The 72,089-nt window shown below is 40.5% G+C and overlaps 1 protein-coding gene across 4 annotated transcripts; it reads right to left on the bottom strand.

The window, feature by feature from the left end:
* Positions 1-24,541: 24,541 nt before the first annotated feature.
* ANKEF1 (ankyrin repeat and EF-hand domain containing 1) lies at positions 24,542-53,440 on the bottom strand. Of its 4 annotated transcripts, XM_070800691.1 has the most exons (11): positions 53,126-53,440; positions 49,941-50,476; positions 48,081-48,471; positions 43,768-43,967; positions 42,869-43,018; positions 41,180-41,303; positions 34,141-34,963; positions 30,959-31,185; positions 29,633-29,796; positions 27,208-27,345; positions 24,542-26,169 (listed from the first exon to the last, which is right to left on the bottom strand). In XM_070800691.1, the coding sequence occupies exons 2-11, from the start codon at positions 49,989-49,991 to the stop codon at positions 26,011-26,013; spliced, it is 2,427 nt and encodes an 808-aa protein (XP_070656792.1). In that variant the 5' UTR covers positions 49,992-50,476; positions 53,126-53,440; the 3' UTR covers positions 24,542-26,010. The 4 variants fall into 4 exon arrangements, with proteins under 4 accessions (XP_070656792.1, XP_019828718.2, XP_070656793.1 ...); XM_019973159.2 differs by lacking the exon at positions 49,941-50,476; XM_070800692.1 differs by lacking the exons at positions 49,941-50,476; positions 53,126-53,440 and adding an exon at positions 52,821-53,117.
* Positions 53,441-72,089: the final 18,649 nt, after the last annotated feature.

The following is a 72,089-nucleotide window of genomic DNA, read 5'->3' as shown; positions in this document are numbered from 1 at the left end:
AAAATCAGATTGATTATATTCTTTGCAGCCAAAGATGGAGAAGCTCTATACAGTCAGCAAAAACATGACTGGGAGCTGAATGTGGCTCAGATCATGAACTCCTTGTTGCCAAATTCAGACTTAAATTGAAGAAAGTAGGGAAAACCACTAGACCATTCAGGTATGACCTAAATCAAATCCCTTATGACTATACAGTGGAAGTGAGAAATAGATTTAAGGGACTAGATCTGATAGACAGAGTGCCTGATGAACTATGGACAGAGGTTCATGACATTGTACAGGAGACAGGAATCAAGACCATCCCCAAAAAAAGAAATGCAAAAAAGCAAAATGGCTGTCTGAGGAGGCCTTACAAATAGCTGTGAAAAGAACGGAAGCAAAAAGCAAAAGAGAACAGGAAAGATATACTCATTTGAATGCAGAGTTCCAAAGAAAAGCAAGGAGAGATAAGAAAGCCTTCTTCAGTGATCAATGCAAAGAAATAAAGGAAAACAATAGAATGGGAAAGACTAGAGATCTCTTCAAGAAAATTAGAGATACCAAGGGAACATTTCATGCAAAGATGGGCTCAATAAAGTACAGAAATGGTATGGACCTAACAGAAGCAGAAGATTTTCAGAAAAGGTGGCAAGAATACACAGAAGAGCTGTACAAAAAAGATCTTCATGACCCAGATAATCACGATGGTGTGATCACTGACCTAGAGCCAGATATCCTGGAATGTGAAGTCAAGTGGGCCTTAGGAAGCATCACTATGAACAAAGCTAGTAGAGGTGATGGAATTCCAGTTGAGCTATTTCAAATGCTGGAAGATGATGCTGTGAAAGTGCTGCACTCAATATGCCAGCAAATTTGGAAAGCTCTGCAGTGGCCACAGGACTGGAAAAGGTCAGTTTTCATTCCAATCCCAAAGAAAGGCAATGCCAAAGAATGCTTGAACTACTGCACAATTGCACTCATCTCACACACTAGTAAAGTAATGCTCAAAATTCTCCAAGCCAGGCTTCAGCAATACGTAAACTGTGAAACTCCAGATGCTCAAGCTGGTTTTCGAAAAGGCAGAGGAACCAGAGATCAAATTGCCCACATCTGCTGTATCACTGAAAAAGAAGAGAGTTCCAGAAAAACATCTATTTCTGCTTTATTGACTATGCCAAAGCCTTTGACTGTGTGGATCACAATAAAATTTTTGATGCTATCTATGTTTTTGAAAAAAGAACAGTTCAGTAGGCTGATTAATAAGATCTACATTGCCCAGGTACAGAAGCAGCAAGATGTCAGTGATTCTTTGGACTTGTGATATCGTAAAGTGATAAAATCTCTTGACTGGGGAAAAATGTCCTAACCGCATTTCACCAGCTGCTGCTTTGAGAGTTCCCATCTTCCATCCTAAATTTTTTTCTACTCTAGTTCCTTAGGAAAGAAGACATCTCGCTGGAGACACAAAAGCTCTAGTCCCCTCTAAAGATGATGAGGATGACAATTCAAATATCTGGAACTGGATTGCTCAAATATTTTGAGTTACAAACTTCCCCACTTTGTCCTGCCTCAGCTAACAGGTAGTTCCATATCTCTTGGACCCTAGTCCTCAGGTTTGACTTAGGATATCAATGTTCTGTAAATAATTTGTGATGTTGAGAAGGACTTAAAGGAGTCTGTGATTTTTTTCTTTCTGTAGAGTCACTGTGAAAATTGCCTGAGTTACATATTTTCTTTCCAACGTATTACACTCCCAAGGGACATGGGGTTTCATCTTGAGTACATGCAGTAGGTAGTGCTAGAGAGAAGTCTAAAGACTTTAAAAGAATATAAAGCCATCGCAGACCTCACTTCTTAAAAGATTTCTTGAAACCTTATGAATGGAAATAGCATCATTTGTCATCATACAATGACAGGGTTCCCTTCCATCACATTTCCCCCATCAATGGCATCATCTTTTTGGGGTGTCTCCAATATTTCTGACTTTTGAAAGAATCATTGTCTCCCATGTGTGTTTGGAGTTGTCATCTCCTTTGCACTTAATTGGAAGACATGCTGGGACCTGGAACCTGGGTCCCTTGGCTGCAGAGCCTGTACCTGGAGGAGGATATACAACTCCTCAAGCAACAAAATACAAAGAAACTACAAGGGACTAAAAATAACCGCAGCTAGTGTGCTTGGGGCAAATTATGGACAATAAAATACAAAAAGACCAGCTGCCTCTTCTGGAGAGCTGGGAGCACAAGCAGGTGTTGGGAGCAAAGGCAGGGTACTGCACATACCCCCTGCACTCGACACCACCACAGCGATGGGCAAGCCACCTACGCCACCCCTCCTAACCAGCCCCTAGACACACTCCTGCCCTTGCTCCCTGTAAGGAAACACTGCTCTGCCCTGTGGGGAGGAAGCAAGCAAGGGAATCTGTTCTCCTCTGGACTGCTTCAGCAGGGGCCCCAATAAAGTCTTGCCTGAATTTCTTATCTGGCCTCTGATCAATTTCTATTGATTAAGGAGACCAAGAACCCTGGTGGGTAACAATTGTATTCTACCTTCGAGAGATTTTTTTTTTTCACAATTTTTGTTCCTCTGATGGAAATTCTTGTATTTTTCTGTACTATGATGCATTGTTTTCATCAACTTTCTTTTATTGCAAAGGCTTTACAGTCGGGGTAGACACCTGTACTCAGTTTGCAATTTGATACAATTTTCAATAATCCTTTATATGTGAACTATCTATATTTATGTCAGATAACAGAGTTAGCTCTCAATTTAGGCTGAATGAACTAAGGTTTTAAATCGTTGCATTGGAAGATCCAACTTAATCATCCATATGCAAAATTTAAAATATATGTGTTAAAGGAATTCTAGGTATGTGACCTTGCATCTGAAATCTTTGACAACTTAGTTGACTTTAAGTAACACTAAATTGTAAGGAAGGAAAAGTAATACATAAGGATATCATACCATAACTACAACAGAAGAATATAACTCTTGAAAGATATAAACCAATATTTTAACCTGTATATGAATCCTGCCTAAAACTTGTCCTCCAGTTTTTTTGTTTTTTTTCAGCCTTCTTTTAAAAATACTTTCAGTGACAGCAAAATCATTATCCTCTCACAAAGCAACTCAAATCAGCTTCAGAAAGTTCTAATTGTTAAAGACAAAATAAGTCTTCAACAGCCAAATTATACACAGGGAATAAGTGCTGTTGCTAAAAAATTTGGATGGATTTCAGCATCAGTCATCTTAAGAGAGCTGTGCAAATAAACCACGGTAGCAACCCAAGTAGACAAAGAAGACTGTTGATATTGAACCTCAGTGTCCCCTGGCATTTGTAAGTCCTCATCCCTGTCCAATATTTGTTTATCCAGTAAACATGTATGCATTTGGGTAACTGTTTATTAACATACTATGAATGACTACAATTTAGTAAATATATTATTCAGAATAGACTTATTCTACTTTCAACTTGCAGCTCCCCAAAATCACCATGGCCCAAAGTATTTTTCCAGTTCTTCTGCAGTAGTTATGTTGCTCTAAAAGGGTCTTGGAGTCATTCACTCTTCATAAATTATGTAGCATAGATCCCTATTGCCTGACTTCAGTTATAGGGTCAGAATCTTACCCAGGTCTTATACCATGATCCCTTTGGAGCAGGATCCAAAATATATTTTTATTTGTCTCATTTAACCTCATTTCAAAGAAGATAACTGAGGCAAGTCTTGAGCTACTGTCTTGTCAGCAATTAGGCTAACATGATCAACACCTGAGGTTAATCCCTAAGTGGCACGTGGAGGGGTAAGGAATATTCGAAGCCTCTTGACATCCCTGACATCGATCACTACTGCTGCCTGCACTACAGTCCTCTCTGTATCTAATCTGAATGACTGCCGGAGCTGATAGTGCTCTCAGCCTCAGCCTTGCCATATCTCCCATCCTTTCCCATCTGCAGCCAGGGTGCTCCTGCTTAAATGCACACTGATCAGGTCACTCTTCTGCTTAATAGTTTTGTTGTTGCTGCTGCTGCTAAGTCGCTTCAGTCGTGTCCGACTTGGTGTGACCCCATAGACTGCAGCCCACCAGGCTCCCCTGTCCTTGGGATTCTCCAGGCAAGAACACTGGAGTGGGTTGCCATTGCCTTCTCCAATGCATGAAAATGAAAAGTGAAAGTGAAGTCGCTCAGTCATGTCCAACTCTTCGCGACCCCATGGACTGCAGCCTACCAGGCTCCTCTGCCCATGGGATTTTCCAGGCAAGAGTACTGGAGTGGGTTGCCACTGCCTTCTCCAATAGCTTCATTACCTTCTCCATAAAAATCAGACTCCTCATTATGGAACACAAAGCCTGTACCAACTTCTCCCACCTCATCTCTTGTTTAAATCTTTCCATCTTCCAGCCACATGGAATTATCTTTGGTCCTGGACAGGGGATGCTCCGTGTTGACTCTCCTCATCCCTGTCTTTGGCTTCATCTCTCCATTACAGTGAAGCCCTTCTGCATAGCTTCTAGGAAGCTTGTTTTCCTGGCTCTTTCTCCCCCAGCAGGATAGGTCTGCGTTCTATTCAACCAATTCTATTGCAGACTGAGCTTATCTCCAACACTAGTGCCAGTCACTCCGTGTTGTTACTGTTTTCTAGTCTGCGTGCATGCTAAGTCACTCCAGTTGTGTCCAACTCTTGGGAACCCTGTGGACTAAAACCATCCAGGCTCTTCTGTCCATGGGATTCTCCAGGTTAGAATACTGGAGAGGATTGCCATGCCCTCCTCCAGGGGATCTTTCCAACCCAAGAATTGAACCCATGTCTCCCAATCACTTGCATTGGCAGGTGGGTTCTTTACCACTAGCGCCACCTGGAAAGCCCCATAGGGAGCCATAGGTTACATTTATAATCAAGAACAAAGACTAAAACACAGTATATTATTATTATTATTATTTACTTTTATTGAAGAATAGTTGACAAATTGTGTTGATTTCTGCTGTACAGCAAAGTGAATCATATATATGTATACACACACACATACACACACACATACATATTTTCTTTTTCATATTCTTTTCCATTAGGGTTTATCATGGGATATTGAATATAGTTTCCTATGCTATACAGCAGGACCTTGTGGTTTACCAAAAAGAACCAGTATATATTACTTTATATTTGCACTGTACCTTTATGGCAAATACATGTAGAAGAAAAGAACTGGAATAAAAAGTCCTTCAAGAGGGTAACTGGTTTTCTCTAGGGCTGAAATAATGGGTGACTTCTTTCTTTCCTCTTAATTTGTTGTATTTTTTTCTGTATGATTATGTATTTTTATAAGAAAAATATATTAAAAAATATATATAATTAAATAAATGGCATAATGATTGATAATTTGAGTAGTCAAATAATCAAACCACCTCTTATTGAAGATCACTGAATTTAACAAATCATAATTATTGTCAAGACATTTAGTTATTATTTAGAGAACCCATGGCAAATAATACAGATATTTCAGTCTTTTAAAATGGAGGAAGACATGGCTCTGTAAATAATAACTGGAAAATTTGTTTTAGACTGTTTGGAAGTTAAGTGTATCATTGGTTTGGGAACAGAACCTAAGTCCAGTTATGAATTATAGAGGTGGCTTTTAATGGAATATAACTATCCATTTCTGTTGCCAAATCTATTATCCTTTAGTACACAATGCACCGGAGATTAAAATCCCACACATTCAGCAAAATATTTACCATGAAGCAGTAAAAATAGAATTAGTCATAATTTATACAGCTGCATATTTATAGGTAGAACATAAATGTTTGAAAAAATGACAATGAGAGAAAGGAATAACTAATATTATTTTAGAATACTATTTCTTCTTTCTCCTTTAAATCCAGGCTTTGCATTTATTATGTGCCAAAACTAAACACTTGCTCAATATGTATAAACCAGTTTAGATTTCCCTCACTTGATTTGGTAAGAGCTGAATAAGTCAGTTACATGTGGTTATTTACTGAAAAGATTAGGCACATTTTTAGCCATTACTATTTTACTTTTATGAGCAAAGTAGTGTTAAGTTCTTAGAGATTTTGGTATATTATCAATTATCATGAAGTGAAAATATGATTTATAACTTGTTGATTAATAATTTTCATGTTTAAGTAAAATATCAAGAGTTGATACTTCTAAAGGTAGATTGTATCATTCAATGTCAGGCCTGAAAATTAAATACTGAAGGCTACACAAGTGCAAATATTTGGACAGAAAAGTCCAACAATGCCTTCCTGAAAGATGAAAACATATATGTTCAGTTCAGTTCAGTTGCTCAGTTGTGTCCGACTCTGCAACCCCATGGACTGCAGCACGCCAGGCCTCCCTGTCCATCCCCAACTCCTGGAGCTTACTCAAACTCATGTCCATTGAGTCAGTGATGCCATCCAACCATCTAATCTTCTGTCGTCCCTTTCTCCTCTTGCCTTCAATCTTTCCCAGCATCAGGGTCTTTACAATGAGTCAGTTCTTCCCATCAGGTGGCCAAAGTTTCAGCTTTAGCATCAGTCCTTCCAATGAATATTCAGGACTGATTTCCTTTAGGATGGACTGGTTGGATCTCCTTGTAGTCCAAGGGACTATCAGGACTCTTCTCCAACACCACCATTCAAACATACATGTATTTAGCACTTTATACTGTGACAGAGAGTAAGTAGAGCAATTGCTTGAATATATTATCCCATTGAGTCCTCACCACAGACCTACCAATAAGTCCATTAGTCAGGGTAGTCAACAACCTGTAATCTCAATTGTTTATAACCCACCATGTCCACTGACAGCTGGCTGTGGGCCCTATTCCATCAGCTGATGACAGAGTAGTCAGCAGCAAAGAGGAAACCTTGAGAGTCTCAAACCTGCAGCCAGCAAATTTCACTTCTGCTCCCAACTCATTGCTTAGAACTAATAAACTGGCACCACCCAACCTCAAGGGGGCAGAGCAGGGAGTTCAATCCCATGGTGTATCCAGAAGTACCGGGAATAGCTGGAAATAGGAAGTATTTGAAAATGAAAGTGAAGGTCACTCAGTCGTGTCCGACCCTTTGTGACCCCATGGACTATACAGTCCATGAAATTCTCCAGGCCAGAATACTGGAGTGGGTAGCCACTACCTTCTGCAGTGGATCTTCCCAACCCAGGGATCAAACTGGGGTCTGTTGCATTATTGGCCGATTCTTTATCAACTGAGCTATGATGAGGGAAGCCAGAGTGTTTGGTGGATAGAATAACAATAATCGGGCCGTCCTGATGGCTCAGTGGTAAAGAATCTGCCTGCAGTGCAGAAGACACAGGAGATGACAGGGTCCAGTCCCTGGGTGGGGAAGATTCCCTGGAGAAGGAAATGGCAACCCATTGCAGTATTCTTGCCTGAAAGCATCTGATAGGCAGAGGAGCCAGGCGCTCTACAGTTCAAAGGGCTGCAAAGAGTAGGACAGGTCAGAGAACAAGCACAAAGAAGATAACAATAATCACTAGGATAGTAAGTGCATGCCCCTATTTTACACAAGGAAGCAGAAGGAAGTCAAGCAGCTTGCCAAGTCACATAGCTAGTAAGTGAAAGAGCTAAGATGCTATTATTAAAGAATCAAGCATGATGTGAACAATATTTTTATGGCAAATTCTAAGTCTGTCAATTCTATGTCACCTAGATATTAGAGAGTGAACAGGGATTAACAGATGCTCCTTGGTTTCACTTTTGTGAACCTGAAATCCTTTGCCTGTATTTCTAGCTGCCTACCTCAAAAGCCAGAGATTAAAAATATTGCCTTTTTGGTACCAGAGCTGAGTTCCTTATGAAATTGTTATAGCCCTTGGAGTTCTCAGGATAATTTATTGAAGATAAAAAAATGTGACTTTCAATCATTTGGAAAATGTTAACAATGTGAAGCCAAATAACCTTCAAGAAGAGGAAGTACTTTCAATCCAACTTGCCTCAATGGTGTGCATTTTTCATGAAGATGAATTATAGACATGGCTGATGCATGCACAACTGCAGGGGGCTCTCCTAACATAGTATCCTACATTGACGGTGCCTCCTGGATCTGTAAATGCATCTGTCAAAGAAAATCTTTCCTTCTAGGAGACGAGTATCATACTTTGCCTCCATTTTAGCTCCTGTCCTCAATAGTATTTCACTTCTTATGAGTAGGGTTTGGAAGAGAAATTATCATTCAAGCCTTGAGGAATTTACAAAATTTGTACTTCCGTTGAGGGTTCAGACACTGGAAGCTCTTCCTGTCATTCCCCTTTTAGCATTTGATATCTTGTGGTCTACAGCCCTTACTCATGGGTACTGAAGAATCTCTACTTCCCTATACATTCTAACACCAAGTGAATAGCAAATTTACATTGCGTCTACACAACACCCAGAAATGGTCCTCACCTTGCTGTACTTTATTACTCTGGGGTGCTTTCAAACAGTCCACTTGTCCATTTCTCTCCTTAGGATCTGATTTAATTAACCTGGGATAGGGACAGTCTGAGAATATTTTGTAAAGCTCCTCAGATGGTTCTAACAGTAGCCGAGGCCAAGAACCTAGGCTTCCCTGGTGGCTCAAATGGTAAGGAATCTGCCTGCAATGCCGGAGACCTGGGTTCAATCCCTGGGTTGGGAAGATCACCTGGAGAAGGGAATGGCTAACCATTCCAGTATTCTTGCTCGGAGAATTCCATGGACAGAGAAGCCTGGTGGGTTACAGTCCATGGGGTTGTAAAGAATCAGACATGACTGAGCAACTAACATAACGTAACAGGTTGAAAACCACAGACCTCGGAAATAGTTAAAATGTGTCCTAAGACAAGGCCTGTCTAGTCAAGGCTATGGTTTTTGCAGTGGCTATGTATGGATGTGAAAGTTGGACTGTGAAGAAAGCTGAGCACTGAAGAATTGATGCTTTTGAACTGTGGTGTTGGAGAAGACTCTTGAGAGTTGCTTGGACTGCAAGGAGATCCAGCCAGTCCATTCTAAAGGAGATCAGTCCTGGGTGTTCACTGAAAGGAATGATGCTAAAGCTGAAACTCCAATACTTTGCCACCTCATGCAAAGAGTTGACTTATTGGAAAAGACCCTGATGCTGGGAGGGATTAGGGGCAGGAGGAGAAGGGGATGACAGAGGATGAGATGGCTGGATGGCATCACTGACTCAATGGACATGAGTTTGAGTGAACTCCAGGAGTTGGTGATGGACAGGGAGGCCTGGCGTGCTGTGATTCATGGGATTGCAAAGAGTCAGACACAACTGAGTAACTGAACTGAACTGAACCAAACTGAATACAAGGTTATTAGCAAAAAGTTCAATTGATTAGATTAGAAACATGGGAAAACTATAACACTGCTCTATAAAAAGAACCAAAAAAGATAAATTGTAATAGCTGATACGATTCCTCAACCTATGAAATTTGTCTTCTAGCCCAAAGTTCTGCCAAGATCTACAAGTATGCCATATCACCAAATCCATCTGATCACTGGTTCTCCATCTTGGACATAAGAATGCCTTGGAAAACTTCTAAAATCCAGAGAGTCCATATGCAAGCCCGGTTAAGACACAAAACTTTTGGGTGGATACCAAAAAATTCAAAAACCAAAAAAAATTCATGTTTTAGAAAACTTTCTCCAGTTAATTCCAAAATGCAGCCAAAGTTAATAATGACTCTACCTGTTTCTTTTCAGTCAATATTGTACTGAACTTCTCAGTAACTTTTGACATCAGCTTCTTCCTCCTTCTTGGGAAACTATTATCTTGGTTTCTCTGACTCCATGCTTTCCCATTTTCCTCTTTTATTCCAACTTCTCTGACCATTTTGCCCCCTCATTCATGTGTATCACCTTCTCTTCTAGATTTCTATATTCTGCAGCTCTTCAGACTTCAGCTCTTGAGGCAGAATCATCATCCTGGTTTAGTGGCTATAATTCTACTCTGATGATTCTAAATAGCAGCATTTAGCCCCAAATCCCCAAATTTATATCTCTAGCCTAGATTTTTTTCTCAGCTTGTTTATCCTCTTGGATGCTTTACAGGCATCTTTTCTGTGCTGTGCTTAGTCATTCAGTCATGTCCGACCCCATGGACTGTAGCTAACCTCTGTCCTTGGGGATTCTCCAGGCAAGAATACTGAAGTGGGTTGCCACACCCTCCTTCAGGGGATCTTCCCAACCCAGGGATCAAACCCAGGTCTCCCACACTGCAGGTGGATTCTTTACAATCTGAGCCACCAGGGAAGCCCACGAATACTGGAGTGGGTAGCCTATCCCTTCTCCAGCAGATCTTCCAGACCCAGGAATCGAACTGGGGTCTCCTGCATTGCAGGTAGATTCTTTACCAGCTGAGCTACATACACAGGAGGCCCCTACAGTCTTCTTTACACACTTTCAAAATGGGACTCTTGATCTCAGATGTGCATCCTTCTCAGATGCCTTCCTCACTCTGACTATACAATGCAGTCTCTCCAATTTGTACAAGCCAGAAATCTGGGAAGTGTTCTCCATGCTCAAACCCCATCCACAAGTCCAAGCCTTACTCACATCTCTTTTAGTCTGCCTCCAAATACACTTCAAATCCACCCTCTTCCTTATGTATCCACAACAATGAATAAATTAGTCACTTCTTGTTGCATGATGCATGGCCCTAAAACTTAACACCTTAAAACAATGATGAAGATTTTATAGCTCATATAAATTTTATGAATCTAGATTATGGGAGTGGTGTAGCTACACGATTCTGAGTAGGGGTCTCTCTTGAGTGTTCATGAACTATGGGCCAGGGCTATAGCAATCTGAAAGCTTAACCAGGGCTACAAGATCTGCTTCCCATGTGGCTCACTCACGCGTTTGGAGAGTTTGCCCTGGTTGTTGGCAGGACACTTCAGTTCCTCCCTGCAAGGAATTCTCCAGAGGGCTGCTTGAGCATCCTCACACCATGGCAGCTGCTACCCCATGAGAGTAGTCCATGAGAGAGAAAATAGGAGGCTGCACTGTCCCTTTGGCTTACCTTTGGAAGACACACAGCATCATTTTTGCATGACCTTATCGATTACACAGATCAGCCCTATTTAATGTCGGAGGGAACTACACCAGGATGTGAAAACCAGGTGGAGAGGCTCAGTGGGGCAAATACGGAGACTGGTAGACACAACAACCAACACTAAATATGCCACAATGATTTCTCACCTAGAATATTCCAACACGCTGGTTAATAACTTCACTTCTAACTCTGTTCTTATCTCAGCATTTTCCACAAAGCTGACAGAATGATCTTTTAATAAAGAGAATTGTATCATGTCATTTTTCAGCTTCAATCTTTAATGTCATGATATTGGACTTGGATAGAAATTCCAGGCAAGGTCTTCAAAAGCTAGTCCTAGCCTCCCATTCAGCTCTCTCCTCCTGGCAGCGTTCTTTGTTCAAGCCACTTCAGTCTCACCAAGCCAGGTTCTTTCCCACTAAAGGGTTTTTGCAGGTCCTACTTCTCTGTGTGTAAATTGCGTCCCTCCACTCCATCCTTCAGTCTGGAAGTTTCTGCTCATTCTTTAGGTCTCTGACTAGCTACTCACTCAGAGAGGCCCTCCCAGCCTCCCAAACTAAAACTTCACCCTGTATTTTTCCATGATAATTCATCACAATTTATAGTGAAAATTTGCATTTATTACTGTCTCACCACTATGGTGGAGAAGGAAATGGCAACCCACTCCAGTACTCTTGCCTGGAAAATTCCATGGATGGAGGAGACTGGTAGGCTACAGTCAATGGGGTCGGAAAGAGTCCGACACGACTGAGCTACTTTACTTTCTTTCTTTCTATAATTCCTTTTGGAAAAGGACATGGCAACCCACTCCAATGTTCTTGCCTGGAGAATCCCATAGACAGAGGGTCCTGGTGGGCTATGGTCTATGGGTTGCAAAGAGTTGGACGTGACTAAGCAACTAACATACACACACACATGCGCGCGTGTACACACAAACACACCACTATGGTGGCAAGATCCCAGGAAACAGCAGCTCTGCTTTGTTTAGCATTCTCCACCAAGCACCTAGGATGCTGATGGGAACATAGAAGATCCTCAATATTTATTGAATAAAATGAATGAATGGTTGGGTAGATGGGTGGATGACTAGCAATCTTTAAGAGGATTTCACTTGAGCTCCCCAAATTTTAATGTATGTTTCTCTTAAGCTTTGCCAACACTCTCAATGCTAGAGATGAGAAAGCCAGAAACAACCAGAAAAGTTTAGTTTAAAATAGAACTATTTCTCATTGTATGACATCCCTTATATGTGGAATCTAAAAAGAAATGACACAAATGAATTTACTTACAAAAGACAGACAGACAGAGAGGGAACTTACAGTTTCCTGGGGGTGGGAGCAAAAGACTGGTGGAAAGGATAGTTAGGGGGTCTGGGATCCACATGTACACACTGCCATATTTAAAATGGCTAACCATCAAGGACCAGGTCTATAGCACAGGGAGCTCTGCTCAATGCTATGTGACAACGTGGATGGGAGGTGAGTTTGCAGGAGAATTGATACATGTGTATGTATGGCTGAGTCTCTTCACTGTTCACCTCAAACGATTGCAACATTGTTAATTGGTTATACCACAATACAAAATAAAAGTTTTTGAAAAGTGGAACTATTTCTCCTCTCTATTCTGATCATTTTTTCCCCAAAAAATTTGAAAAGGGTTAAACTTTTTGGACTATTGATTTTTAGAATGAGATTTGAAGTTGTTGTTGTTCTTGTTGTTGTTATTGGTATTGTTGTTTGGCTGGAGTATTTTATTTTATTTTTTTTTTCATTTTTTAAAAATTTTATTTTATTTTTAAATTTTACATAATTGTATTAGTTTTGCCAAATATCAAAATGAATCCGCCACAGGTATACATGTGCTCCCCACCCTGAACCCTCTTCCCTCCTCCCTCCCCTATCATCCCTCTGGGTCGTCCCAGTGCACCAGCCCCAAGCATCCAGTATCGTGCATCGAACCTGGACTGGCACCTCGTTTCATACATGATATTTTACATGTTTCAATGCCATTCTCCCAAATCTTCGCACCCTCTCCCTCTCCCACAGAGTCCACAAGACTGTTCTATACATCAGTGTCTCTTTTGCTGTCTCGTACACAGGGTTATTGTTACCATCTTTCTAAATTCAATTTTAAGAACATTGTGCTCTACTCCTATAAGCAGAAAAGATGATATAGAAAACCACCAAATTAATGATTGCTTTGAATCAATAAAAATATTTTCTATTTTTTGTCAGACATTTCTTACTGATTTATTTGACTGAATAGCTTAGATAATATCACCTGCTCTTGTTTTTTGTGTGTGTGCATTTCTACTCACACACATCAAATGAAAATCCAAAGGCCTCACGAAACAAAGAATTTTGTTGTCAACCAGTTTGTGTTGCTGCAATCCTGTGGGTCCATGAGCCAGAGTAAGATGTAAGGCAATGTGCTCTCATTTGCATCACAAAACACATGGTACATTTAGAGATTAGCACAGCAAGGGTAATTTTAATGCTCCAGAACACATTTATTCGCTGTTGTGTGGTCTCTGCGTACAGTATTTTCATCCTGTCTGCTCTACATCCCATCTTACCTTCTAAAAAGAAAAACTCTTGCAGGGTCATTTGCGAAGAGTTTTTGAGACCATTTGCTTCTTGCTTATTTGACAATAATTCTGAAGAAGTAATGGGATTGCAATTTTTATGAATCTTGGGCCCTGAAATGAAGTTGAGACTCAACTAGGAAGCAACGGGGTAAGGGAGCCCTGCTACCAGTGAGAACTGACTAGAAGCTTCACATGAATAGCTATGTTTTGAGTGGCAAAATAGAAAGCTAATATAGCCTAGTAGGAAGAAACATTCTAAAGAACAGATGCAACAACTCAGAAGTATAACTGTCAGGGACGAATTAGCACAAGAGCAAACTTCTCTCTACATGTGACTAGGCACTAAGATAGCACATGCACACTTTTTAGTCTGTACAATGACTAATTTTAAAATAATTTAAGTTTAGATGATGTTATATTTCAACACAGCAGGAAAATCCCTGAAGGGGTTGTTAAGATAATCATATGGATTTGGGGAACTGATGGTCTTCTACTTGATTCTTCTGATTCCTCCACCATGCTAGGAATCTCCTTGACTTTAGTAATGCTACAGTTCCTGGTAATTCTCAATATCCTTTGTATTTCTTTTTTTATTAGGACTTTTAATGTAATAAGAAGAATAGATTTGACTCCAGATTAGATCTGTTTTGGACAAGGGAATGGCAAATCACTTCAGTATTCTTGCCTTGAGAACCCCATGAACAGTATGAATAGGCAAAAAGATAGGACACTGAAAGATGAACTCCCCAGGTCGGTAGGTGCCCAATATGCTACTGGAGGTCAGTGGAGAAATAACTCCAGAAAGAATGAAGAGACTGAGCCAAAGTAAGTTTTGCCAAGAGAACGCACTGGTCTTGGCAAATACCCTCTTCTAACAACACAAGACTCTACATATGGACATCACCAGATGGTCAATACTGAAATCAGATTGATTATATTCTTTGCAGCCAAAGATGGAGAAGCTCTATACAGTCAGCATAAATAAGACTGAGAGCTGACTATGGCTCAGATCATGAACTTCTTATTGCCAAATTCAAACTTAAATTGTAGAAAGTAGGGAAAGTCACTAGACCAGTTCAGTTCAGTCACTCAGTCATGTCTGAATCTTTGCGACCTCATGGACTGCAGCACACCAGGCCTCATTGTCCATCACCAACTTCTGGAGCTTACTCAAACTCATGTCCATTGAGTCAGTGATGCCATCCAACCATCTCATCCCCTGTCATCCCCTTTTCCTCCTGCCATCAACCTTTCCCAGCATCAGCGTCTTTTCAAATGAATCAGCTCTTTGCATCAGGTATGACCTAAATCAGGCACAGACCATTCAGGTATGACCTAAATCAAATCCCTTAAGATTATACAATGGAAGTGACAAATAGATTCAAGAGACTAGATCTGATAGAGTGCCTGATGAACTATGGATGGAGGATCGTGACATTGTACAGGAGACAGGAATCAAGACCGTCCCCAAGAAAAACAAATGCAAAAAAGCAAAATGGCTGTCTGAGGAGGCCTTACAAATAGCTGTGAAAAGAAGGGAAGCAAAAAGCAAAGGTGAAAAGGAAAGATATACCTATTTGAATGCAGATTTCCAAAGAATAGCAAAGAGAGATCAGAAAGCCTTCCTCAGTAATCAGTGTAAGGAAATAGAGGAAAACAATAGAATGGGAAAGACTAGAGATCTCTTCAAGAAAATTAGAGACACCAAGGGAACATTTCATGCAAAGACGTGCTCAATAAAGGACAGAAATGGTATGGACCTAATAGAAGCAGAAGATATTAAGAAGAGGTGGCAAGAATACACAGAAGAACTGTACAAATTTCATGACCAAGATAATCACGATGGTGTGATCACTCACCTAGAGCCAGACATCCTGGAATCTGAAGGCAAGTGGACCTTAGGAAGCATCACTATGAACAAAGCTAGTGGAGGTGATGGAATTCCAGTTGAGCTATTTCAGATCCTGAAAGATGATGCTGTGAAAATGCTGCACTCAAGATGCCAGCAAATTTGGAAAACTCTGCAGTGGCCAAAGGACTGGAAAAGGTCAGTTTTCATTCCAATCCCAAAGAAAGGCAATGATAAAGAATGCTCAAACTACCGCACAATTGCACTCATCTCACACGCTAGTGAAGTAATGCTCAAAATTCTCCAAGCCAGGCTTCAGCAATACGTGAATCGTGAACTTTCAGATGTTCAAGCTGGTTTTAGAAAAGGCAGAGGAACCAGAGATCAAATTGCCCACATCCGCTGGATCATGGAAAAAGCAAGAGAGTTCCAGAAAAACATCTATTTCTGCTTTATTGACTATGCCAAAGCCTTTGATTGTGTGGATCACAATAAACTGTGGAAAATTCTGAAAGAGATGGGAATACCAGACCACCTGACCTGCCTCTTGAGAAATCTGTATGCAGGTCAGGAAGCAACAGTTAGAACTGGACGTGGAAAAACAGATTGGTTCCAAATCAGGAAAGGAGTACATAGAGGCTGTATATTGTCACCCTGCTTATTTAACTTCTATGGAGAGTACATCACGAGAAATGCTGCGCTGGATGAAGCGCAAGCTGAAATCAAGATTGCAGAGAGAAATATTAATAACCTCAGATATGCAGATGATACCACCCTTATGGCAGAAAGTGAAGAGGAACTGAAGAGCCTCTTGATGAAAGTGAAAGAGGAGAGTGAAAAAGTTGGCTTAAAGCTCAACATTCAGAAAACGAAGATCATGGCATCCAGTCCCATCACTTCATGGGAAATAGATGGGGAAACAGTGGAAACAGTGGTAGACTTTATTTTTTTGGACTCCAAAATCACTGCAGGTGGTAATTGTAGGCATGAAATTAAAAGACGCTTACTCCTTGGAAGAAAAGTTATGACCAACCTAGATAGAGTATTAAAAAGCAGAGACATTACTTTGCCAACAAAGGTTCATCTAGTCAAGGGTTTGGTTTTTCCAGTAGTCATGTATGGATGTGAGAGTTGGACTATAAAGAAAGCCGAGCGTAGAAGAATTGATGCTTTTGAACTGTGGAGAAGACTCTTGAGAGTCCCTTGGACTGCAAGGAGATCCAACCAGTCCATTCTAAAGCAAATCAGGCCTGAATGTTCATTGGAAGAATTGATGTTAAAGCTGAAACTCCAACCTTTGGCCACCTGATGGGAAAATCTGACTGATTTGAAAAGACTCTAATGCTGGGAAAGATTGAAAGCAGGAACAGAAGGGGATATCAGTGGATGAGATGGTTGGATGGCATCACCGACTCAATGCACATGAGTTTGTGTAAACTCCCGGAGTTGGTGATGGACAGGGAGGTCTGGCGTGCTGCAGTCCATGGGGTCGCAAAGAGACATGACTGAGCAGCTGAACTGAATGGACTAGATTTGTTTGCCATTCCCTTCTCCAGGGGATTTCCCTGACCCGGGATCGAACCCAGGTCTCCCTCATTGCAAGTAGATTCTTTACCATCTGAGCCACCAGGGAAGCCTCTGTTGCTTTAATGTTTGTATTCTGCTGCTTTTGCTACAAGAATATTTCCTATAGCCTGAAATAAACAGTATTGAACATTCTTGAGGCTCTGACCTTTAAGGGTATAGCATTTTCCCTTCCAAATAAAGATTTAAAGTTGCAGAAGAGAATAACATTTGTCTTGCTGGAGGTTTACAGGAACATTGTAACCTGACCTAGGTGAATAGCTACAAGAACAAAGGATTCCTACACCAAGAAGTTTGCAATAATCAACCATCACTCACCTTGACTTTAAAAAGGGCTTGCTGAAACCCTTTGGGAAATTGGGGCTTTTGGAGGGCATGAGCCACCTGCTCTCCTTGCATGGCCCTACAATAAAGCTTCCTCTGCTCCAAACTCCAATATTCTTGTATTGTTTGGCCTTGCTGTGCATCAGGCACAGAAATCTGCATTCATTCACAGTAACAAAAACCAATTTAATAAAAAGAGAATGTGATGACTCCTAAAGCTTAGAATTTCAGGAGGTGGACTGAGCAAGTTTGGATCTGAGACAACTGTTCTCTCTGCTGCGCTTGCTGGCATTCTCCTCCAGCTCCTTGCTCTATCAGCTCTGCTGTCATTTGTGTGAGCTCCAACCTCAGCTGGAGTGTCCCCATAAGGTAACAAAACTGTCCACCAGCAGCTCCAGTCTTACATCCTACTGAAATCCCAAACAAAGAGTGAATCTCTTCTCCAACTGGTCCAGTAAGAACTCTACTAGAAGTCTCAGTGGACCTAGCTTTGACCTCTTCCCCTGCCAAAATTTCTATTTAATGTTTTAATCACACTGCCTTTTTTCCATTTGTTGGATTGGGTCTTTCCTGCAAAATGCTGTTCTTTCCACTAGACTCTTCCCTTCCATCAGGGCCAATTTAATTTTTTCCTCATCCTTCAGATTTCTGCTAAAATGCTATTGCATTTCCCTGATTCTGGAGCACACACTGTAAGTTTACACGTTATGTAAGGAAAGGGTTAATCTTGCAGCTATACAGGGTAACTCTGTACTTATCTCCTGGGATAAGTCTGGTCAAGGGAAGAATGAAATATACTAGCTACAACTTTATAGTGTGTGTTTAAAGTCTGAAATTCCCCTAGAGGCAACCTGTATTGGTTTGTCTGCATGTTTTAGGGATGCACACATTGGCAGTTTGTATCTGGTTTGGCAGGTGATCCAGCCTGGGTTTTTACGGAGCCAGTGCTATAAAATAGCCCTCAACAAATGTGCACCTGGGCTCAGAGTTATCTTGCTGGTGTATAATCTGAAGATGAAGTGTGCCCTGTTCTGAGAAACTAAGAAATGACATCAGGGAGTTATACCTAGAAGTCTTAGACCCAAATACACCCTCTGTTCTACTATATCATTTACTTGTATTAGAGACTTCCTTAAGTATATCCTGTGGAATCTTTTGAATCTTGTGATAATCTTCAATTATCTAAATGTGTGATAGTCACATATGTATTTTGTGATTATTCTATTAATCATTATTTATAAAGGATGAGATGATTGGATGGCATCACCAATGCAATGGACATGAACTTGGGCAAATTGTGGGAGATGGTGAGGGACAGGGAAGCCTGGCATGCTGCAGTCTATGGGGTCATGAAGAGTTGGACATGGCTTGGCAACTGAACAACAAAAAAATCAGGGTCCAACCAGGGAAGCAAAAACCACTCTGAATTCTTCAGAAAGGAAGTTAATGCAAGGATTTGGTGTACAGATGATAAAAAAGTTTGAGGAGTCAACCAGGGCACGGTGAGGTAGCCCAGACATTAACAAAAACAAAGGAAGTTGGTATCAGGCTAAAGTGACAGAGGGAGGAGGTGGTGCCACCAGAGCAGAGGGGCCAGGGTCAGACAGTGGGAGCTGGAACCAGGGCAGGATAGTCAGTTGGCAACTGGATCCATGGGGGAGACAGACACAGCAATCACCTGGGATGCTGTCAAGGCAAAGAGTGAAAAGGAGAACTAGCCTGGCTTCTCCTCTTCTTACTACGACCAAAGCTGGTGGAGGTGATGGAATTCCAGGTGAGCTATTTAAAATCCTAAAGGATGATGCTGTTAAAGTGCTGCACTCAACATGCAAGCAAATATGGAAAACTCAGCAGTGGCCACAAGACTGGAAAAAGTCAGTTTTCATTCCAGTCCCAAAGAAAGGTAGTGCCAAAGGATGTTCAAACTACCACACAATAGTACTCATTTCGCATGCTAGCAAGGTAATGCTCAAAATCCTTCAAGTTAGGCTTCAACAGTATGTGAACCAGGAACTGATGTTCAAATTGGATTTAGAAAAGGCAGAGGATCCTGAGATCAAATTGCCAACATTTATTGGATCACAGAAAAAATGGGAATTCCAAGGAAACATCTACTTCTGCTCCACTGACTACACTAAAGCCTTTGACTGTGTGGATCACAACAAACTCTGGAAAATTATTAAAGATGTGGGAATACCAGACTACCTTACTTGCCTCCTGAGAAACCTGTATGCAGGTCAAGAAGCAACAATTAGAACTGGACATGGAATAACGGACTGGTTCAAAATTGGGAAAGGAGTATGTCAAGGCTGTATATTGTCACCCTGCTTATTTAACTTTTATGTAGAGTACATCATGCGAAATGCTGGGCTGGATGAAGTTCAAACTGGAATCAAGATTGCCGGGAGGAATTTCAACAACCTCAGATATGCAGATTACAACATCCTATGGCAGAAAGTGAAAAGGAACTAAAGAACCTGTTGATGAAAGTGAAAGAAGAGAGTAAAAAAAAAGCTGGCTTAAAACTCAACACACACAAAAATAAGATCATGGCATCTGGTCCCATCACTTCATGACAAATAGATGGGGAAAAATGGAAACAGTGAGAGACTTTATCTTCTTGTACTCCAAAATTACTGCAGATGGTGACTGCACACATGAAATTAAAAGATGCTTGCTCCTTGGAAGAAAAGCTATGACAAACCTAGACAGCATATTAAAAAGCAGACACATTATTTTGCTGACAAAAGTCTACCTAGTCAAAGCTATGGTTTTTCCAGTAGTCATGTATGGATGTGAGAATTGGACCATAAAGAAGGCTAAGTGCTGAAGATCTTATGCTTTCAAACTGTGGTGCTGGAGTATATTCTTGAGAGTCCCTTGGACTGCAAGGAGATCAAGCCAGTCAATCTTAAAGGAAATCAACCTTGAATATTCATTGAAAGGACTGATGAAGCTGAAGCCCCAATACTTTGGCCACCTGATGTGAAGAACTGACTCATTGGAAAAGACCAATGCTGGGAGAGATTGAGGGCAGGAAAGAAGGGGACGACAAAGGATGAGATGGTTGGATGGTATCACCGACTCAACGGACATGAGTTTGAGCAAGCTCTGAGAGATAGTGAAGGGCAAGGAATCCTGGTGTGCTGCAGTCCATGGGGTCACAAAGAGTCAGTTACGACTCTTGTTTCAGCTGAACAACTCCTCTCCTTCCTTTCCATTCCTATCTCTTACCAGCATCTGCCATTGTCCTAATCTACCTGGAAGCCAGATTATGCTGAAAACATGGACAATCTGAATGGGTCACAGTCCAGGGAGACACCACAGAAGAGGAGCAAGGAACAACCCCAGGAGTGTCATTATCAGTGCTCAGCAGATACACTGAATGAATTAAAGCAAACTGTGTATAGAACAAGTATCACTGGTTGATTCAAAACTGGTGATGCCAGCCTGGAAAGGCCTAGATCTATAACAAAACACGTGTGTTACACAGACCAGAGGTCCCTGCCCAGAGGAGAACCTGGAGAGACACAGTCAGGTGGCCTGGCTGCTGTCATTTAGGGATGATTCTGTTACTGATCAATCCTCCTCCTGGCTAAGCCTTTCCTTAGCTTTGCAACACACTGCTTTAGCTAGGGATGAATTACTGGTAAATCTTTATCAGTGATCTTCTGTCTATTGGCCATTTCATTTGTTCTGTGTTGACTTCAGAATTTACTTTTTATGAGGTGAGGAAATACTTATCTTACTTCCAACTCTCTTAGGAGGGAAATACACTGGAGCCTGTGTGTCCCAATAACAAAGAATATAATAATCTCCCAAATGTAAAGAATACATGGATATTTCACCTCATCTTGTAAAAAACTAAATCTATGGAAATTAAATTGTCTTTAGTGTATTAGCTCCTCTTCAAAGTCTTTTTTGCTGAAGATACAGAGGAAAGACAATTATTCTAAATTCTAAATAAAACACATACACCACATAATACTCAACTATTTACCTAGGATTAAAAAAATCTTCAGTGACTTCTAGAATGTTAACAGAATATTACATTCTTCCTTATTGCCCAGATAAAATTCATGATATGGTAACAATTACCTAATGATCTAAGTATATTAGCATGAGCTTATTTGATTTTCACAAATGCCCCATCTACTTTCATTTGTAAATTTCCCCCAGGATCCATTGTTACATAAACACAATTTCAGGAAAAATATATACCTTAGGCAAATATATGGAAAATAATAATGCAGTACAGATGACTATTTACTTCAAATTTATGCCTTTTTGTAGAAGCCTGAATTCTCTTTTCATACTGCTTACTTAAAAACACAGTATTGGCTCAGTGGTTCTCTTGGGGACCTTCATGCTCATAGTAAATCTGCCTAGTTGTCAATTCAATAAAAATTGCTAAGCTGACAGCACTGGGGTGGGTTCATTTGTACCAATTAGACATGACCATATCCTGAGCATGAGGTTGAATACATATTTCTGTCTTTCCTGTTTATAATTTTCAGTGACTGATAATACCAACTCAAGTGTGAAGAATGAGACACTGCCAGTGGGATATGTGAGCTTTCTCTTTTTAAGTTGCTGCTGAATTGGCTCTCACTGCTATTCTTTCTTGTTCTTCGTAATTAAGAATGATTTAGACAAGTTTTCTCCTTTATTTTTAAGGAGAAAGCATGTAGTACAAAATGAACCTCAAGGCATCACCATCTAAAACTTTGCGGACAAAAGCATGCCATTTACAGCAGATGCTACAGAGCTACCCAGATTTCCTCTAACTCCTGGAGTAACCATTGCTCAGCTACTATGGTTGGTGGTTGCTTTTAGCTCAGAGTAACCCTCTCCTCGATAAAGAACAGAAATGGTATGGACCTAACAGAAGCAGAAGATATTAAGAAGAGATGGCAAGAATACACAGAAGAACTGTACAAAAAAGATCTTCATGACCCAGAAAATCACAATGGTGTGATCACTGACCTAGAGCCAGACATCCTGGAATGTGAAGTCAAGTGGGCCTTAGAAAGCATCACTACGAACAAAGCTAGTGGATGTAACAGAATTCCAGTTAAGCTATTCCAAATTCTGAAAGATGATGCTGTGAAAGTGTTGCACTCAATATGCCGGCAAATTTGGAAAAGTCAGCAGTGGCCACAGGACTGGAAAAGGTCAGTTTTCATTCCAATCCGAAAGAAAGGCAATGCCAAAGAATGCTCAAACTACTGCACAATTGCACTCATCTCATACACTAGTAAAGTAATGCTCAAAATTCTCCAAGCCAGGATTTAGCAATATGTGAACCGTGAACTTCCTGATGTTCAAGCTGGTTTTAGAAAAGGCAGAGGAACCAGAGATCAAATTGTCCACATCCGCTGGATCATGGAAAAAGCAAGAGAGTTCCAGAAAAACATCTATTTCTGCTTTATTGACTATGCCAAAGCCTTTGACTGTGTGGATCACAATAAACTGTGGAAAATTCTGAAAGAGATGGGAATACCAGACTTGATCTGCCTCTTGAGAAATCTGTATGCAGGTCAGGAAGCAACAGTTAGAAATGGACATGGAACAACAGACTGGTTCCAAATAGGAAAAGGAGTACGTCAAGGCTGTATATTGTCACCCTGCTTATTTAACTTCTATGCAGAGTACATCATGAGAAATGCTGAACTCGAAGAAACACAAGCTGGAATCAAGATTGTCGGGAGAAATATCAATAACCTCAGATATGCAGATGACACCACCCTTATGGCAGAAAGTGAAGAGGAACTCAAAAGCCTGTTGATGAAAGTGAAAGTGGAGAGTGAAAAGTTGGCTTGAAGCTCAACATTCAGAAAACAAAGATCATGGCATCTGGTCCCATCACTTCATGGGAAATAGATGGGGAAACAGTGGAAACAGTGTCAGACTTTATTTTTCTAGGCTCCAAAATCACTGCAGATGGTGACTGCAGCCATGAAATTAAAAGACGCTTACTCCTTGGAAGGAAAGTTATGACCAACCTAGATAGCATATTTAAAAGCAGAGACATTACTTTGCCAACAAAGGTTCGTCTAGTCAAAGCTATGGTTTTTCCTGTGGTCATGTATGGATGTGAGAGTTGGACTGTGAAGAAGGCTGAGAGCCGAAGAATTAATGCTTTTGAACTGTGGTGTTGGAGAAGACTCTTGAGAGTCCCTTGGACTGCAAGGAGATCCAACCAGTCCATTCTGAAGGAGATCAGCCCTGGGATTTCTTTGGAAGGAATGATGCTAAAGCTGAAACTCCAGTACTTTGGCCACCTCATGCGAAGAGTTGACTCATTGGAAAAGACTCTGATGCTGGGAGGGATTGGGGGCAGGAGAAGGGGACGACAGAGGATGAGATGGCTGGATGGCATCACTGACTCGAGGGACGTCTCAGTGAACTCCGGGAGTTGGTGATGGACAGGGAGGCCTGGCATGCTGCGATTCATGGGGTCGCAAAGAGTCAGACATGACTGAGCAACTGATCTGATCTGACCCTTTCCTCGGGAGGATTGCCCTTGGTTGATTGGAGGCAACTTGTCAGTGAGCAAGGTGAAAAATCTGAGGTTTCTAATTGCTAGCCTCCTTCCTTCTGGGCAGGGCAAACTCTGTGCTACAATTCATCCTCCAGAACTCTCCATGGAATCAGGCTAGGGCTAGCTTTCTGTTTTTTAGGTCCTCCTTCTGTTTTATCCTGCTCCCATCATCTCTTACAAGTTTCTCGGGAACACTCCCTCAATAAGACACATGCAAGAGTCTTCAGCTCCCTGTTTCTAGGGAGCTCAGCCTAAGACACTACTTTCATTAGCTAATTGTTCAGCTATATAAAAATTCGATTAGGCTCTCAAGACCCAAAAAATGAACACTGGTTCACTATCCACTAGAATGACTATGACTAAGAATTAATAACTATTTCTATAGCAAATGTGCACTGTTCATCTTTGTCTGATTATCAAAAAATAGACAAAATGTACAGGTTTAAGTCACTTTAGTCAACAGCCTGAAAGTGAATCTTTTACTCTTCTGATTGCCTAGGTTGGAATCCACATCCCTGTGCCTCCTTTTGTTTACTTTGCAGCCAAGATTGAAAGAAGTTTAAAAACAAATCACTTATGGAGCATGAACCACGCAGAGGCACAAAACTGGAAACCTTATAGATGTTATTCCATTTGATTCTCACAATAGTTTATTAAAGGGCATATTATTATCCTTTCTTTGTAGATGATGAAATTGAGGCTCAGAGACAATTTGTAACTTGATCCAAAGACATGAAACTAGTAAATGGCAGAGTGAGGATTCAAACATACTAACTACAAAACCACACTCTTAACCAGTTCAGCCAAGTGTACATTTCAAGGTCAGTAGAGAGGAGGGTGGGCTTCCCAGGTGGAGTTAGTTGTAAAGAATCCACCTGCCAATGCAGGAGACACAGGAGACACAGGTTCAAACCTTGGGTTGGGAATATCCCCTGGAGTAGAAAGTGGCAACCCATTCTAGTATTCTTGCCTGGAAGATCTCACAGACAGAGGAGCCTGACAGGCTACAGTCCACGGGCTGGCAAAGACTTGGACATGACCGAGTGACTGAGCACATAGAAGAGGGTATAGAGAACAGTATTTCCCCCTCAATTTCAGCTCCTGTGTATACATTCCTGTAGCACATTCTGTTGGTGACCATCTGGAATCCTGGGTTTCTTTTCCTATGTTGTACACCCAACCCAGCTACTTCCCACTTTCCAGCCAGTCGTTCACACCATGACCCACCAATTCAATTCGTGGGGCTGCCCTTGAGCACTGGAATCGCCTCACAAGCACTCCCTCTAGTCTGTAACTGATTGGCCTGGGAATCCAGAAGCCCGGCACCTTTCCGTGGCACTCCACAGCTCCCCAAGGGCTCCATGGAAGCTGGGGTTTCATCAGAAAACTCCCCTGTGCTTGGCTTATTTTCCCTTCCTGGCCTGCTTCCCTCATCTGGCCCCCCAGGAACCAAACCACCTATATCTGAATTTTCTTAACAAACCACTTGTATCTGAATTCTTGGCTCAGTGTTTCTTTTTTAAAAAGTTTTATTTTATTTTTTTAGGGTATAGTTGCTTTACAATGTTGCATTAGTTTCTGCTGTACAGCAAAGTGTACAGGAGAAATGGGTGAAGTGTCAACAGTGTCTACTGGAGGCATCAGTGTTTATTTGACCCCAAGTATCTAATGCATAGCATTTATGATGATGTGTGAGAAGAAAACTGCTCCCTTAGTGTATTAAAAAGGGCTTCTCTTCCCTAATATTAAATAGCTTTCATTCAGTTCCACTAAAAGGATATCTTTAACATAATGATGTGCATCTTGTAAATTCTTTGATGATGACACTATGTTTATAACTAAAAATGCCATTGTTGTAAAATATTCTTGAGGAAGATTGAGGAATTTATCCAGAATGGCATGCAATTCATTACAAAATAACACATGACTTCTCTAGACAGCTCAGAATATTTATAGTTGTTAAAGCAAAGACAAATATTTTGTTACAATGCTTAACTTGTGAGTTGCTTTGACTTTGATGGGAATCTACTTTCTCCAACATTTGGTCCCTGGGCCTCAAAATGTTGTTTATTCTGAGATGCAACCGCTGTGATTTACATCTTGAAGCTAGCTTCCACTGCTTGTGCTCTCTCTGTGATGTGCTTCTGAAAGGGCATCATGAAGTCATCAAAATCTACCTCATATGTCAACCTCTCCCGGCGCAGTTCCCTCATTCTGATCAGCTCTGCTGTCGTGGCTTCAGGACTCCAGATCTTAAACAAACAACCACATCCAGAGTGAATGTTAGCATGGCAGCCAATAAACATGCCAATATCCAGACAACCTTCAATCTGGTCAATTTAAAACTATCCAATTTACTTCTGGCAAGAGGAGAAGGGATGACAGAGGATGAAATGGTTGGATGGCATCACTGACTCAATGGACATGAGTTTGAGCAAGCTCTGGGAGATGGTGAAAAACAGGGAAGGCTGGCGTGCTGCAGTCCATGGGGTCACAAAGAGACACAACTGAGTGACTGAACAACAACAACAACAAATTTACTTCTAAGTCTATTTTAACTTTTATCTCTTACATGCCATTAGTGGTTACATGGCCATCACTCTTTCTGATGGTGACTATTTGAACAACTGAAATACCCTTCAGTTACCTCTCTGATGGCCCTGAGGCCAGCTGCTGTTCATTCTCAGGAGGTCAAAACCAGGAAGCAATGGAATTAATAGACAGCCTTTACATCTTGTGGGGAAGTCAAAATTATTTTCACAGTAGGGGGCAAAAGGAGCTGGTGGTCTATTATTCAGCATGGTTTGATGAGCATTAGCAAGACCACTCTTGTTCTCCAAATATGTCTTCACGTCTTTACTTGTAGATGTTTAAGGAAGCTATTTAATAGATCCAGTCTTGATCAGTATAAAACTCCCAAGTGAGATGGCGATAGTGTGTACAAAGAGGAAGTGTTGGACTTTAAGAAGTACCCAGAGAAAATATCTATAAAATTCAGTGACTACATGGCTACAAGGAATGGCACTGACCAAAGACAACTTCAACTATTCAAGGAAAATTAAGAAGTCAATACAGAAAATAAAAAGACAACATATCAGAAGCTATACAAATTGGACTTACTTAGTTGTAAGCAGGATCTAGAAAAAGGAGAACGTCAAATAACAACTTATCAAAAACACAGCTTATCAAAAGATAAGCTTTGGACAGTTGTTTGGGTGCTCTGCATAAAAAGTATTTGAAAAAAGGCATTAGGAGTTTATACCATGTTACAATCTTTCTAAAGTACTTACCCTCTGTGGGATAAATGTGATATCCACTTTCTTGGTATAACCACTGGTAATCAATGAATTAAGATAAACTACATTATCTTTACGCATCTTCTTGTCCTCCACTATGGCTGGTACAGTGTATATTGCTGAAAGTGTTTCCTGGAAATGAGCAAAAACCCCAAAAATAACTATCAATTTCAAAAACCTGTGTATACTTTCTAATACTCTGAAGTTTAAAAAATGCTACTATATAAATTATGATTTGAAATGAAATAGAATGTTATTATAACTTTGGGTGGGGAGAGATAACTCTTTTGCCTTGTTTAACTTAATTAGTATTAGTGACAGATCACAAAAGTCTTCAAGATCCATCCTTGATCTGTGGCCGTTATTAATCAGAAGGATGTATTCCTACTAAAATGATAATGGTGCATGTGTTAGGAGCTGTAACTGATCAATCTTCCTTCACCTCTAGCTATCCTTCCTCTCTTCCTCCATGCTTGTTACTCTCTACTGTCTGCCGATCATCCCTTCAACTCTGTCTGCTTCCTATCACCTCTCAGTTCAGTTCAGTTCAGTCGCTCAGTCGTGTCCGACTCTTTGCGACCCCATGAATCGCAGCACACCAGGCCTCCCTGTCCATCACCGACTCCCGGAGTTCACTCAGACTCACGTCCATCGAGTCAGTGATGCCATTCAGCCATCTCATCCTCTGTTGTCCCCTTCTCCTCCTGCCCCCAATCCCTCCCAGCATCAGAGTCTTTTCCAATGAGTCAACTCTTCGCATTAGGTGGCCAAAGTACTGGAGTTTCAGCTTTAGCATCATTCCTTCCAAAGAAATCCCAGGGCCGATCTCCTTCAGAATGGACTGGTTGGATCTCCTTGCAGTCCAAGGAACTCGCAAGAGACTTCTCCAAGACCACTGTTCAAAAGCATCAATTCTTCGGCGCTCAGCCTCCTTCACAGTCCAACTCTCACATCCATACATGACCACAGGAAAAACCATAGCCTTGACTAGACGAACCTTTGTTGACAAAGTAATGTCTCTGCTTTTGAATATGCTATCTAAGTTGGTCATAACTTTCCTTCCAAGGAGTAAGCGTCTTTTAATTTCATGGTTGCAGTCACAATCTGCAGTGATTTTGGAGCCCCCAAAAATAAAGTCTGACACTGTTTCCACTGTTTCCCCATCTATTTCCCATGAAGTGATGGGACCAGATGCCATGAGCTTCATCTTCTGAATGTTGAGCTTTAAGCCAACTTTTTCACTCTCCACTTTCACTTTCATCAAGAGGCTTTTTAGTTCCTCTTCACTTTCTGCCATAAGGGTGGTGTCATCTGCATATCTGAGGTTATTGATATTTCTCCCGGCAATCTTGATTTCAGCTTGTGCTTCTTCCAGTCCAGCGTTTCTCATGATGTACTCTGCATAGAAGTTAAATAAGCAGAGTGACAATATACAGCCTTGACGTACTCCTTTTCCTATTTGGAACCAGTCTGTTGTTCCATGTCCAGTTGTAACTGTTGCTTCCTGACCTGGATACAGATTTCTCAAGAGGCAGATCAGGTCTGGTATTCCCATCTCTTTCAGAATTTTCCACAGTTTATTGTGATCCACACAGTCAAAGGCTTTGGCATAGTCAATAAAGCAGAAATAGATGTTTTTCTGGAACTCTCTTGCTTTTTCCATGATCCAGCAGATGTGGGCAATTTGATCTCTGGTTCCTCTGCCTTTTGATAATGTTAAAACTTTTCCTTCCTGAACTTCATACCCTATCCTGTGTCCGCCAAAGATCTTGAGGGATCCATCTGTTTCCCTAAAAGAAGCTTCCGGCCTAGAAATGTACTTAGAGCTTCCTGCTAAGGACAAATTCTTGATGTCTGGGAAACCCCCATAAACAACAATCTTCTGCTGATAATTTAGAGGGACCCAAACCACTCCAGATTACCTGGAACAATTTGGCATCTTTAAAGCTTTCTAGAGTCATTTTTCAGGATTATCCAATTTACATATCCTAGAGTTCATAATTAAAAAAAAAATTCCTTGGGAGTTGGGTGGTAAGGTAGGTAGTGAAAGATTATAAAATCAAAATGAATGAAAATCATGCTTTACTTCTTTTCTCATAAATGTTACCCTACACTTCCCTTTTGGGACATCTCATCAAATCTGTATAATTCAGGTCTAAGTGTATACACTTCTAATATAAGTTCTTTTTTCAACATTCTAACAGTATTTGGTTCAACCAACTTGTTCTTTGTGTGGATTCTGTTTGCCATGACAACTTTTTAGACTTTTCAGTAATAGTAAATTTCTTGCTAGGTATTTCTTTAGAACTATTGGTACTGAAAACATGGACTACATATTATTTGCCCATGAACTGTAACAATAAGTAAATGGTGCTGCAGCCGCACCAGGTACTCATGAGGGGTCAGCTGCTTTTCATACCTCTTCCTTCTTAATCTCGGGGCCTTCAGTCTTTGCTTTGGGTTGTGGCTTGCCTTTTGGTTTTTGATTTTCTGCTGGTTTGGGCAAGTTATCCAGCTTTTCTTTAATCAAACCAATTATTCTACTGTCAGCATAAGCTTTTGCAACATCCATGGCACTATGCCCTGTTTAAAACATAAATTTAGAGTTTCATTAAACAGATTAATAATAAACAATGTAGCAAAATATCAGCTCTAAGTATGTGGTACTAAGGGTGATTACTGAAGCCAGTGATACGTATAAAAGTCACAGATTGGTTCAGATATTCTCTAAAGTGGTCCCAGCTCAAAAATTTTATCATTTAAAGTGTCATTTACCAGCAAGACCATTTCTTCTTGTTAATTATTTTGAGCATGTTTGATAGGAAAGAATGGTAGATTACATTTTGAATATCTGAGTGCTAGTTCTCTTCCCACAGTGTGCACATTCCTTCATGTGTGACAATTTTATGCTTTCCTCCTTCCTGTTGAGGAAGGAGGTATATTCAAAAAGTCTGGGGAAGCTGGAAGTCACAAGTACTCTATGCAGATGGCTGGATATTATGACCCCTGTTACATCCGCAGGCAGGCCTAACAATACTACCTGTGACTCAGAGGCAGCCTGAAGCAGCCAAAGTTATTAAAGCTCCTTCAGATTAAAAAGAAGCAATGAGTCCCACTCTCAAAACACCTTCACTTTTTCATGAAGAAAATTTATGACATAAAGTAGGCTTCCCATTTACTTCCTAGAAGGAGTATTTCAGGAATTACTGTTTAGCTGTAGAAGGAATCTAAAGTCTACAGGGCTTCAAACTATGCCAATTATTAGAAATTGACAGCTAAAACACTGTGATGACTCAAAATGTGATTTGCATACTGGTGTCAGTCTACATATTAATGGTATGGGCTCACAGTGAAGTAAGTATAGGAATTAAAGAGTAAATGTTTAGAAATTTGTATAGCAATTTTATAGAATTTTTGTCATTTGAATCCAAAGATTTTTAAAAGTTTGGGCTTGTATTTCATAGGGTTCTTTTTCCTCTTCATTTTTCTAGTAAATCATTTTTCATTGTGTTTTACAAAAGTCTCAGTCTATAATGAATTACCAACATAGAGAACTGATTCTTTAACACTAGTGATTTGAGAAGCACTAAGTATAAGATAAAGTTCCATAACATTTAACTCAGGTTAGTTTTTGCAACAGTAACTTAAGGGAAAACGTGGTCCTGCAAGAAAAGATTTAGAAGGCTTGGGAATCTAACATAAATCCTCCTTTTCTAGCCCTAATCACCTATAGTGAAACTCATACCTTTCCTATTCTCCAACTGGAATTTAGCACCGATGTCAAGTAGGTATTTTACAGTATCCAGTCTGCAGCTCTCAATGGCTCTACTTAAGGGAGTTGAGTTGTTGATTGAGAGGGCATCTACCACAGCTCCAGATTTAACAAGAAGCTCAACAATATCCTGTTGGCCAGCATGGCATGCAAAATGGAGTGGAGTCCACAGAAAATTATCTGTTGCATTAACATTAGCCCTGTAAAATGAGATAGATACAGAAGCTAAAAATACGGGTTGATTCAAGCACTGGAGGCTAAAAATTCTAAGATTTCATAGCTTTATTAAGTTGTTCAACTGTAAACCAAGAAAGATTTGGGTCAAGCTAAACTCTGTGCCATAATTTTTCTTGAACTGTGTTCTGCATCTGATAGTCAACTTTCTTTGTGTATATATACATTTTGTTTAGTTTAGAAGCTGCTTGGATCCTAGGGGCTACAATTTTTGTTAGATGTTAATATTGGGGAAAATTATAAAACTGGATCCAGTGAAGATCAAAGTTGACAGGAAATAGAAAAGCTACATTATTTCATTTTGTATCTACTTCCTCTGTATGTTATGAATTTATAAATACACCATCATTGTTAAAATTCTAAGCAATAAAATCTATCAAAAATGGTACAAATGAACTTATTTACAAAACATAAACAGACTCATCAGTTCATTTCAGTCACTCAGTTGTGTCTAACTCTTTGTGACCCCATGAACTGCAGCACTCCAGGCCTCCCTGTCAATCACCAACTCCCAGAGTCCACCCAAATCCATGTCCATCGAGTCGGTGATGCCATCCAACCATCTCATCCTCTGTCGTCCCCTTCTCCTCCTGCCCTCAGTCTTTCCCAGCATCAGGGTCTTTTCCAATGAGTCAGCTCTTCGCATCATGTGGCCAAAGTACTGCAGTTTCAGCTTCAACATCAGTCCTTCCAAAGAACACCCAGGGGTGATCTCCTTTAGGATGGACTGGTTGGATCTTCTTGCAGTCCAATGAACTCTCAAGAGTCTTCTCCAATACCATAGTTCAAAAGCATCAATTCTTCAGTGCTCAGCTTTCTTTATAGTCCAACTCTCACATCCATATATGACTGCTGGAAAAACCATAGCCTTGACTAGACAGACTTTTATTGGCAAAGTAATGTCTCTGCTTTTTAATATGCTGTCTGGGTTGGTCATAACTTTCCTTCCAAGTAGTAAGCATCTTTTAATTTCATGGCTGCAATCACCTTCTGCAGTGATTTTGGAGCCTAGAAAAATAAAGTCAGCCACTGTTTCCACTGTTACCCCATCTATTTCCCATGAAGTGATGGGACCAGATGCCATGATCTTTGTTTTCTGAATGTTGGGCTTTAAGCCAACTTTTTCACTCTCCTCTTTCACTTTCATCAAGAGGCCCTTTAGTTCTTCTTCACTTTCTGCCATAAGGGTGGTGTCATCTGCATATCTGAGGTGATTGATATTTCTCCCGGCAATCTTGATTCCAGCTTGTGCTTCTCCCAGTCCAGCGTTTCTCATGATGTACTCTGCATATAAGTTAAATAAGTAGGGTGGCAATATACAGCCTTGATGTACTCCTCATAGACTCATAGACTTCAAAAACAAACTTCTGGTTGCCAAAGGAGAATGGATAAATTGGAAGTTTGGGATTAATATATATATATTACTATATATAAAATAGATAATCAGTAAGGACCTACTGTTTAGCATAGGGAACACCACTCAATATTCTGTAATAATCTATATGGAAAAAGAATATGAAAAAGAATGATACATGTGTGTATATAACTGAATTTCTTTTCTGTACATCTGAAACTAGCACAACACTGTAAATCAACTATGTTCCAATACAAAATAAAGATTAAATGAAAAAATAAAAAGCAAAAAAAAGAAAATTAATTCTTTCATTAAAAGCAATTTATCATTCAGAAACTATAAAAAGAAAATAAAATTTCAGTCCCATTTAAAATTCACTGCCCAAAACTTCAAATTATCATTAGTTGCTTTATGTTACCACTTGATAATAAACACATTTAAATCTTTCTTTGACATTAAACATTATAGTAATAATAACAATATCTTTTTGTCAAGTCTGCAACTACTGGGCTACTAAGTGCTTTACATATTTAACTCATTTAATCTTCAAGAAATTCTATGAGCTGAGTTCCATTATAGCCCCATTATTAAAGTGAGAAAACTGAGGCACAAAAAGGTTTAGAAAGTTACACCAGGTTATTCAGGAATGGTAAAAAAGAAGGACTTAAACCAGAGAAATTGCTTCTGATTAAAAAGTTAAATAAAATGTCATGCTTTGTTATCTTAAAGATATTTACAAATGAACCAAGGAAAAGGGAATGAAACAAGCCTACTCATTTAGTCGTTATGTACATGCTAAGTCGCTGCAGTCATGTCTGACTCTTTGCAACCCTATGGACATTGCCTGCCAGGCTCCTCTGTCCATGGGATTCTCCAAGCAAGAGTACTGGAGTGAGTTGCCATGCCCTCCTCCAGGGGATCTTCCCAACCCAGGGATTCAACTGAGTCTCTTATGTCTCCTGTACTGACAGGCGGGTCTTTTCCACTAGAGCCACCTGGGAAGCCCACTTAGTCTTATGGCCACCATCAAATTATTTGATTTGTTGGGATGCCCTCAAAAACAAAACAAAACAAAAAAGCAGATTTAAAAATGACTCCATGTAAAATTAATACATTCTAAAGATCTGCTCTACAATATTGTGATCATAGTTGACAATATTGCACCGTACACTTAAAATTTGTTAAGAGGGTAGATCACATGCTATTTTTGACCACAGTAAATATTTTTAATTTAAAATAAAATAAAAGGCACTCCACATCATCTAGGTAAAGCTCTGAGACCAAATTAAAATTGTTTTGGGAGGCCGGGGATACCGGATCATAAGGCTTCTTCCACCCCTAGAGTGAAAACTTCTCAGCTTTCACTTTGGCATTGTGGTACATGCTCTTAATGTTCCCATTAGCCTGGTTCGCAGTATAAAGTCTATTTGTGGTCTAGACTTCAGGAATGAAGCCCTTTCTTGCCACTATTTAAATTCTAGAGTTAAATGTTTCTTAGTCTTCCTTTCACTTTCTTGAAATGTGAAGGCTCCCAAAAATCTAAATCGCACTCAAGCAAAAGACATACCCTTTTTCAAGAAGAAACTTGACTGCATCAATGTTTCCAGTGGCACATGCAGTCATTAGCGGTGTCTTGTAGTAATTATCCTTCATATCCACAGGTATTCCTGATTCAAAAGCCTTTTTCAGAGAAGCCAGGTCTCCCGCCTTGGTGATAAAATTAATGTTTGAAAAGATCTTCCCTGGATCATCAATATACCAAGCAGAGTCATCCTGAATGGGATGTTCTGGGGGGTGATCTCTGTTAAAGCGGTTGCAATCAGTTACATTCTTGTAGGTTTCGATCATGTAATAGGGCGGCCCACCATCACTGCGGCGTGGAAACACGTGGTCGGGGATGATACAGATGGGGAGGGGTAAAACAAACTTGCCCACTCTGGCTCTTTTGGCCATCCCTTTTTTCTTTTTCTTAGGCCCATAGGATCCCAAGACATAAGACTTACTTAAATATCTGGTCCCTTTAAAGAACTCGTTAATATTGACCCCTCCACCCCGGACTTTTTCGTGAAGTTGCGCTATAGCAGCCAGCTGCTCTGAGTTCACAAAATCTTGCCTCTCCTCCAGGGTCAGCACAAAGTCCTCCTTGGTGACTGTCCCATCGCCCCTGTCCACAAACGAGAAGGCTTCCCGAAGGAAAGTCTCATGTTCTATTGACCAATCGTGAAGTCTCAGGAACAAGTGCGGATTCGGATTTTTGACCCCTGGCCTGGCCAGTTTATTAGCGATTTGCTCCGCCCGCCGTATTTCTTTGCTGGCTGCTTTGAAGCCGCCTTCCTTAGCCAAGTTCCTGGGCGTTTTATGCTCCAGATTCTTCCATTTTAGGTCACATCCTAAAACAGGAAACGTCATGATTATAAATGGTGCTGGGGCATCTGCCTGAGTTCACAAATGACATGCATCTGTTGTTGTTGTTGTTTAAATTTCCAGCAAATAGTCAAAAGTCGGTCCCCAAATTATTTGTATATAGAGGTGAGCAGTTATTATAATTACAGAATTAATCTATGATTACTCTGCTCAAGGTTATGTGGCAACCTGGCTGGAGGGGAGTTTGGGGGAAAATAGATAATACATTTATATGTATGGCTGAGTCCCTTTGCAGTACATCTGAAACTATGATAACATTATTAATAGGCTGTACTCTAATATAAAAGTGATTCCCTGTGGCTCAGTGGTAAAGAATCTGCCTGCCAGTGCAGGAGATGCAAGGGACTTGGGCTGGATCCTTGGGTCTGGAAGATCTCCTGGAGAAGGAAATGGCAACCCATTCCAGTGTCCTTGCCTGGAAAATTCCATGGACAGAGGAGCCTGGTGGGCTGTAGTCTGTGGGGTCACAAGAGTTGGACAGGACTGAGCATACACACACTCAACACATATATAAATTTAAAACTTTTAAAAAATTTAATAAATAATTATTATTAACTTATATGCAGAGTACATCATGCAAAATGTCAGGTTAGATGAAGCACAAGCTGGAATTAAGATTACAGGGAGAAATATCAATAACCTCAGATATGCAGATGATACCACCCTTATGGCAGAAAGCAAAGAGGATCTAAAGAGCCTCTTGATGAAGGTGAAAGAGGAGAGTCAAAAAGCTAGCTTAAAACTCAACATTCAAAAAACTAAGATCATGGCATCCAGTCCCATAACTTCATGGCAAATAGATTGGGAAACAATGGAAACAGTGACAGACTTTATTTTCTTGGGCTCCAAAATCACTGCAGAAGGTGATTGCAGCCATGAAATTAAAAGATGCTTGCTCCTTGGAAGAAAAGCTATGACAAATCTAGACAGCATATTAAAAAGCAGAAACATTACTTTGCTGGAAAAGTCTGTCTAGTCAAAGCTATGGTTTTTCCAGTAGTCATGTATGGATGTGAGAGTTGGACCATAAAGAATGCTGAGCACTGAAGAATTGCTGCTTTTGAACTGTGGTGTTGGAGAAGACTCTTGAGAGTCCCTTGGACCACAAGGAGATCAAACCAGTCAATCCTAAATAAAACCAACCTTGAATATGCATTAGAAGGACTGATGAAGCTGAAGCCTCAATACTTTGACCACCTGATGCAAAGAGCCGACTCATTGGAAAAGACCTTGATGCTGGGGAAGATTGAAGGCAGGAGGAGAAGGGGATGACAGAGGATGAGATGGTTGGATGGCATCACCAAATCAAGGAACATGAGTTTGAGTAAGCTCTGGGAGATGGTGAAGGACAGGGAAGCCTGGCGTGCTGCACTCTGTGGGTCATATAGAATCAGACACGACTGAGCAACATTGTGAACACAAAAACTTAAGCTATAAATTTTTTCTTTCTGTGAGCTTCAGTTTGGTGAATTTTGAGGAAGATATTTTTCCAGTGAATAGTATCCATCCCCAATGGATTAAGAAATCAATCCCTGTAGATATTTGAAACAAATATCATATTAGAATACTTGCTGAAGAGGCTTCATGCCAAGTGGGAAAGAGTACAGATGGTATTTAAATTTGGAAAGAACCTGGATTCAAACAGCTTAAGCAGGACTTTAGGCATCTAAGATGCTAACTGACTCTTGTTTCTTTTGAACGATTATGACTGTCCATCTGTGTAAAATCTTAAACTATGTTTTATCTGTATTTTCCATGAAATTCATGTAATTTATATTGACCTGCTGTTTTGCAGTAAGGTCATATGAACAGCCTGTAAAAGTAATCTGCTCATCAAATCTGAAAGAATTTCAGTATAAGAGTTGTGCAATTAGGCATTAAAATTCATTTTCCTTTTTTAGTCTCTGACTTAAAATGATGAGACCAACATTATATGTAAGCATTCTCCAAATAAATAAGCTTTTCTGAATGCATCAGGAAGTCTACTTAGTGGTATAAAGAAGGCTGTGTTGTCTGTAATAAGTGTCTTGAGACACTAAAAACCCATTATAAGTCAGACTATGAAGATATTCGTTCTAGTGTTTTGAATCTATGAGGCTCTTTTGTTGCCCTGCCAATATCACATAATCAAAAAAGATTGTCTAGCAATCAGTATCTCTAGCATCCAAAATGTAAAGGCAGCTGCATGTGAAAATATAACATCCCCCTCTAACACTTTATAATTTTATTCCTTATCAAAAAGAAAAATGATTTCAGCATTAATACTTCTGGCATTGTCAAAAATTAAAATTTTATATGAAGGCTGGTATATTTACTAGTGATAGGAAAACTCAAAAAGATTACTTGGGACAAAAAAAAATTCTATAATTTTTATATTGGACAGTTTGAAGAATAGTGTGACTTATTGGGAAAAGGACCTGAGCCTTGTCTCCACAGTATAAAAACTCAATAGTGTAATTCCATAGTCATCTTGAGTATGCTACTTTTACTTAGCTTTTTCACTTGCTCGGGATGTCTGGAGGTTTATCTGCCATCTCCCAGTTCACTCGTGTACTCACCCCAGCACCAAGGATCAAAGGGTTTTAAAACTGCTTTATCTTGCCACCTTCTGCTCCTAGTTTCCTCCCAGTTAGCAATTCTGTGTGGAATAAAGACTCCCACATCCCAGCTTAAAGATATGAAGGCATTTTCCCATACTTTTGATTTTGTCTTCTTTTTTATCGTTAGTAAATACAGATCCATTCATGCCCTCTGTGATTTACACTCCTCTGTCGCTGAGATACGTGACTTTCGGCTGACTGCTGTCAAAAGCCCCATGAGGAGATCCCTCCATGGGGTCTTGAAGAGAGCTAATCTAAACTCCCCACCACTCCCCTGGACATGGCCTCACACTGCCTATAGGGAGATGTAAATTACTCCAGGGACAAGATCAGGAACAAAAGTGGAGAGTATTGAGGAAGTAGTAGTAGGAAGTAGTGGGAGAAGAATCCAGCCTTCATATTTAAGGATAGAAGAGGCTACACCCAGGGAGTTTACTCAGAAATGAGCATTTCGTGGCTAACAGTTTCCAGGTGCTCTGACTGCCTTAGATCAAGATTCTAAAGGTGGAAGTATAACTGATAGCACTCCCCTGTGGAACTAGGCCACCCATATAGCCCTGGTGAAGCAGTTGTACTTCCAAAGATGCTAGGGAACTCAAAACATTTTCAGACATTCGTTTCAGAAACAGTCTAGTCTTATGAGTCTGCCAGGAGGATCAGTCTTTTCTGCATCACCAGGCAAGGCCTTTGGCAATCTTTGGCCCTGTACATCTCAATTTGCTTTCTCTGACTTTATCCCAGGAGGACATAAATGGTAGACTATATATTGAGGGACGGAGAAGGCAATGGCACTCCACTCCAGTACTCTTGCCTGGAGAATCCCATGGACAGAGGAGCCTGGTAGGCTGCAGTCCATGGGTCGCTAAGAGTCGGATACGACTGAGCAACTTCACTTTCACTTTTCACTTTCATGCATTGGAGAAGGAAATGGCAACCCACTCCAGTGTTCTTGCCTGGAGAATCCCAGGGACGGGGGAGCCTGGTGGGCTGCTGTCTATGGGGTTGTACAGAGTCGGACACGACTGAGGTGACTTAGCAGCAGCAGCATATATTGAGGGATGTTTGTCCCAATAAGAAAAGAGTCAGCATGTTAAAGTTGAAGAAGCTTGTCTCAATCTGGGCAGATCTCTAGTTTTTAGAAATACACAATGTGAAAAATGAAGTATCAGAATAATCTGCTGGGGGTGAGAGATTTGGAAACAAGATTTGAAAACTGTCTCTTCAGAGACAGTTGATGAGGGCAAAAATTGCATGTGGTACATTTTCCATTATCTCTTTATTTTAGGGGGATGGGGAAAGAATGTGAGCTTTGTTATAAGGTAAAAAAAAATATCAAAGTGAATCAGTTACTACACCATTAGTTATGCAGGCATGTTAGTCTTATTTATAATGTTAGTGACTTCAGAATTTCTATGCCTGCTTAGAAGACAGGAAAATGAAAGTACTTTTTCTGCTCTATTATAGAGCTGCTGAACTTTAAGTTTCTATTTCTCATAAACTGGAAAAAAATAACTCACTACCATAACATTCAGCAGCATGCAGTTCCCTCTCTAACAAAGAGTTAATAACTTTGAATGTCCGTTTAATTCAGTCCAGTTCAGTTCAGTCGCTCAGTCGTGTCCAACTCTTGTGACCCCATGGACTGCATCGTGCCAGGCCTCCCTGTCCATCAACAACTCCCGGAGGTTACTCAAACTCATGTCCATTGAGTCGGTGATGCCTTCCAACCATCTCATTCTCTGTCAACACCCTTCTCCTCCCGCCTTCAATCTTTTCCAGCATCAGGGTCTTTTCAAATGAGTCAGTTCTTTTAATCAGGTGACCAAAGTATTGGAGTTTCAGCTTCAACATCAGTCCTTCCAATGAATATTCAAGACTGATTTCCTTAAGGCATGTAATTAACACAAAATTAGTAAAAATATTTAAACTTAATTGGCTAATATTGCTATTTAAAATTTTTAAAAATATTACTATTTTAAGGAATTGTTGCTGTTTAGTTGCGTCATGTCTGACTCTTTTGTTACCCCATGGACGGTGGCCCGCCATCAAGGTATTTTCCCAGCAAGAATGCTCGAGTGGATTGCCATTTCCTTCTCCAGGGGATCTGCCCAGTGCAGGTATTGAACCTGTGTCTCCTGCTTGACAGGTGGGTTCTTTACCACTGAGCCACACGAGAAGCCCTTTTTAAGGAATACATTAAGCTATGCATAATATAAAGGAACGGAGAAGGCAATGGCACCCCACTCCAGTACTTGGCCTGGAAAATCCCATGGATGGAGGAGCCTGGTAGGTTGCAGTCCATGGGGTCACTAAGAGTCGACACGACTGAGCGACTTCACTTTGACTTTTCACTTTCATGCATTGGAGAAGGAAATGGCAACCCACTCCAATGTTCTTGCCTGGAAAATCCCAGGGATGGGGGAGCCTGGTGGCTGCTGTCATAGAGTCGGACACGACTGAAGTGACTTAGCAGCAGCAATATAAAGGAAGCCCCAGTGGCTCAGTGGTAAAGAATCTGCCTGCAATGCAGGAGGCACAGGAGACCAGAGTTCAATCCCTGAGTTGGGGAGATCCCCTGAAAGAGGAAATGGCAATCTATTCCAGTATCACATGGACAGAGGAGCCTGCCAGGCTACAGTCCATAGCGTCTCAGAGTCAGACATGACTGAGCAACTGAGCACACACAACATACATAACATAGTTTATATTCTCAAATTAACAGTTATTTAAAATATACAGAAAAATCTAAAGTAATAAATATTACTTTATTTATTCAAATATTTATTCAAAATATTACTTTGAAATATTATATTTCAAATGTTCCATTAAAGTTTTAATTTTATTTAATGCTTTTTAAATTTTATTTAATGCTTCTCCCACAAATATTTCCCCCATAATTTAAAATTACCCAAAATGTTATCTTTGCACTTGACGTGATAGTATATTTTCAAAAATAAAATAATTAAGAATTTGGACTAAAGACATGGTTTCTAGTGTTTGTCCTTTTTTAGATTGATGCTGCTGCTGCTGCTGCAAGTCGCTTCAGTTGTGTCCAACTCTGTCCGACCCCACAGACAGCAGCCCACCAGGCTCCTCTGTCCCTGGGATTCTCCATGCAAGAATACTGGAGTGGGTTGCCATTTCCTTCTCCAATGCATGCATGCATGCTAAGTCGCTTCAGTCATGTCCGACTCTGTGCGACCCCATCGACAGTAGCCCACCAGGCAACTCTGTCCACGGGATTATTCTCCAGGCAAGAATACTGGAGTGGGCTGACATTTGCTTTTCCATTTTAGATTGATATTTACATTTTAAAAAATAAGCATCTGAGTAATTGGTTGACTCATAAATAATTCTCTTTAGATTTTTAATAATAATCTAAAAATACTTGAGAAATGGATTTGTATTACTTTCCAGGTCAGATTTATGTTTTAACAGAAGGTAAATAAGAAAAAAATTTAATTTTCTTTCTACATATATATGTGAGATAAGCAACTGATGTTGACATGCTGAAATTCTCTGCTTGTCTACAATGTGGGAAAATCATAAGTTCTTTAGACATGAAATTGGGAGACCATTTACCTCGCTGAGCTATATATTTACAGCAATCTGCGAAACCACCCATGGCAGCATAATGAAGTGGTGTGTTGCCATTCATTGCAATCAACCCCATGTCTCCGTTGTATGCAAAAAGAAGCTTCAATATCTGCAAAATAAATAGTGGATATTGTAGAGGAATAAGAATGTACGTTTACCGGCTGAAAACTCAGGCCTAGACCTGCTATCCAGAGTGTCAGCTTGAATTAAATTGAGAGGAATTAAATAGAAAACAAATTTTAAAAATTCAGTTCCTTACTTCCCTAGCCATAGTTTAAGGACTCAAAAACCAAATATGGTACTGTAATTGTACCATATCGTACAGCCAGATGCAGAACATTTCCATCACTGTCAGAAGTTCAGGGCAGGGATCCTCAGCCTGCAGGATCTAACGCCTGATGATCTGAGGTGGAGTTGATGTAACAATAATAGAAATAAAGTGCACAATAAATGTAAAATGCTTGAATTACCTTGAAACCACAGCCACCCCCTGCTCCTCCCACAAGTCCGTGGAAAATCTGTCTTCCATGAAAGCGGTCCCTGGTGCCCAAAAGGTTGGGGACCATCTATCTGGAGTATAGAAAACTCTATACTCAGCTGGGCACTACCATTTTGGTAAATTTAGGCAACTTTAGAATGCATCTGCTGCTGCTGCTGCTGCTAAGTCTCTTCAGTCGTGTCCGACTCTGTGCGACCCCATAGACGGCAGCCCACCAGGCTCCCCCATCCCTGGGATTCTCCAGGCAAGAACACGCAGACTGTGGCAAATCAGGGGAGCAAATTCTTTACCAGACAGATGTGATTTCTACTGTCATTTATACTTTTATTGCAGGTAAGAGACCCAGTGACAAAAGTAAAGATAATGTTAGAACTCAGAAAAGAAATTTTAGATATAATTCAGAATTTTTAAAAATAGGATAGCATTGACTTCTAGTTTGTTTCTGCAGTATCACTATATGTATGAGATATCTTTTGTTGATATATCCAGATAATCAGAATACTTAACAGTTAAAAACTTAGGTGAGTCATTAGATGTACTTGAACATCAAAGAGATGAGATTAGGCCTTGTTCTCCCCCAAATTAGATCATACTGTATTGTAAAAATTCTCATATGTAATGGAGTCATAAAACAGAGTAGTAGTATGTGGCAAAACTTTTCAGTTGTTATAACTGAAAGAAAAAAGTGAAAGTGTTAGTCCCTCAGTTGTGTCTGACTCTTTGCAACCCCATGGGCTGTAGCCTGCCAGGCTCCTCTGTCCATGGAATTCTCTAGGCAAGAATATTAGAATAGGTTGCCATTTCCTTCTACAGGGGATCTTCCTGACCCAGGGCTCAAACCCAGGTCTCCCACATTGCAGGCAGATTCTTTAGGGTCTGAGCCACTAGGGAAGCCCAGTTAAGAATATAGAAAAACAAAACAAAACAAAAAAAAGAATATAGAAAAACATTATTAGTAATATTAAGAGTAAATTAGCAAACAGATCAAACTGAATAAAGAGCTAAAATAAGCCTTGAAGGATAATATCTGGTATGAAATACAATTCTGGAATTATTTTGGAAAATCAAAATGCAGAAAAAAATCTTATCAGTGTAACTTACACTATATTTTAAGATGCTGAGGAAAAGGAGAATATTTTTAGCAACAAATTTTAAAGAATATAGTAGATTATTACATCAAAAAAGCCTCCTTTGGCGGCAAAATGTGCAGCATGATGTCTGTCATTGTCAAATGCATTCACGTCCCCTCCTCTTTCCAATATCCCTCGAACTAGTTCTGTCACTCCCTCTCTTGATGCTTCCATTAAAGCCGTGCGACCTGTGGACTGGACACGAAACAGACCAGATGCTGTTTATCCCTGTTATACTACATGACACATTCAGTATAGACATGGTCTAAATCCATTTGGCCTTAGAGTCACACTGACATTTTCAGTTTTGTACAGTTTTATTGGTTTCATGTAACAAACAGGAAACATGAAGTCAGTAAAATGGGTCAATGTACAAAATGTGGAATTCTATAATCAGAGTCAAGGTCACACCAGATTTTCCTATGAGAACATCATGCTAAAAAGTGCAGTTTCTTGCCAAGAAAGTAGAGCAAAAAGGGAGAAAAGAGGGTAAAACATACGCTAAAATTAGGCTACAGGTGTTTTCTAATGAGAAGACAATCTATTTTTATTGTTGGGAAATGACAATTAAAAGAAAACTCAATAAAATTAGCCAAGTGAGGAGAGGGAGCAAAATGATTAAGGGAAACAGCAGAGCTACCTATTTTCTTCAGATGATAAATTTTTATTAGGCATCAGGAATATCTTTTCTATTTCCTGTAATGATCTTTTAATATTGTACATAATAAATACCAATTTTTCAAACATAATTAGGAAAACAGGCCATAGAATCATGGCCATGCCATATAAAGATAATGAAAGTCTATGATTTTAAAGCATTTTGAACAGAAATGAAAAGTCTGTAAGCTAACACGATAATTTTACCACATTCAAGTGAAAAAATACAATAACAGGATTCTGTAATTGAAAAAAAGGAATATTTATAATCAGAGAGATAGTCTTACTGTGTTGATAGCATTTGGATTGGCTCCTTTTTCCAAAAACGTCAGGCACACATCCTTAACATCATGTGCTTCTTCACAAGCTCTAAGGAATATTGGCTTTCCTTCACAGGTACAATTGTTGACATCCGCACCATGTTCCAAGGCAATCAGTGCACACCGATAATGCCGTTTAGTAGGTAAAATGCAGTAAAACAAAATACCTGCAGAAAAATAGAATCCCCAAAGAACAGTTAACTAGTAGTCTCTCTACATTTGAAGCAGATAGGAAGGAACAAAGAATAATTTTAAAATTCATAATTAGCTAGTTGAAGGTGAGATAGAGCAAAGGCATTTATGCCTTGGTTTTCTGTCTGAAATCAACTGAAACACCAAGACAGAGAAACCAAAAAGGAACCCCAACCTCTGATAAGAGCTAGAAAACAGTCATAACCAAAATGTGACAGGATCTTGTTTGAGAAGAATCTGAGTGCTGGAATGTGAGCCCCTGTTGACCTTGGATATTTGGCATCCTACAATCTATACACCAGCATCCTCCTTAGAATATGCAGGAGTGTGTGTGCCCGAGGGTTACTGGTGGATCCCTGGACCCCCTTTGAAACTGCAGAGTGGTAAGGGAGGTAGTACTGAATGATGAATTGTGTACACTAGCCACGTTTACAGGGAGCAGGCTGCCTGTGCAGTTGCAGTGAGAAGAAAATGTAGATGGCAATTTGTTCACGGCAAAGAGAAAAATGCTAACTCCTCGTATCTGGTATCCGTGACATACAGACCCTCAACATAATCCATGTCAAAAATGTACTACAGACCAGGAGTACTGTTTATAAACCCCGGTCAGAGTTTTCTTAAGAAACCCAAGTAAACAGCAGACAAACTCCAAACTGACTTTGTAATGACTTCAACTCTAAAAACAGACTTCATTCCAATAGGAACAGTAACCAACAAAAAACCAGCATACGACCTATGAAAAAAGTTACTGAAAGAAAAGGAAAGGAAGCTGACAAACACTAGGCAAAAATTATATTATCAAACAACTATACCACATGAAAATCATTGACTGATCCATTACTGATAACAAAAATTTAAATATAACTTTTTCTGAAACAAAAATGTAAAGGTAGACCAAACCAAAAAGATAAATAGAAGGAAAAGGTGAATTTGAGCAAGTATATATTATAAAAGAAATGGTAGAGAAAAATAAAACCACTAAAGAAATGAAAGTCACATGGAAGCAGGAGAAAGGAGAGCAGACACTGCCAAAACCATAGTCAGGGACACGGAGGAAAACGTTGAAAGAACTTGAAAAAGATCCAAGAGTTTAAATGGTCTAGAAAGGCAAATAATACTTAACATGTATGTAATTGGTGTTCAATAAAAGACTAAATGGGACAGAAAAATGGAAAGATATAATAAAAGAAAACCCTCTTGAAGCAAAAACCTAGATCTAGCAGCAATACACTGGATCTCAGGAAAAACTGATTAGGAACAATACATAATACGTGCCTAGACAAAACTAGATAAACAAAGTGTCCTGTAAGCAGCCAGTTAAAAATTCAAGCCCTCTCTAGAGAGAAAATGTCAAGTTTGGCTGCAAGACTTTGGCACAGCAACATTCAGTGCTAGAAAATAAGCAAAGGAGTTTTACAATGTCACTCGGGAAAGAAAACAGGGAATTTTTAACACTCAGTCAAGCAATTGTTTATATAGAAAAGAGATGAACATATAAACTTAAAGATGCAAGAAATCAAAGTATATAAGCCCAAAGGAGTGAGCTAAACTACTCAATGACAAAAATGAGTCTAACAGGAGATCAACAAGGAATATATGACTAAAAGACCCATGATAGATGCTGAATCCCTTCAATCATTGAATCAAAGCTCAATCACTTTGGGAATTCTAGATACAGAAAATAAAATTGTAGTTCACAATGAGGGAGGTGGGAGGGGGGTTCAGGATGGGAACACGTGTACAGCTGTGGCGGATGCATGTTGATGTATGGCAAAACCAATACAATATTGTAAAGTAAAAATAATAATAATAATAAAATTAAAAAAAAAGAAATAATAGGGAAATTTAACAAAACTTGTAGGGAAGAGAGGAAAGAAGAGAGTTTAAGCATTCAATTTTCTTTATCTTTTATTGCAGGAGTTTTGAGATATTATTAAAAACAGACAAAAGGTATGAAAAGAATCATTGAAAGAACTAAAATGATTATAATTTACTAAAATTAGATACTGGAAAGGAGGTGACGGGAAGAATTCTTGTACCAATCTCATCTTTCATAGAAAAATATCAATGAACACTGTTTAGCATGCTGATTTGATAAACAGAGGTTTATGTACATGTAAAGCTGTCAAGTTAGCCATTAAAAGAACTAGAAACAGACCATTAATTTTAGAAAATATGAGAAGGAAGATATACACACTTATAACAAAACAAAGATCATATGGACCATAGAGAAAATTATTTTTCCATGTATTTATCTGTATTTATATAAATTAAATATATTATGCTTTTATAGAATAAAATAAATGACAGTTCTACAGAGCATTTGGAAGGAATGATGCTAAAGCTGAAACTCCAGTACTTTGGCCACCTCATGCGAAGAGTTGACTCATTGGAAAAGACTCTGATGCTGGGAGGGATTGGGGGCAGGAGGAGAAGGGGACGACAGAGGATGAGATGGCTGGATGGCATCACCGACTCGATGGACGTGAGTTTGGGTGAACTCCGGGAGTTGGTGATGGACAGGGAGGCCTGGCGTGCTGCGATTCATGGGCTCGCAAAGAGTCGTACATGACTGAGCGACTGAACTGAACTGAACTACCATTAAAATAAAAATACAATTTATGTGAAAATCAAAACTGAAATATATTTCATATAAACACGCATCTGAAATAGTTACTCAAACAGTTAAAAACAGAAAGATGGTCAAGGATATGTTGAAAATCAAAGACAGAGAAGCCATAGCAGGCAAGAGTGAACTGACACAACGACAATGCAGCAAGTCCAGGTTTTGCTGTTGTCATTGTTGTTTTGGTTCACTTTTGCCTGTTATGACTTCTCTGTCTTTGATTTTGCATTTCAACATGTCCCTGACCATCTTTCTATTTTTAATTGTTTGAGTAACTCTCATTTTTCAATCTTCATGTATTTTTATTTTAATGGTAGAGTTTATCCAGTTTACATTTATCTAGATGCTCCATAGAACTGCCATTTGTTTTATACTATGACAGCATCACTTGCTCCGTTCCCCCACCTCCCCAGTCCACAGAAAAATGGTCTTCCACAAAACCAGTCCCTCGTGCCAAAAATATTGGGGACCACTGTTGTATAGGGCTTTGAAAGGCTTCTGGGTTTTTTTAGAATGAAAACATTAAAAAATACATTTGACTCATGAGTGCATTGAATAATTGAATAGTTGTTCCTTTTCTTTGTCCTCTTCTCTTGTTATAAGCAAGTCACTTATCAAATACCATGTCCACAGAGAGTTATGAAAGCAGATTCTGTTCCTGTCAGAAAACATTAATTAATGGTATAAAATAGGATTCATTTTCTAATGTGGGACTGATGTTAATGGCTTTGTACTTGAAGAAATTCTTTGGAACAACTGATTAAATCTACCAGTTTATGTTAAGCCTGGTGGTAATTTTCTTAGTAATTTTCATGAGGCTGCATCATGAAAGATGATGCAGAACCTTGAGTTGTTTGGATAAGAAGCTTCCAGATCGTGGTCTTAAGACGGGGTTTGGGAGGGAAAGAGTGAGACAGTGCTGGCTCGCCTGAATAATCACAGACATGTCATATTTCTATGATTAAGTCATATTTCCAAATATAGTTTTAAAACAACTGATAGAAAGTTTGGAGCTTATGTCAGAATCCACCTTAGTTCCTCAAGTTCTCACATGCAACTACTTTCTACATAGACTGCTCTTGAGAGCAAAACCCTAGCTCAAGTATTACTTGAGGTTCTAACATGTCAAATTCTAAATGAATTTTATATTTTACAATAAGTGATTATGATTATGGAAATATCAGTGTGTCATGTTGAAAGTTCTCCACATTAAAAACAAAAAGATTAATTCTAATATTTTTTCTCAATGAGAAAGTTCTCAGAACTGGTTTTCCTAAGAAACATCTACACTTTTCAAATTATGGGAAGATATGAGAGTGAGAATCTAGCCTCTCAATACTACATGCCATGAGTAACTCCCTTCTAAAGTCTGAAAGCAAACAATGCATTATATTGACTTCTAAAGTTAAGAAAAAATGCAAATCGAATTGCATTTACTAGATAGAATGCTAAGAGTTTTTACCTTTTCCTTCATTATCAACAACAGTCATATCGGCTTTTGCTTTGGCTAATATTTCCATGGACAATTCGTGGCCCAGTTCTGCAGCCCTCATAGTCGGAGTACAGCCCATTTTGTCTTGCACATCAGGGTGAGCACCAAGGCTCAGGAGAAAGCTGACCATGTCGATGTCATTGGAAACTGAGGCTAAGTGCAGAGCACTGTTTCCATTGACTGGGTCTGTGAAATTGATGAGTTCAGGATATCCGAGCCTGGTCAACTTCTCTATCTGCTTCTTGTCTTTGTTCCGAACACACTGAAGAACTTTGTAGATCTGCAGGTTCTCAAGTCTCTTATCTGCTAAAGCCATATCTGACCAGCTTCTTGCAAATGCCTTTGTGGGCCAAACCAAAAACTATAGCAGCAAAAATCAAAGCAAAACATAGAACTCAGAGTTACTTTTTTCATCTTGATTTTGACTAAACAGTATTCTAAGGCTTCCCTAAGAAGAGATGCTGTTTCCTATGAAACATTATTACCATAATTTATTGTAACTAATTTCATGAAAGCAGAAATTACACATAAGCACAAAAATACTCAGCTAGCATAATGTTAAAATATTTCAAAACAAATCTTCCATCATAAAGTAAACTGGGTATGCAGTTTTCTTATTATCTCATTTAATCATCCCTCTTTGATACAGCCTTACCGTTTACCCATGAAGAAGGTGAGGTCAACTAAACTGCCAAGCTTCGCACTACAATGCTCTGTATCAGCACATCTCTCACAGTGTAGAGAACACACAGATTTCAGCACTTTAAAAATGCTGTAAAGATTGTGTAGAAATGTGAGCTGCTCATTATAAACAGGAATCTCTTGAGCTCTGGGAAATACCAAAGATGTGACGGATGATTCCTATTTTATCTTATGTGGGAATGAGGCAGGTAAATGATTGAGACACAACTGTAAATTTTCATAAATAATCCCACTAAGTTGCAATGAGCCTTCTAATGCATAATTTTATCTCTTATTGCTTATTCAGTTCCCAAACACGTTATTTTGGGTCAAGTAGTAGACCACGTTGTTGTTGTTCTGTTGCTTGTGTCCGAATCTTTGCGACCCCACAGACTGTAGCACGCCAGACTTCCCAATCCTTCACCATCTCCTAGAGCTTGCTCAAACTCATATCCATTGAGTTGGTGATGCCATCCAACCAACTCGTCCTCTGTCATCGCCTTCTCCACCTGTCTTCTATCTTTCCCAGCATCAGGATCTTTTCCAATGAGTTGATTCTTCACATCAGGTGCTAAAGTACTGGAGCTTCAGTTTCAGCATCAGTCCTTCCAATGAATATTCAGGACTGATTTCCTTTGCTGCTGCTGAGTCACTTCAATCGTGTCTGACTCTGTGTGACCCCATAGACGGCAGCCCACCAGGCTCCCCCGTCCATGGGATTCTCCAGGCAAGAACAATTAGGATGGACTTGTTGGATCTCCTTGCAGTCCAAGGGACTTGCAAGAGTCTTCTCCAACACCATAGTTCAAAAGCATCAATTCTTTGGTGCTCAGCTTTCTTCACGGTCCAACTCTCACATCCATACATGACTACTGGAAAATCCATAGCTTTGACTAGACGGACCTTGTTGGCAAAGTAATGTCTCTGCTTTTTAATACACCATGTAGGTGTGTTATAGCTTTTCTTCCGAGGAGCAAGCATCATAATTTCACGGCTGCAGTCACCATCTGCAGTGATTTTGGAACTCAAGAAAATAAAATCCGTCACTGTTTCCATTGTTTCCCCATCTATTTGCCATGAAGTGATGGGACCAGATACCATGATCTTAGTTTTTTTAATGTTGCGTTTTAAGCCAGGTTCTTCACTCACCTCTTTCACCTTCATCAAGAGATTCTTTAGTTCCTCTTCACTTTCTGCCATAATGGTGATGTCATCTGCATATCTGAATTTATTGATATTTTCCCCTGCAATCTTGATTCCAGCTTGTGCTTCATCCAGCCCAGTATTTCATATGATATACTTTGCATATAAGTTAAATAAGCAGGGCGACAATATGTACTCCTTTCCCCATTTTGAACCAGTCTGTCATTCCATGTCCCATTCTAACTGTTGCTTCTTGACCTGCAAACAGGTTTTGCAGGAAGGAGGTAAGGTGGTCTGGTATTTCCATCTCTTTCAGAATTTTCCAGTTGTGATCCACACAGTCAAAGGCTTTAATGTAGTCAACGAAGCAGAAGTAGATGTTTTTCTTTAATTCTCTTGCTTTATCTACGATCCATTGGATGTTGGCAATTTGATCTCTGGTTCCTCTGCCTTTTCTAAATCCAGCTTGTACATCTGAAATTTCTTGGTTCACGTGTGGTTGAAGCCTAGTTTAGAGGACTCTGAACATGACTTTACCAAGCCTGTGAAATGAGTGCAATTGTTAGGTATGAAATTAAAAAACTCTTGCTCCTTGGAAGAAAAGCTATGACCAACCTAGACAGCATATTATAAAGAAGAGACATTTTTACTTTGCCACCAAAGGTCTATACAGTCAAAGCTATGGTTTTTCCAGTAGTCATGTATGGATATGAGAGTTGGACCATAAATAAGGCTGAGCACTGAAGAACTGATGCTTTCAAACTAGGGTATTGAAGAAGACTCTTGAGAATCCCTTGGACAGCAAGGAGATCAAACCAGTCAATCCTAAAGAAAATCAACTCTGAATATTCATTGAGAGAACTGATGCTGAAGCTGAAGCTCCAATACTCTGACCACCTGATGTGAAGAGCCAACTCAGTGGACAAGACCCTAATGCTGGGAAAGACAGAAGGCAGGTGGAGTAGGGGATGACAGAGGATGAGATGATTGGATGGCATCACCAACTCAATGGACATGAGTTTAAACAAACTCTGGGAGGTAGTGAAGGACAGGGAAGCCTGGTGAGCTGCAGTCTGTGGGGTTGCAAAGAGTCAGACATGACTGAGGGACTTCTACTTCACTTCACTTCCTGCCCCTGGAACCTCTTGTTCCCTCTGCCTACAGTGTTCTTTGCTCAGAATTTCTGTTGGCTGGCATTCTCACCACTCAAATTGCAGCCACAATGTTACATCATCCTTTTGGTTTATTTTCTTCACAATATTAAGTAAAACATTTCTATATATAACATCTAGAGACCTGAAAATAGAGATATATTCCATTTATGTGCTGTTTGTCTCTCCCACTAGTAGCCAGTATTCATGGCATAGAAGCTTTATATTTTGATTATCATTGTCTCTCCATCACCCAGAACCTGACTTCTATGAGGCAGCCAATAAATATTTGCTCAATGAATGATGACTGAAGGTTAAAAACTTGAGTGGAAGAAACAAAGAAAACGCCTAAGTTTCTGGTTTGAGCAACCTGCCTCTGAGATGGAGTACTCAGGATGGGATCCAGATTGGTTACGGAGTATAGACGGCTAGCCTTTGAACATGCTGAATTAGACTTCACAAGGGGATGGGAAACCTTATTCAGGCAGAGATCTGAGTCTGGTGCATGGAAATGATGAGGTTTTTGGCAGTTGCAGTCAGTCCACGACTGGGTGAGGGCAAGGAGGAAGGTGTTCCAATAAGTGACCACCACAGTCAGATTTGTGCTGGGACCCTTCCTTTCTTCCTCCTCTTCTTCCTGCTGTTTATACTTTGTGCTTCCTCTTTTGCTGTGGAAAACATCAGCTATCACATGGCATGTGGCTTTAATGTTCTGCTTGCTGTAGCCCCTCTGTTCCCTTCTAATCTGTTTATAATGTGTGATGGACTAGGAATTGATGAGGCAGTTTGTTAGCACCATGTGTATAAATAGGCTCCCATTAAGTCCCAAGCTGCTTGAGAACTCATCCTCTTGGCCTTTGTTGCTTGGCTTGGTGACATTTATTTTCGCTGGCATTTATGGCTTGTTGCATTATTATTAGCCTTTTCTGGTTAGGTGCACGGTTGTCTTACCTCATACATACATCACATACAGAATAGGATAAGATGCTCCTCTAAAGCTTATTGCTTACACTGAGTTGATGCAACCTCATTTGTGAGGATAGAGACATGCTTCAGGGTTGTCTCTGAGTGCAATGCCCCTACAAATAACTAGCAGCATATGGCCTTGTCCAATTAAGATACAAGGATGACTTAAGCAGCCCATAGGTCAGTTTTATGGCTTGCATCTCTTGGCGAAACCTTGGAGATGCTGAGGAGAGAGCAAAGGCCTTGTGTAGTGCTCTTTGCTACCAACCGATAAGACTGACCCCCTTGGGGGAAATAGAAATCCTGCCCTCTTAGTCCTGGGTTGCTCGTAGATTGTATAGCATCTCTGATCCTCAGGAGGGTCACAACATACACACACATCTCAGTACGTCTGTGTGGCCCTGGAGCATCTTGGCAAACCCCTATCTAAACATCCCTGTGGACAATCTCAAAAGGAAGTGGGAATAATGGAATTCCTCAAATTGGAGTTCATGTTTGGAGTCTGGATATTCTGAAATCATATGGAAATCTACAGGGTGTGTGTGTCCAGGTAAATTTTTCCCTTGTAGGGAGAGATCCACAGAGCTCACGAACTTCTCAAAGGAGCCTATGAGGCAAGAGTGATTGGTTACAAAGAGGAGAGGTACAGTGAAAAGGGTGTACGATGGGAAACCAGATCTGTTGCTCCCCCGCCCCCACCTTGTGTTTCCTCCTCCTCTGCAACATTATCTACACAAAGGAGTTGAATAAACCTTGACAAGTCACCTACCTAGTTTGTGCCTTGGTCTCTTCATCTGTGAAATGGGGATAAGAATACTGCACACTTCACGGACTGTGTGAAGCAGAAATGAGGTCAGCTTTGTAAAGAATTTAGCCAAGTCTCTCCACACAGGCTGGCCATGAATAAATCAAACATCTGTGGGTTTCAGCTCATCCATAAGCCAAGGTTTACATTTCGGGTGTTCTTTACTGTCCCCTACAATTTTAAGTCTCAGAACAATCTAGAAGGGAGGGAGGGTATGATGTAATTTCAAAAGAAAGTCCAGGTGACAGGGACGAAGGTGCCGAGCTCACCTCTTAGTCGCCTCGAGGATCAGGAGCCAAAGATGTCATCGCTCCGACGCGCCTCCTCTCGAGGGGGCGGGTTTTGGCGCGGGTCCCAGACGCGACCCTGGGCTCCCCCAGCCCGGCTTGGGCGGCCAGTCGTGAATGGTGTCCCTTTGGGTAGAGCAGTCTAGCAGGCTCGCGGGCCAGCGGGGAAGCGAGTGTGTGTGTCCTTGGGCTCTGGACCCGCCGAGGGCGAGCGCGCGGCCCGGTCTCCGCAGGGGGCGGGGGAGGGGCCAGCGGCCCCGGCCGATTGTGAGGTCCGGCCGAGCGAGAGAGGCCTGCTGCCACGGCAACCGGCCAGGTGCGCGGGGCGGGGCGGCCGGGGCTCGTCTCCGCCCACCGCCCGCCGCCCCGCCCACGGGGTGGCCTGGTCCTGAACTGGGGCCCCGACAAGGATGCGAGGAGGTGTCAGCGCTCACAGAGCGGATGGCGGGGGCCCTGCGGCCCTTGCTGCCGTCTCCAGGAGGCCTCCCTTCCTCAGCCTCTTCTCCCACCTCCTGCTGTCATTCAAAAAGTAATTTAATCAGAAAGGTAAAGCTCATATAGCATGTTAGCCGCTCAGTCGTGTCCGACACTTTGCGATCCCATGGACCGTGGCCCGCTAGGCTCCTCTGTCCATGGAAATCTCCAGGCAAGAATACTGAAGTGGACTGCCATTCCCTTCTCAGGAATGGAAGTCAGGTTTGGAACCCAGGTCTCCACTGCAAGCAGATTCTTTACTGTCTGAGCTACAGGGAAGCCCCAAAGCTCATATAGCATTGATTAATTAAATTAGTTAATTAAACAGTAAAGTTAAATGAAAATACAAGGAATTATACAATAAAATGAAAAGGAAATCTGCCTGTCAGAGGAGACAACTGCTGTAGATTCTTACAAATTTTCTTTCTCATGGATCCTAGAAATGTTCTTCTCATACTCTAAGAAATACACACACACACACACACACACACACACACACACACACACACACACTTTAAAAGATTTATATACAAATGGGACAAAATATATCATGGAGATAATTTTATTTCAGGGCCTACAAAGTTGCCCTAATATCCCTACCCACCCCCAACCTTCTGACACATTCACACTATTTTGGAGGCAAAGTCTGAAAGTTTTATTTGTTTGTGTGAGTATAAAATATGTATGCTTTTTAAAATAGTATGTAATAGCTTCTGATGAAAAGCAATATTTCCTTACCCCATCTATCTTCTAGTTTACACTTTATTTAAAAATATGATTGAGGACTATTCCATGAACACAAAACAGCAAGCAATTAATATATAACACATGAAAAGTATGAAGAAAGAAACCATACCATGGCTAAGGAGAAAGCAGTCTGCCTTGATAGCCTGGGTTTTTTCCTGCTATACTGCATCTGCCCTTTTCTGACCTCAGAGGTAACCACTATTGTGAATTTTGTATTGATCACCCCCTGGCTTTTTAAAAATGTGTTGCTTTATATGAAGACTTCCCTAAATAATATGTATTTAATATTGCATGTTTTAGGAATGTACAAAAATGGTATAGAATAGTGTATTATTGTTTTGATGATTTTTTTCAACATCTTATTTTTGAAATGTATATTTTTTGATAGGTTTAATTGTAGCTCCTTTATCTTAACAGCTGTAAACTCTTCCGTTGTATCACCATTCCATTCCCCTTGTAAATCTGTTCTACTACTGTTATGTATTTAGGCTGTCTCCAGTATTTATTATTAAAAGCAATGATGTTATAATCATGTTTGTACATGTCTTTAGATTCTCAAGTTCAAGAGTGTCTTTAAGGTATATACCTAAGAGTGAAATTCCTGGGTCATAGGTCATTTATAAAGTCAAGATAATGTCAACTTGTTTTCCATGTGTGTATAACAATTTAGATTCCAGTTACAAGTATGTGTCTTAGCCAAACTTTGCTTTTGTTACACTTTTAACTTTTTGCCAGTCTATTTCATGATTTTATTTTGTATGCTCTGATTACTAATTGTTAGTCTAAAAGCTTGATTGTGTGTGTCTATTTATTGGAAAGCTACACTATTCACCCTCAAGCAGGCACCACACAACTCAGATTATTTTAATAGAATCAGGGCACCATTTCTTTTATTACTGTTTCTCAGTATAGGGAAAGCCTCACATTTGGGTTTGGCTTGTTAATCTAGTGGGGTTTGGCAGTGAAGAGGAAGTCACTCACTTGTCTCAGTTTGTAAAACCAGAGTATTATGAGCTACCCTTATAAGCCATAAAGGAAGTAGGCTTAACATGAATGATCTCGGGAATTCCCTGGCAGTCCAGTGGTTAGGACTCGTGTTTTCATTGCCAGGGTGAAGGTTTGATCCTGGCAGGGCACGAGCCACAAGATGTGGCCAAATATAAAAAGCAAACAAACAAAACAAAAAACAATTAATGAGCTCATCTTGGCTCTGGTGGACAAATGTGACTGATTCTTGGGGAATACTTCAGTAGATGAACAATTCAAACTCTCTATTACAGGTCATCAGGGGATTTTTATCACAGTAGTATTCCTCATTCTGGAGACAAAGTTGATGTTGACGTTCAGCTCTGGAGAAGGTTCCTAAAGTTATTTGAGGATTTGGTAGGTTTGGGAAGAGACACACCTTGAAGTCCAAGGGAACAGACTAATCATGTGTAAACTATGCTTGGATTTATCAGAACTCTTAGCAAATATTCTGAGTAGAAGTTGGGCAAATGTTTGTTAGTCGATCAAGACCTTGGAGATAAACAAAGCAGTCTGATTCACTCTTATAAGATGGTTTCAGGAAACATTTTCCCCTGAAAGGGTAATCCCTGGGTTCAATAAAAATTCTCTTTGATTTTATGAGCAGGTAGCTGAAAAGTAGCTTGGCAATGGATAATCATGTTTGATTGTAACCTTTTTGTAGCTTAGGGAGGTTAGTTGGGCTGAGCAGTATATTGGTAAATACCAGCTTCCTCTAATGAGGCAGCAGGCATACAAGGGTAAAATTTTAGAAATCTCACATGTTAGCAAATAGGCAACCTTTCCCCCTCTTTCACCAGAGATCTTAAAAACACAGAAAAGTTCTTAACTTGAACTTTATTTTTTTGTACTTAGCCATTTGGCAGCAGAGTTGTCAGAACTTGGGTAACACAAAGAAAAAAACGAGAGGAAAGGGCCTTAATAGAATATAAACTAATGAAAACTTGACAGAAAAGTTTATGGCATTCTTACTGTTGGGTAGGAAAAGCCTTTCCTCTACCCTTCTATGGAGAAGGCAATGGCACCCCACTCCAGTACTCTTGCCTGGAAAATCCCATGGATGGAGGAGCCTGGTAGGCTGCAGTCCATGGGGTCGCTAAGAGTCAGACATGACTGAACGACATCACTTTGACTTTTCACTTTCATGCATTGGAAAAGGAAATGGCAACCCACTCCAGTGTTCTTGCCTGGAGAATCCCAGGGACGGGGGAGCCTGGGGGGCTGCCGTCTCTGGGGTCCCACAGAGTCGGACATGACTGAAGCGACTTAGCAGCAGCAGCAGCAGCAGCTACACTTCTAGGTCCTTCTGAGTAGTCTGAGAATTAAATTGACATGAGACAGATTAACAGGAGAAAAACAAAAGTTTAGTAACATGTATACAGGAGAGACGGTAGGTGTTGCAAGAGGGCATCAGAGGGCAAACACACTGAAACCATACTCACAGAAAACTAGTCAATCTAATCACACTAGGACCACAGCCTTGTCTAACTCAATGAAACTAAGCCATGCCATGTGGGGCCACCCAAGACGGACGGGTCATGGTGGAGAGATCTGACAGAATGTGGTCCACTGGAGAAGGGAATGGCAAACCACTTCAGTATTCTTGCCTTGAGAACCCCATGAACAGTATGAAAAGGCAAAATTATAGGATACTGAAAGAGAAACTCCCCAGGTCAGTAGGTGCCCAATATGCTACTGGAGATCAGTGGAGAAATAACTCCAGAAAGAATGAAGGGATGGAACCAAAGCAAAAAGAATACCCAGCTGTGGATGTAACTGGTGATAGAAGCAAAGTCCGATGCTGTAAAGAGCAATATTGCATAGGAACCTGGAATGTCAGGTCCATGAACCAAGGCAAATTAGAAGTGGTCAAACAAGAGATGGCAAGAGTGAATGTCGACATTCTAGGAATCAGCAAACTGAAATGGACTGGAATGGGTGAATTTAACTCAGATGACCATTATATCTACTACTGCGGGCAGGAATCCCTCAGAAGAAATGGAGTAGCCATCATGGTCAACAAAAGAGTCCGAAATGCAGTACTTGGATGCAATCTCATAAATGACAGAATGATCTCTGTTCGTTTCCAAGGCAAACCATTCAATATCACAGTAATCCAAGTCTATGCCCCAACCAGTAACGCTGAAGAAGCTGAAGTTGAACGGTTCTATGAAGACCTACAAGACCTTCTAGAACTAACACCCAAAAAAGATGTCCTTTTCATTATAGGGGACTGGAATGCAAAAGTAGGAAGTCAAGAAACACCTGGAGTAACAGGCAAATTTGGCCTTGGAATACGGAATGAAGCAGGGCAAAGACTAATAGAGTTTTGCCAAGAAAATGCACTGGTCATAACAAATACCCTCTTCCAACAACACAAGAGAAGACTCTATACATGGACATCACCAGATGGTCAACACCGAAATCAGATTGATTATATTCTTTGCAGCCAAAGATGGAGAAGCTCTGCACAGTTAGCAAAAACAAGACCAGGAGCTTACTGTGGCTCAGACCATGAACTCCTTATTGCCAAATTCAGACTTAAATTGAAGAAAGTAGGGAAAACCACTAGACCATTCAGCTATGACCTAAATCAAATCCCTTATGATTATACAGTGGAAGTGAGAAATAGATTTAAGGGCCTAGATCTGATAGAGTGCCTGATGAACTATGGACAGAGGTTTGTGACATTGTACAGGAGACAGGGGTCAAGACCATCCCCATGGAAAAGAAATGCAAAAAAGCAAAATGGCTGTCTGGGGAGGCCTTACAAATAGCTGTGAAAAGAAGAGAAGCAAAAAGCAAAGGAGAAAAGGAAAGATACAAACATCTGAATGCAGGGTTCCAAAGAATAGCAAGAAGAGATAAGAAAGCCTTCCTCAGCGATCAATGCAAAGAAATAGAGGAAAACAACAGAATGGGAAAGACTAGAGATCTCTTCAAGAAAATTAGAGATATCAAAGGAATATTTCATGCAAAGATGGGCTTGATAAAGGACAGAAATGGTATGGACCTAACAGAAGCAGAAGATATTAAGAAGAGGTGGCAAGAATACACAGAAGAACTGTACAAAAAAGATCTTCATGACCCAGATAATCACAATGGTGTGATCACTCACCTAGAGCCAGATATCCTGGAATGTGAAGTCAAGTGGGCCTTAGAAAGCATCATTATGAACAAAGCTAGTGGAAGTGATAGAATTCCAGTTGAGCTATTCCAAATCCTGAAAGAGGATGCTGTGAAAGTGCTGCACTCAATATGCCAGCAAATTTGGAAAACTCAGCAGTGGCCACAGGACTGGAAAAGGTCAGTTTTCATTCTAATTCCAAAGAAAGGCAATGTCAAAGAATGCTCAAACTACCACACAATTGCACTCATCTCACACGCTAGTAAAGTAATGCTCAAAATTCTCCAAGCCAGGCTTCAGCAATATGTGAACTGTGAACTTCCTGATGTTCAAGCTGGTTTTAGAAAAGGCAGAGGAACCAGAGATCAAATTGCCAACATCCGCTGGATCATCGAAAAAGCAAGAGAGTTCCAGAAAAACATCTACTTCTGCTTTATTGACTATGCCAAAGCCTTTGACTGTGTGGATCACAATAAACTGTGGAAAATTCTGAAAGAGATGGGAATACCAGAACACCTGATCTGCCTCTTGAGAAATCTGTATGCAGGTCAGGAAGCAACAGTTAGAACTGGACATGGAACAACAGACTGGTTCCAAATAGGAAAAGGAGTATGTCAAGGCTTTATATTGTCACCCTGCTTATTTAACTTATATGCAGAGTACATCATGAAAAACGCTGGACTGGAAGAAGCACAAGCTGGAATCAAGATTGCCGGGAGAAATATCAATAACCTCAGATATGCAAATGACACCACCCTTATGGCAGAAAGTGAAGAGGAACTAAACAGCCTCTTGATGAAAGTGAAAGTGGAGAGTGAAAAAGTTGGCTTAAAGCTCAACATTCAGAAAACGAAGATTATGGCATCCAGTCCCATCACTTCATGGGAAATAGATGGGGAAACAGTGGAAACAGTATCAGATTTATTTTTCTGGGCTCCAAAATCACTGCAGATGGTGATTGCAGCCATGAAATTAAAAGACGCTTACTCCTTGGAAGGAAAGTTATGACCAACCTAGATAGCATATTCAAAAGCAGAGATATTACTTTGCCAACAAAGGTTCGTCTAGTCAAGGCTATGGTTTTTCCTGTGGTCATATATGGATGTGAGAGTTGGACTGTGAAGAAGGCTGAGCGCCAAAGAATTGATGCTTTTGAACTGTGGTGTTGGAGAAGACTCTTGCGAGTCCCTTGGACTGCAAGGAGATCCAACCAGTCCATTCTGAAGGAGATCAGCCCCGGGACTTTCTTTGGAAGGAATGATGCTGAAGCTGAAACTCCAGTATTTTGGCCACCTCATGTGAAGAGTTGACTCATTGGAAAAGACTCTGATGCTGGGAGAGATTGGGGGCAAGAGGAGAAGGGGACGACAGAGGATGAGATGGTTGGATGGCATCACTGACTCGATGGACGTAAGTCTGAGTGAACTCTGGGAGTTGGTGATGGACAGGGAGGCCTGGCGTGCTGTGATTCATGGGCTCGCAAAGAGTTGGACACGACTGAGCAACTGATCTGATCTGATCTGATACAGGAGAGAGACCCAGGAAAACCAAGGTAACTTGCCAACTTGGCAGGAGCCCTCATCTTAAATGCCGTCTTCAGCCAAAGAGAAAAGAGATTGTTGGGGATAGGGGTTTGGGCTTCAAAAGGGAGAGAAACAATTCAAGTGGAGATGAAAGAGCAAATATTTGGTAAACAAAATGTTTGTTTGAAGAAACAAGATAAAGAACAGGCCCTTCTTCAAATTATTCAGTCTGTGAAAAGAGTGAAAGTATTAGTTGCTCAGTCCTGTCCGACTCCTTTCGACCCCATGGACTGTACGCCAGGCTCCTCTGTCCATGGAATTCTCCAGGCAAGAATACTGGAGTGGGTTGCCATTCCCTTCTCTAGGGAATCTTCCCAACCCGAGTCTCCTGCATTGCAGGCACATTCTTTAGCGTTTGAGCCAGAATGGGGAAGTCAAAAGAGGCCTTGATTGCTTTTATCTCAAAATAATCTACCTGACAGAAAGATACTTGGGGTGGCAAATTTTGCTACCCTATGCCTGAAGTCATGCTGCATAGAGTTAACAGAAGGTTATAAACAGAAATTCTTGAGCTTGTCTTACAGAACAAGAGATAATCTAAGGAACAGCTTGTTAAAACCCCCTTGCTTGTAAACTGCCTTCATTAATTAAGCTCGCTTTAGTTATTTTCCTTCTTTTTTTCTCTTTGATTGAATTCCTTTCCAGGTTCACACAGCCCACTTGCTTATAGAAACTTGGATCTGGCCCAGTGCTAGGCAGCTAGTTGGGGTCATCAATCCTAAAACAGTCCCTGGGCAGGTGTCTGATGGTGGCTCTTTGACCTCAGATGACGGGAAATCACCCTCACATGCCTAGTGGCTACATTTTAAGTACACAGAAACATGTAACCCAAATACACAGGCTCAGAACATCAATTACCTCACCTTTCCCCTTTCTTCCAAAAATCATACCCTGTGCCCTACTTCTTCCATAAATATCCCCAACCCCTTGCCTTCAAGGGGATGGATCTGAGACTAGTTCTCCTCTCTCTTCACATGGCTGCCTTATGAATAAGCTTCAGTTACAAACCTCTGTGTCTCAGCCTTTGGCTTGCTGAGAATCAAGCACATAGATCTGGTTTGGTAACACACCTCCATTCCCAACACAAACTGGGAGACAGATGGGTACATTGGCTAAATTCTCTGTCCATAATCTAACTCGTGCTTCACTCTTTATCTGATATTAAATAAAACTTTGTCATTAAATTACAACTATGTAATTTAGTACTTCTTACATAGTCCCAGGTTTTCTGCAAAATGCTTGATAAATAAAAGTGATTCTACTGAATTATCTCACACATCTTTTTTTTTTTAATTTTATTTTTTTTTTAAACTTTACAATATTGTATTGGTTTTGCCAAATATCGAAATGAATCCACCACAGGTATACATGTGTTCCCCATCCTGAACCCTCCTTCCTCCTCCCTCCCCATACCATCCCTCTGGGTCGTCCCAGTGCACCAGCCCCAAGCATCCAGTATCGTGCATCGAACCTGGACTGGCGACTTGTTCCATATATGATATTATACGTATTTCAATGCCATTCTCCCAAATCATCCCACCCTCTCTCTTTCCCACAGAGTCCAAAAGACTGTTTTATACATCAGTGTCTCTTTTGCTGTCTCGTACACAAAGGTTCGTCTAGTCAAGGCTATGGTTTTTCCTGTGGTCATGTATGGATGTGAGAGTTGGACTGTGAAGAAGGCTGAGCACCGAAGAATTGATGCTTTTGAGCTGTGGTGTTGGAGAAGATGCTTGAGAGTCCCTTGGACTGCAAGGAGATCCAACCACTCCATTCTGAAGGAGATCAGCCCTGGGATTTCTTTGGAAGGAATGATGCTAGAGCTGAAACTCCAGTACTTTGGCCACCTCATGCGAAGAGTTGACTGATTGGAAAAGACTCTGATGCTGGGAGGGATTGGGGGCAGGAGGAGAAGGGGACGACAGAGGATGAGATGGCTGGATGGCATCACTGACTCGATGGATGTATCTCACACATCTTTATTAAAGCAGACCATAGAGTAGTTGTTCCATAGATGCAATTATATCAATTAAATTAAATGTGAAAAATATTGAAATATGAATTAGTAATCTGTATGGCATGTCAGAGGGTGATAGAACGTTTAATTGGAAATAAAATTTATTGAATCATTGTGGATTTTTTCATAAGATGAAAACAAAGTAGAGTTTGTTGTTATTCTTATATTTTCACAAATATTTACAACTTTCATCTTTTATCACATCTGTGTGTTAATATTTTTCCCCTCTAAAAATACTAAACCTCTCAGGGTACCTCTGTGTTGTGGGGAAGGTTATTTACTATTTTACACTGCAGATTTAAAATTTTTGTGTTATACAAGTAAATGATGGATCGATAACAGGTATTTAGTTGTTTCTTTCCAAAAGGGAAATGAAAACATGTCAAATAGCTTTGAAATGGAAAATAAATTAGTTGACAATGTAGAATTCCATTTAATGCTTCTGGAACCAAGTCCCCCTAAACCTGAGCTCCTCTGCTGAGTTTATGATTAACCTCTGTCCGAAATTGTATTCACTTTCCTGCTGTGCCCCTGTTCCCCTTGGGATTGAGGAGAATCAAAGAAAAGAGGGGGTTGAAACTGAGCAGGACCCTGCAGGGCCCCCCTACAAAAGTCCCCACTTCTTGTTTGTTGAAAGCAATAACAACAAATTCCTCTAAGCTTTGAGTTCCAAACAACAGTCTCAAGCAGTGAAGGAACACACAAACAAAAGAAAAGCAGTTAAGCAAGAAAAGTAGTGAGAGCTTAAGCAATAGCTTAAACAACAATTTGACCACAAAACAGAGTTCTAGTTCCTCTTCAGGAGATAGACATAATACCATGCCTTATCTTTGAATTGTTCTGCAGAAACTAAGACCCCTCCCTTCCCACCAAGGTGGAGGATGGTGGCTTCCTGCTGACCACAGCATATAGACCCCAGACAGTTTGGCATCAGAAAGCTGATTAAGATTCCTGAACATCACCTTGTTACCTCACCACCAACCAATCAGAAGAAAGTCCATGAACGGCCATGTGGTACATGTGTGTGTGCTCCATGAACTGCCCTGCCTGTGTGCTCAGTCGTGTCTGACTCTTTGCAATCCTATGGACTGTAGCCCACCAGGCTCCTCTGTCAGTGAAACTTTCCAGGCATTTACTGGAGTGGGTTGCCATTTCCTTCTCCAGGGGATCTTCTCAACCCAGGGACTGAACCTGCGTCTCGTCTCTTGCATTGCAGAATTCTTTACCACTGTGCCACCTAGGAAGCCTTTTGCCTTGCTTCAGTTCAGTTCAGTTCAGTTGCTCACTTGTGTCCAGCTCTTTGCAACCCCATGGACTGCAGCACGCCAGGCTTCCCTGTCCATCACCAACTCCCAGAGTTTGCTCAAACTCATGTCCATCGAATCGGTGATGTCATCCAACCATCTCATCCTCTGTCATCCCATTCTCCTCCCGCCTTCAATCTTTTCAGCATCAGGATCATTTCAAATGAGTCAGTTCTTCACATCAGGTGGCCAGAGTACTGGAGTTTCAGCTTCAGCATCAATCCTTCCAATGAATATTCAGGACTGATTTCCTTTAGGATGGACTGGTTGGATCTCCTTGCAGTCCAAGGGACTCTGTTTCCTTGCTTGGTACCCTGCAAATAAACACTATATTTTTCTTCATTACAACCTGGTGTCAGTAGATTGGCCTTGCTTTGTGGTGGCAAGTGGACCTGACCCAAGTTTGGTCTGTCAATGCTTCCATTAAGGATTTAGCTTGATCCATGTACATTATAGCAATTATCAAACAATCCCTGAGTTGAAATATTGAGCAACTATCCTTTAGAATATGAGCAGTTTGTGGATAAATGTATTTATATCAGGATCTGCACTTTTCTCTGACATAAAGCCTAAGATCACATGCGGAAATGATTGTGAATCTGAAGTAAACACCTCAAAAATTCTCTTGATCCACAGTGTAGAAAGAAGAGCAAAAGAATGTTCCCTACCCCTTGATTGTATTAGGGGTAAGATATAATCCACTGCAGTTGCCCACCAACAGTGCACTCTGAGAGGAATTCAGGATGAAATATGACAAGACACTCTGTGCTTTGGATAAGCAGTCCTCTTAGATAGTTTGATGTATATTTGAGGAAGAATCGTAATGAACCTAGATTCTTGCATCTTCCCATACATAGGCAAACACTAAAATCATTAACTCCACATATCTGTTCTTTGTGATTAGCAATAATCTTTCACCAAGATGTATGCTTGACTGCATGGGTTCCCTAGCCACAAATCATATATAAACTTGCTTTCTCCCTGTCTCTTTGGAGCAGTTTCTTTGGGACTAACTGAGTCATTGTCTCCTAGGTTATAGTCCTCAGTAGGATCCTTAATAAAACTTAAACTCACAACTTTTATGTTGTGCGTTTTAATTTGACATCAGCATATTTTCATTATTCATAGGCTACTAGTATGCTAAATTCTTAAAGAGTTAGGAATATCTGACCACCTTACCTGTCTTCTGAGATGCTTATATGCAGGCCAAGAAGCAACAGTTAGAACTGGACATGGAACAACAGACTGATTCCAACTCGAGAAAGGAGTACATCAAGGCTGCATATTGTCACCCTGCTTATTTAACTTATATGCAGAGTACATCATGCAAATGCCAGGCTAAATGAATCACATGCTGGAATCAATGCCAGGAGAAATAGCAACCTCACATATGCAGATGACACCACTTTAAGAGCAGAAAAAAAGAGGAACTGAAAAGTCTCCTGATGGAGGAGAGGAGAGTGAAAAAGCTGGCTTAAAATTCAGCGTTCAAAAACGAAGATAATGACATCTGGTCCCATCACTTCATGGCAAATAAATGGGGGAAATAATGGAAACAGTTACAGGTTTTAATTTCTTGGGCTCCAAACTCAGTGCATATGGTGACTGCAGCCACAAAATTAAGATGCTTGCTCCTTGGAAGAAAAGCTATGACAACCTAGACAACATGTTAAAAAGCAAGAATATCAAAAATAAAGGCAATGGTATAATTAAGGTAGAAATGAAGTAACGTATGTAGAAAAAATCTTTCCATATTAATTTTTGAGAAAAGTCATAGTAAAACAGAAGGATTATCTTATAGTACTAGGGTGGGAATATTAAGTTATTTAACTCCTTATTTGTGTTTATTAATGATTACTTAACATATAATCTAAATGACATATATATTAAGCTTTTCACATATACTTTATGTACATATATGTGCATGTGTGTCCATATACATGTATATATACCTATGAAAACAAAATTGTATTTCAGAATCTGTTAGTGCCTTTGTTCTAAAATTTTATTTGGAAGAAAATACAGCTCATATTGTATCCTTGTAACAATAATAGATGTGTTGATATAAATAATAAAAATTTTTAACAGATATTAAAAAAAAAGAGAGAGAGAGAAAAAAAGCAAATACATCACTTTGTTGACAAATGTCCACATAGTCAAAGCTATGGTTTTTCCACTAGTCATGTACTGATGTGAGAGTTGGACCATAAAGAAGACTGAGCAGTGAAGAATTGATGCTTTCAAACTGTCGTGTTGGAGAAACACTTGAGAGTCCCTTGGACAGCAAGGAGATCAAACCAGTCAATCTTAAAGGAAATCAACCCTGAATGTTCATTGGAAGGACTGATGCTGAAGCTCCAATACTTTGGCCACCTGATGTGAAGAGTCGACTCATTGGAAAAGACCCTGCTGCTGGGAAAGATTGAGGACAGGAGGAGAAGGGGGTGACAGAGGATGAGGTGGCTGGATGGCATCAAAGACTCGATGGACACAAGTTTGAGCAAACTTCAGGAGATAGTGAAGGACAGAGAAGCCTGGCATCCTGCAGTTCATGGTATGGCAAAGAGTTGGACATGACTTAGTGACTGAAAAACAGCTGGTATTACTTAGATCCTACTGTTGGAAGGAAAGAAAATTTTCCTCACCCCTCTAAGTTCTTCTGGATGATCTAAGAATTAAATTGATATGATATAGATTAACAGTAGAATATAAATTTAATTTAATACATATGGGAACTACACTTACATGAGAGGGTCAGAGAACCTCACATATATCAGAGGATCAAAAATAGAAGTGTAAAATGAGTTCTATATGCCATCCTGAGCTAAGGAATGGGATAGGGGCTTGGGGCTTCTGAGGACAGAAGGGTCTTTCACAGGATGATAAGAAAAAGAACAGATGTTTGGTAATCAAATTGCCCTGCTATATAGATGAGGCCACTTAGATAGAATATATCTGTAGTAATAACTCTTTCCTGGGAAGGAGTCTCGGCTTAAATTCATCTAGGTAGTTAAAGGAAGAGCAGCAGTTTCTCTTAAACCCTCAGGATCTTGATTCCTTTTGGCTCAAAATAATCCTCATCCAAAAGCACATATTTTAGGGGAAGTTCATTCTGAACCTCTACACCATGTATTTGGTTATATTTAAATTCACTGTATTGATCGTTTAGAATATATTAAATTTCTTGCATAAGTATATTTTTATCATTTGTCATATTCCTATTAATTTTTGCTTAATGTATTTAGCTGCCATACTGCTTGTTCATATAAATTTATGACATATCTGATGCCTAACTTCTGCTTTTTATTGTTAACTAATGTCTTTTCTTTTCTTGGATGGTGTTCATAACTTTTCCTTCTTCCTAGCTCAATATTCAATTCTTTTTTGTTTGCTATACCTCAATCTCTTATTTTTAAACTTTTATTTTATTTGGTTTATTCTGCTATGATATCTTTTTCTTTATTTTTTGGGTTTATTTAAATTCCTCCATGCTAACTTATGAAATCTTATAGGCTTTTCTATGCAATTAATAACCACCTTCCATTTTCAGTCACTAATAATCTATTTTTTTATTTTATAAAAATAGTATAACTTTCCCCCATCTGTCTGCATATGTTCTGTTCGCTTATGCTTCCCTTAATCTAAAAACAATTTCACTTCCCCATTTCACTTTTCCACCCTAGATGAGAGCTTGGGAATGATCTTATTATATCCCTCCAGTCTTCTTAGAGAGATTCCTTCAAGCCCAATTGCAACTCTTGAGTTGGCCAAGATAATTTAGACTTTTAAATCCCAGACAGTTGTATTATTGATAGTATGAATCTTCTATGTCAACACATATGACATAGTCCCAAGAAATCAATCTTTTCTCACTGAAAGGCCAATTTCATGTTGTGCTTATAAGCTTGGGCACCAGAGTGATTATCTGGTCTTGTGTCTCAGCCTCCTTGCCTGCTAACCATGTGTGATATTGTGATTTATAATAATATCTTTGGTCTTCATCCCCATTTCTGGCACAGAGCTCCTGAAACCATTGGAATTCCTAAATGATGAGAGAAACAAAGAAGTATTTTTGTTATATTAATGAGGTGACTTTTGAGCCCCACCTAAGGATGGGGACTGGTTTTCAGGAGAACCAACCTTGTGATTAGCAGGTTGGATCTTCTAGTCCCAACTCCCCACCTCCAGAGAGGGAAGAAGTGTTGGAGGATGAATCAATCACTAATGGCCAATTAGTTAATCAGTCACAACTATGTAATAAAGCCTCCGTAAACCCCCCAAAAGGATGAGATTTAGAGAGTTTCCAGGTAGAACCAGAAAGTTTCCATGCGCCACTGTGCAGATTTTCAGACTCCACAAAAACAATAACTCATTTGTCAGGACTCAGGACTTTGCCCTATGGATCTCTTTATCTGGCTGTTGATTAATATCGTTTAATACTGTTTGTAATAAACCAACAATGCAGTGAGCAGACAGGCTTCCTGAGTCTTTTGAGCCATTCAAGCAAATTAACCAAATCCAAAGAAGGGATCATGGGAACCTCCAATGTACAGCAGTTTTGTCAGAAATCTTGGTGACAACCTTGACTTCCTATTGGCATCTGAAGTGAAGGGCAGTCTTGTGGGAATGAGCCCTCTACCCTGATGCTAACATGGGTAGATAGTATCAGAATTGAGTTGAATTGTAGAACACCCACTGGATTCTCTTGCTTTTTCTATGATCCAGTGATGTTGGCAATTTGATCTGGTTCCTCTGCCTTTTCTAAATCCAGCTTGAACATCTGGAAGTTCTCAGTTCACGTACTGTTGAAGCCTCACTTGGAGGATTTTGAGTATTACTTAGCTAGCTTGTGAGATGAGTGCAACTGTGTGGTAGTTTGAAGATTCTTTGGCATTGCCTTTCTTTGGGATTGGAATGAAAACGGAGCTTTTTCAGTCCTGTGGCCACTGTTGAGTTTTCCAAATTTGCTGGCATATTGAGTGCAGCACTTTCATAGCATCACCTTTTAGGATTAGAAATAGCTCAGCTAGAATTCTTCCATCACCTCCCCCAGCTTTATTCATAGTGATGCTTCCTAAGGCCCACTTGACTTCACACTCCAGGATGTCTGACTCTAGATGAGTGATCACACCATCGTGGTTATCTGGGTCATGAAGATCTTTTTTGTATAGTTCTTCTGTGTATTCTTGCCACCTCTTCTTAATATCTTCTGCTTCTGTTAGGTTTGGAAAGGAGTACATCAAGGCTGAAAATTGTCACGCTGCTTATTTAACTTATATGTAGAGTACATCATGAGAAACGATGGGCTGGATGAAGCACAAACTGGAATCAAGATTGCCGGGAGAAATATCAATAATCTCAGATATGCAGAAGATACCACCTTTATGGCAGAAAGCAAAGAAGAACTAAAGAACCAAGATGAAAGTGAAAGAGCAGAGTGAAAAAGTTGGCTTAAAACTCAACATTCAGAAAACTAAGATCATGGCGTCTGATCCCATCATTTCATGACAAATAGATGGGGAAACAATGGAAACAGAGAGAGACTTTAATATTTTGGGCTCCAAAATCACTGCAGATGTTGACTGCAGCCATAAAATTAAAAGATGCTTGCTCCTTGGAAGAAAAGCTATGACAAATCTAGACAGCATATTAAAAAGCAGAAACATTACTTTGCTGGAAAAGTCTGTCTAGTCAAAGCTATGGTTTTTCCAGTAGTCACGTATGGATGTGAGAGTTGGACTGTAAAGAAAGCTGAGCACTGAAGAATTGATGCTTTTGAACTGTGGTGTTGGAGAAGACTCTTGGGAGTCCCTTGTACTGCAAGGAGATCAAACTAGTCAATCCTAAAGGAAATCAGTCCTGTATATTCATTGGAAGGACTGATGCTGAAGTTGAAGCTCCAATACTTTGGCCACCTGATGTGAACAACTGACTCATTGGAAAAGACCCTGATGCTGGGAAAGATTGAGGGCAGGAGAAGAAGGGGACAACAGAGGATGAGATGGTTGAATGGCATCACTGACTCATTGGGCATTAGTTTGAGCAAGCTCTGGGATTTGGTGATGGACAGGGAAGCGCGGTGTGCTGCAGTCCGTGGAGTCACAAAGAGTCACACATGACTGAGTGACTGACTGAGAACTGCTTGGTGGTAGCAAAGTAACTCATCCCACCCCAACACACACACACACACATGCACACACACACACATTGGAGTCGGACCTTTACCATGTAAGGTTAGTCAACTTAAATTTCTTTTCTGTGCCTCAGTGAAAAGAATAAAAATGTGGTGGTTTAAAGTGTCTACTTGTTCTTTGATCCTCACTTCAAAAGAAGTGGAGCTGAATTTCCCTCCCCTTTCACAGATCCAGGATTTGATCTTTCTTGTAATGACTAGAATATAGTGACTGACAGTGTGTGACATCTAAGATAAGGTCATAAAAGACATTGTGGTTTCTGATACTCTCCTCTTCAGAACATTCCAATTACTGTAGACAAAGTCAGCTGCTCTGTTACAAGGACACTTGGGAAGCCCAGGGTGGGGCCTGTGTGGCAAAGACCTGGGGCCTCCAGCCAGCAGCCCTGTGAGTAAATGATCTAGGAAGTGGATCCTTCAGCTCCAATTAAAACTCAGATGCCTGAAGCCCTGCCTGCAGCTTCCAGGCTTTTTCCTCTGTTAAGATCATCCCCCAGCCATATGCCTCATGGCCAGTTTTAATGGAGACCTTGCCATAAAATGCTTGATCTGTTCCTATCCCACCCCCAATCATGCCACAAGAGGTGTAAATAGGAGATTGTGGAGAGAGAAATACACTAACGGAGGCAGAATTTGGGGAAATCAGAATTTGGTGCCTGAACACTTCCTACATCCAAGGGATCAGTCAAGATGGATAGAGGCCTGAACATAAGACTTCTGAAATTTGCGTGTGTGCTGGACCGTATGAATGATATCTGCTTCTCATAATCAGGACATTTCTAAAGACAAGAGACCCCTGGCCGTATCCCGAGCCAATGGGACATGGCAGGACCATAGGGTAAGCAGAATCACCCACCCTCTCTTCATTCCCCAAGCTCTCAAAGGACAGTGAATAAGACCCCACAAGTTTCTCCACTTCCAAAGGAGAGAGATGTCTCAGTTTAGCCAATGGGCAGAAGTTATGAGCCAGCCTGGAGCAGTGGGACATACCACTTAAAGGGAGTGTGCATGATTTATGGGCTCCAAAGGGAAACACAGCTGAGATTTGGCTAAAAGGGCAGGGGGAGTGACTAGAAAAACATGTCCACCAGCTATGTTGAAACCATCACATCAGTAATTACTAAAAAACCAGATTCTTACTACATGCCAAGCAGCTGGTGATCCCAGCAGAAGACAAGCGTGATCCAGGTTTGTCCACCAAAAGACCATCAGTCACCATCACTTATCCAAGAAGCTTCTCTTTCCTGCCTTCCCTTCCTTCCCACCAGCACACACTAGTAATGGACAACGTGCTAATACCGATTACTTGGATTTCATTAACTACTCGTGACTGCTATCACAACAGAATTAGAAAATCCCAGATTAGATTATAGAATAGAAAAACATTCAATTTTTCTATCACCAAGCAAGAATGCGGGATTTGCAAAGAATTTGACTGTTTATGGAAAGGGTGAACACACGCCAGGGGTTTGACTGGACAATCAGGTTTATGCCTTGTGTTAGGTTTCACTGTTAGGAGATGCTGCAGCATCTTCTGGCCATGAGGGAGCAACCTTCTGCACAAAAGCCAGCCAGCTAAGATTAGCAGAAAGAATTATAAGAACTTGAAGCTTTAATGCACCTGAATTAACTTGAACTTGCCCTACTTCTGACTTCAGACTGAGATAGTAGTTTCCTATATTTTTAAGCCACGTGTGAGCACTGTGACCCATGCACAGTTCAAAGGACTCTAGTGGAACAACATTTTGGAGTTTTTGTTTGTGATTCCTTCAGGGCTTAGAGTCTACCTCTAGGGATCCTTCAGTTCAGGTCAGTCGCTCAGTTGTGTCCGACTCTTTGAGACCCCATGAATTACAGTAAGCCAGGCCTCCCTGTCCATCACCAACTCCGGGAGTTCACTCAGACTCACATTCATCAAGTCGATGATGCCATCCAGCCATCTCATCTTCTGTCATCTCCTTTTCCTCCTGCCCCCAATCCCTCCCGGCATCAGAGTCTTTTCCAGTGAGTCAACTCTTTGCATGAGGTGGCCAAAGTACTGGAGTTTCAGCTTTAGCATCATTCCTTTCAAAGAACACCCAGGACTGATCTCCGTTAGAATGAACTGGTTGGATCTCCTTGCAGTCCAAGGGACTCTCAAGAGTCTTCTCCAACACCACAGTTCAAAAGCATCAATTCTTCGGCACTCAGCCTTCTTCACAGTCCAACTCTCACATCCATACATGACCACAGGAAAAACCGTAGCCTTGACTAGATGGACCTTTGTTGGCAAAGTAATGTCTCTGCCTTTGAATATGCTATCTAGGTTTGTCATAACTTTCCTTCCAAGGAGTAAGAGTCTTTTAATTTCATGGCTGCAATCACCATCTGCAGTGATTTTGGAGCCCCCAAAAATAAAGTCTGACACTGCTTCCACTGTTTCCCCATCTATTTCCCATGAAGTGATGAGACCAGTGGAAACAGTGTCAGACTTTA

This window comes from Bos indicus, chromosome 13 (assembly GCF_029378745.1).
Source record: "Bos indicus isolate NIAB-ARS_2022 breed Sahiwal x Tharparkar chromosome 13, NIAB-ARS_B.indTharparkar_mat_pri_1.0, whole genome shotgun sequence".
In the NCBI taxonomy this organism is placed as follows: Eukaryota; Metazoa; Chordata; class Mammalia; order Artiodactyla; family Bovidae; genus Bos; species Bos indicus.
Note: the sequence above shows the minus strand (reverse complement) of the source record. Positions and strands in the feature narration are given on the sequence as shown.

Coding starts and splice junctions, on each gene's coding strand:
- ANKEF1 (XM_070800691.1), bottom strand. CDS start 49,991: ATGGCAGAAAGTGAAGAGGAACTAAAGAATCTCTTGATGAAGGTGAAA. Junction 43,968..48,080: donor TGTTGATAATGAAGGAAAAG/GTAAAAACTCTT, acceptor ATTTTTCTGCAG/GTATTTTGTTTTACTGCATT. Junction 29,797..30,958: donor CCAGTTGGAGAATAGGAAAG/GTATGAGTTTCA, acceptor TGTTTTAAACAG/GGCATAGTGCCATGGATGTT.